The sequence below is a fragment of the Callorhinus ursinus genome, unplaced genomic scaffold, assembly GCF_003265705.2.
Source record: "Callorhinus ursinus isolate GAN/ISIS: 27379988/994484 unplaced genomic scaffold, GSC_fseal_2.0 scaffold11, whole genome shotgun sequence".
NCBI lineage: Eukaryota > Metazoa > Chordata > Mammalia > Carnivora > Otariidae > Callorhinus > Callorhinus ursinus.
Genome location: NW_027397073.1, coordinates 25,943,705 through 26,015,793, shown reverse-complemented (window position 1 = coordinate 26,015,793; position 72,089 = coordinate 25,943,705). Strand labels below are relative to the sequence as shown.

Below are 72,089 nucleotides of genomic sequence, written 5' to 3'. Positions count from 1 at the left end.
TCTCTCTCAAATAAATAAATAATATCTTAAAAAAAAAAAAAAGGAAACAAGACCTCTATCAGGCAAGCAAACATGTTCCAGAATTCCCCACGGGGTCTCCACTCATATGTCATTGGGTAGAACTGTATTCTCCAGCCATCCTTGGCTACAGAGAAGCTGGGAAATGTAGTTTATTTCGCTAGGCTTAATGAGCCCCCAACAAAATGGAGATTCTGTTAGAAAGGAAGAAGAAACTAGATGTTAGATAGGTACTGACAGTCTGCCATACCTGAATTATTTTACTTATTGCTCATAATCCCATGGGACAGATACTATTATTATTCCCATTTTACAGATGGAATAACTGAGGCCCAGAGAGACTGTGCCCCAGGAACAGAGTTGAGGCTTAAACCTGGGACTGCATGACATCAAAAGCCTTGCTCTTGACCGCTGTGCCATCCTACCTCTCTGTAGGATATTCTTTCCTGCTCTGAATCTAACACCAGCTTCCTAGAGCCTCAGTCTCTCCACTGAAGGTGTAGGTGGGAGACATCCAAAGCAGCAGGAAGAACTGAGGTAAAGGCAGCCTTGCCTGGCCCCTGGCACAGTGGTTTGCACATCGCGGGGCTTCATAGAACATTTGCCATGAGAGGGTAAGGCGGGGAGCAGGGTGGAACTTCACTAGGAGATGAATGTTATAGACACCTCACAGCCAGTGTCAGCCTTGAGTGGAAGGGAAGGTGGTTTCTGGGACCTTCGGCCTCCTGCACCTGTCTTGGTCCATTCTCCGCTCAGTGGGCCCCCACTCTCCTTTCAGCTGGTCACAGCCCTGTGTACCATTTCTGCTTTATGGAACCTTGATTCAAGAAAACATCCTCTACCCATTGGCTTGCTTCCTAGCATGACTTTATAGAGAATCATGGAGGAATGACTGAGGTCATAGAATTGACTCCCACTCCTTCATTTTATAGAGAAGGAAACTGAGACCAGAAAGAAGCACATCCCCCAGTTTTATACAGAAGTCAGTGACAGGTTGGCAAGTGGGGCTGGGACTTCTGACTCCTGGTCTGGTTTTGTATGTGTGTGTGTGTGTGTGTGTGTGTGTGTTTGTGTGTGTGTGTATGCAACTAGGTACCTGGTGTGTGCATGCACATGGGTGTGTGTGCACATGTATTTGCTGTTTGCATTTCTCTCCTCTAAGGAATACACTTCGGGAAATACATGGGGGGAAACTGGTGGCATAAGAAATACTCCTGAAATCTTAGCATATGGGTGGATGCCTTCTTTACCTAATCAGAGGTTGGGGTGAACTTGTTCCTTGACAATAAGAAAAGGCAGACCAACAGTTCAAGACAAGATGAAGAAGAGATCTGGAGCCAGGTGGAGCCAGAGCAGTCTGTTGAGGAAATCTATTGACAGGAGATGTAGGAATCCAGGCCCAGATCTGGCTGCTCTAGCATAAGAATTTAGTCCTTGAGGCACGGACAAGTACCCAGGGCTGCTTAACTTCACCTTGGCTGCAATGGCATCAGGATGGGCTCAGATCTACAGGTGCAGGGAACAATATGGCTGCTCCTTCAGGGCCTGGCCTTGCTGCTAATGGGATGCAGGCTGCCTTGGTTAAAGGTGGGCCCAGGTTCTGCTTTGAGGACTTTCCTTGGGATTTTATAAATCAGCCAGCAAGACAGCCACTTTCATGCTGAAATGTCATATTCAAGGCCTAACCCAAGATCAATTGCTGGCTGACTTTGATTCTCAGTCATGGAGCCTGGGTCAGTCTGTCTCAATCTGGGACATTGGCAAAGCTTGGGTTTTGATGCTTCTTCACTCCTGCTCCCTAGGGCAACTTTCTTCCAGGTTCACCAAGGACTGTTTTACCCTGGGGTGCTCCAACAAAAGAGGTCCCCTCAGAGAGAATATCCTGCAATTTGGCTATGCTGCCATAAGGGGGCAATAGTTCCCTTGACCAGATGGAATGAATGGTAATGTTAGAGGTGAAAACCAACAGTCACAGAATGTTTCTTTTGGCACTGTATTTTTTTTTTTAATTTGTCACCAGTATTTTAACATTAGGAGACCCCACATAAATCCTGATTTGGGGCTTCCTTTGAAATATCAGGACATTTGGCAACATTCTCCCTCCGGCCTACAGCCAGCTGGGACTGGGTAGGGGTTGCAGGCTGTGGGCGCAGCATGCAGCCCCCAGCACTGCTGTCTTCATCTGGCTGGCAGTCTCTTATTTACATCACCTGTCTGCTTCCCCAAACTCCTGGTTTAAGCTTCAGGCCTGCTCTAGAGTTAGAGATAAACACCACTTAAAAAAAAATTAAAATAGCATCTCTTAAAGAAATTAAAACAACTGAATTGATGCAACAATAAACAAACTCAATATTTCAATACGATGCCTTAGGGTCAACTTCTAGACTTTAGACAAAGCGTAAGATACCTTTCTTACTAAACTTCTCCTAAATTGGAGCCAATTTTAGTTTCCAGAACATTCCACACTTTCTCTTACCTCTAGGATGACCAACCATCCTGGATTGCCTAACTGAGGGGTTTCCTGCAATGTGGAACTTTCAGTGCCCAAACTAGAAAAATCCTGGGCAGGTCAGGACAAATCCTTCACCCTACTTACCTCTGGGCCTCTCTCTGCCTGGAACTCCTCTCCTTTGCTTGGATCATTACCGTCTCACCCTTCGGGTCATAGCTAAGGCAGGTCGGTCCTAACTACCCTTCTTCCTCAGGCCACATCACTAGCCATTTTCCTAGCCCTGCACACCCCACCTAGGCCAGCATACCTGCTCACTTGCTGGTCTCCCCACTAGACCCTGCATCCCTGGACACTGACTTGTGGCTCTTCTATTCAAGGATATATTCCCAGCACATGACACAGTGCATGGCACACAGTGAGTGTTGAGTGCTGAATCTGGACTAGTTCCTTAATGTCATGCATGGGGCAAGCACAGGGTCTGACTGCTTCGTATTCTTCACAGGCTTGGCACATAAGTGCCCAATAAGAAATTGGTTGGATTGAGTTGCATTGGACTGACCAAGGATTCAGATAGATGGATAGCTCTTCTGGTAAAAGAAAAAGATAAAGGAAAATAATGATGTCCCACAGCTGTCATTTTCAGATTATTTTGACTATGATTCACAGAGAGAAATGCCTTTTACATTGGGACCCAGTACACTTCACCCTCCCTAGGCTCCATATGCATGTGAAACCAAGGTGTTATATTATGGGTGGTCTTCCTCACTACACAGCAGATACAATGTGCTATAGTTCTGTTCTATTCTATTCTATTCTATTCTATTCTATTCTATTCTATTCTATTCTGTTCTGTTCTGTTCTGTTCTGTTCTATTCTATTCTATTCTATTCTATTCTATTCCATTCCATTCCATTCCATTCCATTCCATTCCATTCTGCTGTTTCATCCTCTTTCATTTAAAAACATTCTGGTAATAACCTATTAAACTGATCTCGTCATCACTAATGAGTCACACCTTGTAGTTTGAAGAACTGCCCAGAGCATGACTACTTGTCCACATTCTTAGCAGACGTTGGCCATCCAATTTCAGGTCTTTCCCAGGCACAAAGATGAAGCGGAACTAACCCGATCCTTAATATCCATTAAGTCTTGCCTCCACAACACCTCCTCCATAGTCCAGTTCATCCTCATCTGTACTGACAACTGATGGTAATTACTATCTGCACCATCCTCTGAGATACACTGATACATTATATTGTTTGTTTCTGTATTGTTCTTTTCTGCTTCCTGGAGGTTCCTCATCTTCCTAAGTAAATCTAAGCCCCTTGTGGACAGGTATCATGCCCTATCTTTTTTTTAATGTGCCTCTTTTAACAAGCATGCTAAAAGAAAAAAAACAAACTTGTGCTGAATTAGAAGTGTCTCATACCAAAATGGTCTTTCTAGTGAGGGGCTGGCAACTCTACGTTAAAATCTTATCTCCTCCCCATAATTCCTGGTTGCCTATGGTCAGTAAAGGCCCTGCTCATCCATTTATCCATCCTGCTGAGGGTGAGAGTTGTCCCAAGTTGCATCAGACTCTAATTTCAGTAAGAGAGTTGAAACTAAGACAAACAACGGGCCTCCACATTCAGGGATTTGTCTGAGTACTTGGCTGTGGAGGATATTGCTGTAGGTCTTTAAGATTAAGGGAGGGGGGGCTGATTTTCAGGACCTAATGCGGTATGAATAGCCTCTTCAGACCCTGTTCTAACCCAAGATTCGGTGGCTTCTTGTGAGGGCACAGAGAGGCATGGGAGTGGCCAGTGGAAGGGCAGGGGACTCACCCTAGGGACGGCTCTGACCATTGTTCACCCTTGCATGGCCACAGTGAATGACTGGGGTGGATTTAATCGTCCCCATTGCCGCATTTCCAATCACACACCAGACTTCCTCGTCTGAGTGCCTTGAATTGGTTACGGGTTGCTGAGCTATTGATCGCTTCAGCCCCCTGGGCAGCCGGGATCCCCAGATAGCATACCTCTGGCCTCAAGGACTGCCCACCCGCTCCATTTACCTCAGCGTGCTTCACAAATCATCTCATGTTCTGTCTGCCTTGACTTGAAAAAGCTGAGGAGGCTCTGTCTTGTACTACACTCATATGACCCCAAACGTAACGTAGCTCTACCTGGAGTCCAGAGACCAGGGCCCCAGTCCCGGCTCAGTATCTCAGACCGTCATACTTCTCATCCATATTATGTGAATGGCCTCCAAAAATCCATGCAAATTCCTGATGCTGGTGGTAAGGATATATATTTAGTGTTTCTGCTTCAAATGTAATATGAACTTCTATACTGAGTTGCTCCTCTCTCAGCCACTATTCAACAAGCACTTTTGGGAGGGCCTTCTTGGGGATAGGAGTGACTCCGGGATGCAATGGTTAGCAAAACTCTAGTCTTGGTGCTTGCCTTCCTGGAGCCCACCATCTAGCTCTTTCTAGCCTTATATCAGGAAATGGAGGAACTGCATTCACCCCCACTGCCCCTCCACTTGTGAACTTGCCCCTGAAATGGGGGAATAATGCCACCTTGCTGTGTGAAGGGCCAGAACCTCCTGACCTTGAGTTCAGTACTAAGAGTGCATGGGTCATGACACTGCCTTTCTCCATCATCCCCACCCCCACCGCACACACAGGCAGGTTAAGAGACAATAGTGTGAAATCGTCAGAGGAAACCTCACCGAGGAGGCTGACTGGGTGGGAGTGAATCACCACATCCCTGGGCGCTTGCTGTCTTGGTGGCATCTGGTTGTGTTCTTGACACTTCTGCCATCACCTCAACTCTCCACTTCCTGGTCGTCTGCTCTGTGTCACTGTCCAAGTACCTCCTTTCCCAATAGGGCCAAGGGCATCCCTCCAATAAGAAAGGAAGCATTTGTTTTCATCATCCGCTGTTCCAGCAAAGAAGCAGTTGTGAGCCTCTCTCTGGGGAGAACCGGGCTGCAAAATCTTTTGTTGAACGAAGCACCTTTCACGTGAAGAAACGGCAGCAAGACAAAATGACACGTTGCTAATGATGTATTTTATGGACTACCATCTGTCTCTGGAAAGGTCAGAGAAAAATGGCAGCTTGGTTGCAGGTGATTGGGTGGCGGTGGTGGTTGGGGGGACAAATGGTTCTCGTCGGAACATGACAAGGAGCCTCGGTGACATCATATAAATGCCCTAATTGGGAAGTGGTCAATTGAGCGGACCTGACTTCTGAATTTGATGTGTCAATAAACAAGCTCAAGGTGAGATGCTGGATCAATACCACAGGACAAGAACCATCCGGCAAATTTACTGCAAAGTAATTGGGTGCAAAATGACTCAACTCAACCTTCACACTGCTGAAAAGCAAACAAACGGTTGGCCCACCGGCAAGCGTTTGTACATGTCAGCGGCCGCTTGAGCGCTCGCTGCCTGCTAATGGGTCTGGGGAAAGGGAGCCCCCGAAACGGAGCGAAAACCACGTACTCTTTGTGCAGATGCTGATTCCAGCATAAGCATGCTCACAGTTGGGGAGTATGAACTAGATGCTTCTACCAGGACTATATTGTCTTTCATCTCATATGATAATAATTATAATTTTTATTATAGACCCATTTTTTACTCCAAGTTTCAAAATATATGAGACACAGAGGAAAGCTGTATCTGTATCTGTGGATCTGTGTTCATAGCTATATACCCATACCCGTGTCTCTACACATCTATATTTGAAATATCTCTATCATCTACTATTGGTGGTAGCTTGTTCTTTCCATCTCTGGGTATAAGGAAAAGGGAATAAAGATTCTCAGTTGTGTTAACTTCAGGGTGTCCTGGCCTCAAGGTGGTTGGAGGGAGTAAGGAGGGTGCATCCTGCCCTGACCCAGTGGTGGGAAAGGTGTTCTGTCCTGGAAGCTTCCTGCTGCACCATCCAGGCGTGAAGACCTCTGAGCAGGTTGGGTGGGAGTGTCCTGGAACTGGCTCATACCAGCTCACAAGAACTGATTGTTAAATATTCAAGAATTTTATGAGCCGGTTGTTTAACCACTGGTAGTCTGAAGTCGGCCATATTCACACCACCATCAGCAAATGCTCTCTGTCAGGTCCCAGGAGTCATTTTCTGGCACACCCCTGGGGGGAGGGTAGGTCCTGGATGTCTGGGATCCAGCCAAGGAAGGGTGAGTCCAGGGCTGGACTGTACCCTCTGAGGCTGGCCTCACTGCTGGGTAATTACATTTTGGTCTGGGAGGTCTTGGGTGAGACAGGGCGGCAGCTGAAGACAGAGGAGAGCTGACAACTAAGGGAGAGATAACCATCTACATTTTAATCACCTTTTCTCCCGGGTGGCCCAGTTGGGGAGGACTGATGGGGTTGGTAAAAGGAGCAGGTTGGGTGAGGGCCTTTTTTTGGATCATAGCTGGTACCTTTTTGCTCTACCTTCACATCGTGGAAGGGGTGAGGGATGGCTCTGGAACACCTTTCATCGGGACACTAATCCCATTCAGAAGGGCTCCACTCTCATGACCTGATCGTCTCCCAAAGGCCTGACTTCCTAATACCATTCATCTTGGGGTGAATTTTGGTCGGGGGGAGCACAAACATTCAGACCATGGGAGTTTCCCAAACCCCTGGAGTGCCCTGTCTATAGCTCTAGTCCCTCTTCTACCTGAGACTTCTTCATTCCCCATCTCCTCACAACCCAACAGCCAAAGGGTTTACCCCGGCACACGCAGGGGGGCCTCAGGGGCCCAGCTCCTGTGTTAGGCCAGCTTCGGTCGAGATGGGTCAGTGTCCTACCCTGTCGACAGCCCTGGGCAGGTGTATTTGAGGAGTCAGGGGACATCATCTACACCATTGAGCTCTACTGGGTGTGCTTCCCTGGGGGTAGAAAATACAAGGTGCTGATTTACCACTACCAAACCACTGGGAGGGATGGGGGCTGCTGTTGGAGGTGAGCAGAATCTCCAGGGTGTGAGAAGACAGGAGACCTGAGCTCCCTGGAGAGGGGCTGGTGGGTCAGTGCCCACAGCTGACAGGATAAGTTCCAGCCAGATCACTGATGTTGTGTGGCCTGAGACAAGACACTGAACACTCCCTGGGCCTCAGTTGCCCCATCTGTGAAATGGATAGAACGAGCCAATTTACAGAAGATGCTTAAAACAGTATCTGGCTCTCATGTGGTGAGCTTTTGAGACGGTTAGCTCTGGTACCTCTCCTATTCCACGCGAGCCTCACAGCAACTGTGTGAGTCTTTCATTGCCAATACCCTCATTTTTAGAATAAAGAGACCAAGGCTGAGAGGTGTGTTCACCTTCCTGTGGTCTCATGGCCCATCAGAGCTGGAACCATCTGGAACACGGCTTCTCCCTCTTTGTCCAGAATGTTCTCCACCATTCTGCTCGCTTGCAGGTGCCAGGGAGGTATGAGCGGAGGATGCAGGCTGGGGAGGAAGTAGGCCCAACCAGAGAAGGAGGGCAGGGGGGCTGGAGGAGGTGGCCTGAGGCAGAGGCACAGTGAGAGGGCAGCGGGAGAATTCGAGGCTGCCTTACAGGGAGGGGGATGCGGTCTGCTGGGGGTACAGATGGGGGGTGGGTAGCAAGATAGGCAAAACTAACTTCATTTTGCCAAATATAACCTGATCTGTGAATGCTCTATCAGTATGGGGGCAGAAATTTAATTCTGCCCACTTAAGGTAGTCTCTCCTGGTTTTAAAATGTAGTCACTTTGGGATAAAAACTAGTAGCTTCATGATTCTTCCCTTTCTCCTTTCCCTTCCCTTTTCCCTGAGTGGGAAAGTGGTGGCAGTGTGTATGTGCGTGCGCGTGCGTGTGCGCGTGCGTGCGTGCGCGTGTGCGTGCGGTTTGTCCTGACACTGGGAGAGGGGCAGGTCTGAACAGGTCCTCTGGCCTCGTCCTTGGCGGAACTGTGGTCTGTCTCATGGAATCTTGGGATCGCAGACAGCACCTGCTACAAGGACCGTGGACCCCTGTGTCCTGTGGTCATAAGGCCCAGGCAGGCTGAGCTGTGTCTCCCTCATCACTTTGGGTCCCCTGGCCTTCCCTCGGCCTTCCACACTGGTCTGGTGGAGCTTAGCACACGTGGGTGTATAAACCCCTCCCCCAACACGCACTGCTGTGGTGTGCCCTGAGGCCCAGCAGCCCAGATACCCCCCAGCCTTTGTTACCTGCACATAAGGTACCAGGTGAGGTGCACACAGGCTCAACGGCTCTTGCGCCACACTGCAGGATGCCAGGGAGCTCAGCCTCCCGTGGTCTCTACCATCCAGCCTGCTCCCCACATTCAGTGCCTGTTGGGGTGCTGCGCTCCTTCTCAGGGACTTCAAGCCGTTGTCAGGCTCCCCATTTCCTCCCTCTGCCTGCTGCTCAGCTTTCTCCCTGTGGCTGAGAACTGCCATGAGCTGTGTTCTTAACCCTAACCCCCTACTGAGTTCCTTGTGTGACCTTTGGGAATCAAGTCCTCCAGCCCCTTGGAGAGTTCAGACCCCAAGTCAGGCTTTTGGCCTAAAAAGCCTACTGTCTTGATTAAGTTTCTAATACCTTAAAATAAAATATTTTCAAGACTAGTATTCCTTCAGTGAGTTAAAAAACCATTCAGCAGCTCCATTGACTTCTTTGTTCTAAGTTGGTTCTGTCCTCCTGGTTTTCCAGACTGGAGATACCCAGGGGCAAGAGAGACAAATGGGGAAAAGTAAAAGCCACTTATTTTCTCAAAATGTTATCCCTCAACTCATGCCAATTGCTTAGTGCAGGGCCTGGCACTTATTTGGTAAGAACTCAGTAATTGTTAGCTGTTACTATTATGCTGTTATTATTGATTATTATTTTATATTGTTGCGCTTATAGTATGTCAGAGTAAGAGAGAAGCTAAGAGACAATTATAATCATGCCGTATGGACACACTCAGGGAGTCAGGGAGCTGGCTGAGAGTTTTGCAGGGTTGGGGAAGGCTTCTGGAAAGAAGTGTGCATGGAGACTGAAGCTTCTCTGGCCAACCTCCCCCCGCCCCCCGCCACATGCTTCATGTCAGCCTCGCTCAACTCTTCAATCCCAGAGTCACTGGGGTCTCTGCTGTTCCTTGTCCTCTCCGTGCTGGGAACACTCTCTTCCCTACTGCTGTCCCTGCCCCTGGCTTTAGTCTCCATCTTGACTGCAGACTCAGGAGAGACCCTGTGCCAGGAACCGCCAGCTCAGCAGGTCTGAGTCCTGATCCACAGAATGCTTAAGATAGTAAGTGCTGGTCATTTTGAACCACTAAGTTGTGGGTTAATTTATTACACAGTGGTAGATAACTGATACATTTCCACATTCTCCCTTGACTAGGAGGCCCATTACTATTCTAGCACAAGTTTTTGGACCCAAGAGATAATTCCAGAAACAAGAGGGAGGGGTTTGCGGTGACAAATAGCCAAAGGAAGGGGCCAGGAGATGCAGAGTCCTGGTGTGGTTCTGTCATCCTTGTGCTGGGTGCCTCGGGCCCAGATTCTTTCCCTCTCTGGACCCCAGTCTCTTTATTTTTGGGTGAGAGGTTGACCTAGACAATCTCTAAGGTGATTTCCAGCTTTACCATTTGGTGAAGGTTTGTGAAAATGCTTTCTGACAGACCCTGGGTTTGTAGATCAGCAGGAACTAAATTTCATGACTGGACATGCCTAGGACATGTCTCCTGCACGTCTCTTCCTCAGGCTGCCTGCAAGGCCCACGGGGACCAGCCTGGCCTGCACATTTGGCCCTGACTGCGGCAAGAGAACCAGTCAGAAGAGGCACTGGGCCCTTCCGGGTGATTTCTGGTCTCAGAGCCCTCAGACCCTGCTTACCAGGTAGGAATATTCCGTGTGCTCCCTGGCTCCGTCCTGGTCCCAGGCCTCAAGTATCCTGGGATCATTAATCACACTCGTTACTTTCTTCTCTGACTTACGAGGATTACCCACTTGTCAGGGTTATGCCGTGACACTTCCCTTCACCAGCCCCCCTTGGCCTGAGGCCTGCGGCCAGCCAGGCTCTCCCCCACGTCAGGTGGTACCATGGCCACGTTGTTCTCCCATCACCAACTTTGAGGTCAGGATCGTGGCAAGCAGGGGAGGGGCTGACAGAGGTGGGAGGCAGTGCACGGTTGAAGGGTCCTGCGTGAACAACCACCGGGCCCCTCACCCTCCTGCTAGAGGAGACTCTTACCGGCATAATGGGGGTACGTGTGGCCGAGTGAAGCAGAAACCCCATGACTGCGTCTTAAATGAAGAGAGTTTCGTTTTGTTTCCCCCAAATAAGAAATAGAGCAGTGGCTAGAATCATTCGGTGGCTCTCGGCCAGAGCACCAACCCTCCAAGGTAGGAAGAAAAAGATGTCCCCAGCAGGTGTCTGCTTATGTCTCGTGGTCCAGACTGGGTCTCATGACTGCTAGCTGCTCGGGAGGCCGAGAAGGGCAAGCACTTGGAGGTTAGGCAGTAGCGTGTTGGTTGCAAGTGATGGAAACCTAGTTTAGACTAGGACAGGTCAAAGGGAAATTAGTTGTCTCCCGTCCCCAAATGTCAGGGCGGCCAGGGGGTGACTGGGCCTCCAGGATTGCTGGGGCCGGAACTCCAGAAGTCCGGGCCTCCACTTGCCCTCTCTGCAGGTTGGCTTTTGTCTCTCGGACGGCCTTCGTCCTCTAATCAACTGAAACACGGCCACCACTGCTCCTGCAATCACATGTCGCAGCTTGGCCTCCAGAGAGAGGTCGTTTGTCCCTGGTTCCGAATGGAAGGTCTTGGCGAGGTCTCTGGCTTGCTGGGTCCGTTTGACTCGTGCAGAGGGCGGGGTGCCTGAGGTCAGAGGGCATGGCTGGAGCTGGGGTGCAGTAGCAGCTCTCATGACAAGTCGGGGGAGCCAAGGCTGTCCCCACACTAGGGCCACAAGAGAGCCCAGACGTCCTGGCATCCAAACCCCAGAGGAGTGAGGTCACTTGGCCTCTGTCCCACAGCAACATGGGGCAAGGCAGGAGGCTAAAAGCCTGGCTTCCTGACTGCTGGTTGACTGTGCATCAGGCTTTCTCAACCTTGATGCCATTGCGGGGAGGTGCTGGGTCACCTTCCACTGGCCGCCGCCGCACACTGTGGGAGGTTTGGTCCAGGTGCTGCTGTCGGCTGACCATGTGTGTTTTCTGCCTGAAATGAGCTGCTCATCTTTCTGGGCTTTGGTTTCTTCAACCGGTGATGACAGTAGCTGTTTGCCTACTTCAGAGAGGGGCTCACAACAATCTACATGGAAGGTTCGAAAATACTAGCTATGAGAATCCTTTGCAAAGCCCGAAGTATGATAGCAACGAACGATGTTGTTTGACAGCAACCCCTGACTCCACGTCCAGGCAAAGGGCAGGGGATGAGCGTGTGTGGGAGGGAATGAGAATGGGTGAGTCTGAGTGTAGGGGTGGGAGAGTGTGTGTGTCTGAGCGTGAGCGTGTATAACCACTTCTCCCGGAGGAATAGCGGGAAGCTCTGTGCTCATGGGGTGAAGATTTCTGGGTGGGGTGGGCTCAGTTCCAGCCCCTTCTCACTAATCCGCGGTGGAACAATTCATGGTCTCAGACTCAACTTTCCAAAAAGAGGCAGAGCCTCAAGGGCACTGGAATAAAGGAAGGCCATTGGCAGCTTCTTCCCCATCAGAACCCCTGACATCTTGGCCTCCACTGGCCTCTGACTTCCTCAACCTCCAAATGAGTTCATTTGTCAAAAAACTCAACCCACCAACCAGCTGTCAACCGACAGGGGCATTGTGCTTTAGAGCATGATGTACAACAATGGTCTCACTAGGGGCAGTTATGTCCCTCTCCCCAGGGACATTTGGCAACGTCTGGAGACATAGCTGACATCCCCATCTTCCCGCTCACTCAAACGGCAGGGCCAGGTCAGCCCTAGGACCTCCCTCACCTGGATTGTGGGTGGATACAGACCCCGCGATGGCCACGCCCAGGGCCCTTTCTGGGGAGGGGCGTCAGTTCACATGGAGACTGCCGCCTGTGTAGAGGACCAGGCCAGGTTCCCAGGAGGAGGCCCATCAGGACCTGATCTCCCAAACCCTCCACAGCATAGAGCCGGCTCTGCGTGGCATTCTGGAGGCATCGGCAAAGGACTGGGGGCTAGGGACCACTTCCTGGAGGACATGGTGTTTAAACAGGGCCTTGGAAGGCTGAGTGATGATAGCGAGCAGACCAGCAAGAGACACCAGCCTCTGGGTGCCCTACCATGACCTGGCGGCACGGTCCTCCCTGTGGGCCCTCCGGGGACCCTCCCTGTGACTGCTCTACCCTGACGGAGCTGTGAGAAAAGCCAGGATTCTAAGAACATCTGCTGAGAATCGAGGGAAAACACAGAGCATCGGAAGACACAAGCTGTTCTCATCCCTGTTCTAGAGGAGGGAGACGAGTGGCCTTTGTTGCATGTCACATACTTACTCCACTTTCTGTTGAAGGGAATTTTATAAGAGCTAGGAGAGTGCCCAGCCCAGAGGAGGGGTTCACAGGAAAGAAAAGCCATGGCTTCTACTATAATTAATATACAAAACACAATAGACAATTTTAAAACTCTGTAATCACGAGTTAAGTAGAATATAATAAATTGATTATAGGGGAATTCATGTGCTTTACTGGGATTAAGTCAGTGTTACAGTGTTGTTTATCCTCGAAGGCTTCCTGGAGGAGGCAAGGAGGAAGGTTTTCATTCCAGTGGGAAGAGCCCCATTGTAAGGCCAGGTAAATTCTATCTGCTGGACAGCCCTCCTGGTGTGGCTCACGAAGCTTGCCGCAAGCACTTCTCAAGAACGTGTGTTGCTAGCAGCACCCTTCTGGGCTCTGCAGGAGGTGGCTGGTGGGCTGATTTGCCATGGGAGCTTTCCCTGCGGCCTTTACCTGTGACTACATTTCTTCAGGAAAAGACAACCTCCCTGGCAATTTCATTTCTGCTCCAGTTTGGTTTTCACACAAGACTGAGTTTCCATCCACCTTCAAGTGTCCTTCCCCTTTCCCATTTCACGCTCCTGTCCCTAAATAATGTTTGCATTTCCTATTAATAGGACTGTCTTGATTGTGGCCGGTCCAGATGACCTAGTTTCCCCAGTTTTTTATTTGAGAAATGGCGCTGCCTGAGTCTCTTAGCACCGTCTACTATTCAGCCATTCATTCCACATGTGGTGATGGAGCTCCTGCTGTTCAGAGATTGAAAAAAAAAAAAAGTGTAGAATATAATCCTGGGCACCAGTGGCTGAGAGTCTAGTTGGGAAGTCAAGACAGGCAATGTAGCGCTTCCTGAGTGCTGGAGTGGTGCTGCCCATGTGCACATGCTGCCCACACACATGTGCTCAGACAAAGGTGAGAGCCCAGGGCTGGGCCCACCCTGGAACGCCTCAGGAGGAGGCGGGAGCTTGGTGAGTTGTAATATTTTTACAGGGAGCAGTTCCTACAGGAGTGAGCTTTCTTGCTTCCAGTTCATAATTTCTCAATTCTCCAAAGGATTCTCCAAGGCAAGGGCCCAAGAAAGAGTTCATTAGCTGGCTTGCCAGCCACTCATGCTTCCAGCCTTGTTGCCCGAGACAGGTGGATCTCCAATCTCTCCCTGTGCATCTGCCCTTTTGATTTGGGTCACACGTGCCCTCCTGGCTGTTCTCCCACACCAGACTCATTCTCACCTCCATGCCTTTGTTTATACAATCCCTCTACATGGAATATCTTTCCTCTTTTCTCTATCACTATAGTAGATTTTTTAAAACAATTCACTTCCTTTCCACCCACCCCTGCCTCCTACACACACACACACACACACACACACACACACACACACACACACACTGCCCTGCCCTGTTGAAGTTGGGCGTGGCTGTGTCGTAGTAGATGGTGTGTACTTCACCTCTTTGATGAAGGGTTTGGCCATGTCACTTGCTTTGGCCAATGGGATGTTAGCAGATATGACATCAACATGCCTTCTTGTGCTTCTGCTGAGAAGAACACACTCCACCTTGCCTGCTCCTTCTTGCAAGGACCATAAAAAGTCGCATGCACACTTGGACCTGACCTGCAGCTTGGAGCTAATCCCAGCAAAACTGAGACTGGATCAATGCCCTGGCGTAACATGGGTGAGAGTGAATGATTATTGCTTTGAGCCACTGACTTTTGGGATGGTGTGTTATGCAGCATTAACATGGTAGTAGGTGACTCTCGTAACCATCAGTGAAGGAGTTCCCGTTTTCCTAGCACTTTAGGATCCCAAATTGCTTCTTTCAGGAAGCATGCCTACAACTCTGCTCACCTATTCCATGGCACCCTAGCTCCCTTTGACTCCCTTTCTGTTACCCTCTGAGGGTATTCTCTTGCTATTTCCTGTATGTGCTTCCTGCCTTTGTAACTGTGCTGTGAGCTCGAAGAGGCTGGATTGAGGCTAATATGTCTGTGTCACTTTAGGAGCCATGTACTAGAAGGCTCCCAGGGCTACCCAATGCTTAAAGAAAAGTACGTGGTAGTTCTGACATCCTCGGGGTTCTTGGCCAGGGACTGGCCTAGATGCCAATGTCATTAAACCATTTGGTATCTAGCTATGTTTCTAGAATGTCCAGGGACATTTTGGTGCAAGCTGGATCCCACAGGTGTAGCATCTGGGGCCAGTCAGGAGTGCACCTGCACACTTGGCCTGCTGACCTCCCTGGCCACCTGAGTTTCAGCAAAACTCTTTCCACTGCTGGACTCACTCCCGGGAAATGCCATGTACCTGAGTTAGGGCTCTAAGCCCATCTTTATGGGTGTAGGGAGAATAACCATTTCCTGTACGTACAATAAAGCTGTGGGTATTCTCTGAGGAGGCTGGTGTCCAAAAAACATTCATCATTTCATCGACGCAACTTTGAAGTTAGAGGCGACTTCCTCTCTTAGCACATCCCTGTGTGGCCCCGCTGCTCCCTTTGCCCACTCCTGCCAGCACACCTGTCCTTGCTTGCCAGAGGTCTCCTCGGCCTGCCTGGCCCAACCCTAGGCCTCTTTCTCTGGGAAGCCTTCTTATCCTCAGGCAGAATTCATTTTTCCTTCTCCTAGGCCTTGATTTATTCTTCTTTTTGGACATGCAAAATTATATTTTACATATATGCATAAACATCCTTGACCTCCTCTAGACTGTGAGTTCCTCCAGGGGAGGGTCCCCTCGGTCCCTACAGTATTTCCCTGGTGGAAGGAGGTGCTCAGTGGCTGTTTATTGGGCTGAGTTGAATTGCCATATCCCTCACTCTCCAGGCCTCCTGTCCCCATGCTGCCCTGGTCCCCCAAATCCTATGTGGTCTGGTTCTCCTTGGCTTTTTCTCCAACTGGCCCTTTGCGCCTGAGTTCCTCTTTTTCATCCAAACTGCTTGTCATATGCCCTACCGTCTCCAAGCCTTACTAAATGACTGCCAAATTGCTGATAGCCTAGCTTCAAGTTCACGGTTATTACTCAATATGTCTCCTCAATGCTCTAGCACAAAGGTAAAAGTTTCCAGTCCCAAATAACACCGATGGAGGAGAGATCAGGGGGAAGGGGAGAGTTTGAAGGATATCACAAAGGGGCCTCGGCCACACTGCATGCTCAATTTCATACCAGTTAGCCTTTAAAGACAAAGGAAATCCTTTGTACCAAAATGGCCTCAGGTGCCCTCATCAGAGCTTTGGAAACACAGCCGCCCAACACATCCCCCAACATATTGGTGAGTGCCCATCCTAGCCAACACTCCTGTTCAGCATCCAACATCCCCCAAGGCCCTCCACCCATGGCCACTGAACAGGTGAGGAGGGAGAAGGAACCAGAAGAAAATCAACCACTCCTCCCTCCTTCCTACTTTCTTTCACAAATATTCACATGCTCCCTGTTAGGTGCAAAGCCTGATGGTATAGAATGCCGAATGTAGTGGAGAGACCCTTAGACAAGGCTATTGCCTCCATTGAGAATTTGGCTTAGCTGCACACAATGGAAAACCCAAGAGACTGTGGGGTAAATGAGGGGGCGTTTATGAGAGAAATCCAAAAGTGGCATTGTCAGGCTGGTATGATGGCTCTGTTTCCCAGTCATCAAGGAGCCAATACCTTTCTGATTTCTGGCCCACCATCTTTAGCTCATGACTTATATCCTCAAGGTGGCTTCATTGCAAGATGGCCACTAGAAATCCAGCTATCAGATGTTCATTCCAGGCAGCAAGATGAGAAACGGACAAGGGCAAAGGAGTGCACCTTCTACTTGACACCTGGGCCAGGCTGATATGAGTAAAGGGAAAAGGCCCTTAGGGGGATTCCTGGGGGCAAAGATAAGAGGAGGCACTTGATGGTGACATCTTGAGTAAGAAGATAAAACCAACAGAGGGACTCCATAAGAGGCTTTGAAGATTTGAGGACAGCAGAAACTCAATCCTTGTGTTGCACAAACACCTATATACACCCAACTTATGAAACTTTGTAAATGGTGGAAGAGGCTAAAAATATAGTTTCCCAGAGGGTTGAGATGAATCCTGGAGGAGAGAATTCTTGAGAGTCATGAAGGGATGCTGGTTGTCAAGGAGATAACCATTCCTTCCTTTGGTGCCCAGATCAGAGGCAGCCTCCAGGCTGAGGCTGGCTTTCTGCTGTCCTCAGGGCCTGACTGTTGTGACAGGGATGGGAGGGAAGGCTGCAGAGAAGCCAGCTATTTTTGGATAAAGGTAGATCTCTGGGGCTGACTTGGAATGGCGGAACACAAGGGCTAGAAGGGAGCCTAGACCATTAGGGAATTCTTTCTTTTCTAGATGATGAAACGAGACCAGAGGTCAAACATACTGTCTCAGCTCACCCAGCTGAGAGCGTGGTGAAACAAGGACTAGAGCTCAGGTCTTCAGGTTTCCCAGAATTGTGTGAAAACCCTTCTAAAAATGGTGGAGGGGTGAATTGGCCCCACAGGACATAAGGGAGTGGTTAGAAGGAAGGCATAAGGTCAGCCTATGTCAGATACCCAGTCTCTGGTCAGCATCATCCACGGGGCATGGCTGTTTGTGCACCTTCTGGTGCCTTCCAATGCAGTTGAGGTTTGCTCCAGGCACTAGAGAAGGAGGACACCCCCTTGCTGGACATTTTAATGTCTCTTTCTTCTGCCTTTCTTCTTTGCTCTCCCTCCTGAGCACCATCCCCCCTCCTTCTGCCTCCATCATATTGAATCACCAGGGTGTGAAATATAATAAAGCATTGTACCGTTCAATCTGTCGGCTGTTCCTTAAAGGTGTACTCCAGGTAAATATCCCCTTGGCCTGTGAAAAATGAGCTTACCTGCAACAAATGACTTTGATGAACCTCAGGAGCCGGCCCTCTATCATTCTTTTCCAATTGGCTTCCCCAGCCAAGCATGGTTTCCCTGCACAAATTTGTCTTGCTGAAGGAAGAGTTTCTCTAATTCACTTCCCTGCCAATGCCCCAGCTTGCTTGCCTAGGCATCCCTTTATCTGGCCACCACTCTCAGAGATGTCTTTCTTCTGGAAGCTGGGACGCTCTACACAGTCATCAAATGCTTCACCAAAGTTGATCAAAATCAGAATCCAAATTAATCAGACCTACCACGAGCACTGACTGGATGGGGCAGACTGAGAGCAGACTCCATCTGGATTTGTGAAATTGGTGTAGCCTGTGCCTCAGCATCCTCACCTGTGAAGTGGGGACAGGTAATACCTGATCTTCCTCCAACTCAGGGTTGTCTGAATATCGAACAGATTTTTCCACGTGAAAATGCTTTGAAAAGCATACATCACTACACACATACAAGGCTTACCTTGATTATTGTGGACCTAAACTCCTTAGGGAATGAAAGGAAAGTTTGTTCATCTATTCAGCAAAGATTTACCGAGTGCCTACTATATGCCAGGCATTGTGTGAGGCACTGGGGGTAGTTTAGGTAATAAAAGGGACACAATTCCTGCTTCCATGGCGTTTAACTGTGTTTCCTTTCAATCTAGTTGGGAACCAACTATGGGACAAAAGGGTGTATCTATATATGGGTAAACTAAATCATGTACCTTAAAATATGTTTCCATTACCTGAGTACCCACTATGCTATAGTTTATTTAATTTCAGAACAACTGTACAAGCTAAGTATCTTTACAGCAGAGCGACTGGAGGCTGGAAGAAGGAAAGAATTGGCCTGAAGTCAGGAGGCAGAGCCGGGACGGAGGCTGGGGCGGTTGGACTCCCCTGAACTCCTCCTCACACGCCTCTCAGCCTTGAGGCTGCACACATTGAACTTGCTCTGGGAGTTCCAGGGGCTGATAGTGCTCCTGTGGCCATGGTGGTCACAAGAAAAACCTCAAAGAAGTGGCCTCCCACTTGGCTTCACAGGAAAGGAGGAATCAGCATGGTGGGCGAAGGAAGACATTGCTGACAGTGGGGGAGTCGGGAGCGTGGGAGTCATGCAGGTCTCAGGGAGACTGGCCACGACGGCCAGTGTGGGATGGTGAGGTCGGACAGAGCCAGATTATGGACAGGCTCAGAGTGAAGGCTTAGGGCCTATTCCTGACCAGACAGGGAAGGTGGAAGGCATCTTGTTAAAATAAGAAGTGGACCTTCTCCCTGCCCGAAAGTTTCATTTCAGAGCTTTCTACACAGAAAGCATGGTTAGCCTGTCACTAACTATCTGAGTGATGCTGAGTAATTAACATCCTCCCTCTGGGCCTCAGTTTCCCCAGCTGTCAGAGGAAGGGGTTGGAAGAGAGGGGTGCTCAGGCTCCTCGTAGCTGTGAGATGCCTTGATTCTGTGATTCCATAATGAACTCAAAAGCACGTAAATATGCAGATCACAGCCATGTACCTGCGAGGGCTTTTCCCCTTCTCCGCTGTTGTAATTTTAGATAAGTGCCAAATGCCTCTTTATTCTCAAATATAAAAACATCGAGAAGATTAAGCCACAGCCTGTCTCATAATAATCTGGGCATCCAATTCCAGCTTTCTGATGAAGCCACCACTGTTGTAAGAAAATTGGAAAGTTTAATATTTGCGAAAACAAATAATCCTCTCCCACCACCTTGAATGAAGCTGAATGTTTTTGGTGACTTAGTTATCTCTCTTCTCAGGTCCTTGATCCATGGGGCTTTATTTTGGGACATCACCGATTTCTGGAAACACATTGTGTTACAGTCCTCATTTGGGTCTAGTCTCTCCTTTGAAGGTCACAGATCTGTGACATCTATAAAAGGTTGAGTCCCCAAGGTCAAACCTCAAAAAGGACTCCTATAGCTCAGATTAGTTACAAAATGAATTGGAGGCACCTTGCTGGGCCACATGTGCAAAATGATGATTGGTGGTGGTGATGCTGATGATCAAGCATATTTAGAGCTTGCTCTGTGCCAGGTAGGGTCCTAAGCACTTCACTTGCATTAATTCGTTAATTCTCCTGACAACTCTCCGAGGTGAGTGCAATTATCAACCTCATTTTGCAGAGGAGGAGACAAACTGAGGAACAGAGAGGTCAAGAAATTTGCCTGAGGCCACACAGCTAGTCAGAGATGTTGTTGGAATCTGGATCCGGCAGTGTGGTTCCAGAACACGGTTCCCCCCATGATGTCCCACTCTCTTGAGCGAGGATTCTGGCTGCTGGTCTCTGGAACCATTTCCCACCTCTTGTCCTCATTCACCTTCTGTGGCTTTTCCTTCATTCTTCAAGCAGAACTGCATCACACAATAAGCAGAGTGACTTTCTCATCTGGCTTCAGAATGATAGACCCCCCCCCCCAATTCCACTACTGTGGGGCACCTACTGTGCCAGGTGCTAGGGATGGGAGATGAAGCCAGGCTTCTCCCCGGAGATTTCATGTTCCATCAAGGGAGTCAAGAGGCAAGAGCTGGGCGCACACTAGGCCCAGGTAGGAGTGACATCCTGTGTGGAGGCAGTACGGGATGGGGGACTCCTCTCATCTACTCTTTCCTTCTCGCTACGAGGATTCCTCTGGCTTGTCGGACTAGGTGCATGCTCTCTTGTTCCCAACTGCCAACCCCACTGCCTTCTTCCGTCTTGTCCCCCAGGCCCCTCTTCTTGGTGGCCTTCTCTACTTCTCCTTTCCTTCTGTGGCCAGTGGCCATTGCTGACCTGCCCTGACGCTCCAGTGCTCAGTACCAGGGCGGCTATGGCTGGACCCTCGTCCTGGGGTCACCAGATGGATAAAACTAAACTAGGAAATGTGAGCTTATGTGGGTGTGTTAGTCTGGATTCTCCAGAGAAAGAAGCAACAAGATGTACAAATATTATAGAAGGAGATTTATTATCAGAAATTGTTTCATGTGATTATCGAGGCTGACAAATCCCAAGATGTGCAGTGGGCAAGCTGGGGTCCCCAAAGAGCTCTTGATGTAGTTCCAAGTCTGAGCCCGAAGGCCTGAGGACCAAGGGAGCCAAAGGTGTTTTCAGTTCTAGTCTGAAAGCTGGCAGGCTTGGGACCCAAGAAGTGCCGATGGTTCAACCTGAGTTCAAAGGCCTGAAGAAAACCAGTGTTCTAGCTCAGGCAGTAAGCCAGGAAGAGTTGCCTCTTTCTCAGCCTTTTTGTTCTGTTCAGGTCTTCAAATGATCGGATGAGGTCCACCCATGTTGGGGAGGGCAATCTGCTTTACTCAGTCCACTGATTCAAATGCTGATCTTACCCGGAAACACCCTTGCAGATGCACCCAGAATAACGTTTGACCAAATGTCTGAGCACCTGATGGCTCGGTCAAGTTGATATAAAGTTAACCATTACAGTGGGCATCTGATGTGTGGAGGTGGAGCCTCCAAGTGTCCTAGGCCACTTCTGTTGGAGTGGCAGATCCCGTGACCGTGGAAGAGGCAGGAGAGCGGAGTGGTGAAGGCATGGGCTCTGGAATTGGGACTGCCTGACTTTGTACCCAGCCTCTGCACTTGTTTTAAGTGTGATCAGGGACTAGTAACCTCTCTGTGTCTTAGTACCCTCATCCCCAAAATGGGGTTGATAATTTAACTACCTTTAAGACTATTACCTATTACCTGTGATTACCTGTAAGACTATTGTGAATATTAAATGAGCTCATACATACAAAGCATCTTGAACAGTGCCCCATAAATATGAACTACTATTACCCTGGGCTTCTAGACTGGGGTCCCACAGGGTATCTGGCTGATCTGATGGGGCACCGTCAGTCCCTGGGTGGTTCACCCTTCCGGGGGTGTTGCATGAGCAGTAGGCATTACTCACTACCACCCGTGTGGCTTTCCTGGTGCAGCGGCAAGGAAATTAGGCAAGGGATTCAGGAGGCCCATTTCAACCCAAACTCCGTTATCTCCCCTGTCCAGCTGGAAAACTTCAGGACTCTCTCATGTTCTCAAAGAACTTTTGTCCCCGGGAACAGAAATAGGGAACGGAGCCTGCTACATGCTGGGGAGGGGACGCTGGCCTCTCAGGAAGGAGGGGAGGTGGGACTTCTGGAATGAAATGTTGGCAAGCTGTGACTGCCACAGATCCAAAGCTGCATCTTCCAGTCTGGCAGGGATGTGGCTGATTTCCTCTCCCGTGGGCTCAGCGCTTCTGAATCATCTGTCTGGGAAAAGGAATATTATTTATTGACCTGTAAAAGCTCATCAGGAGTCACTTCCTAAGTAAGGCAGAGGGCTGGGGCCAAATCTTTTCAAAGGAGTCTCCCAAAGGAGCTTATAAATCCTTGATGCTGCTGCCCCCATCTCACAGATAAAGAAACTGAGACCAAGACGGGGGCGGGAGGAAGAAAGGGAAACTAATAATTGACCACAGGACTCCCCACAGCCCTCCAGGATTGACAATATTATCTGATTTTACCAGGGAAGAGCTTATGAGAGGACGAGTGTACCACAGTTGGGCTAACAGGGTCACTGGGGAAAAAGGGACTGAGTGGGAGGAGGAGGGACCCGCTTCAGAATCTTGGGGGATGAGCTTCCGTCTAAGGAGCAAACAGACAAGGAGTTGCTAGTAGAGGAAGGGGAACAGAAGGGCGTGTGTCGGGGGGGGGACACGGAATCAAAGGTTGGGCACTGATAGGAAGCCAAGGAGACCAAAGTTTGGAGAAGTGAGGGGTTTGAATCATGATGGGGGTTGAGGAGCATGAAGGCTGAGGGAAGTCCTGGGGGTTTGGGGGTGCGAGTGGCAGTGACAGTGACAGCACTTTTCTTAGCGGGGGGGGGGCATCCAGATGGCAAGGTACTGAGATCTGATAGAAGCAGAGAAATTCTGGGCAGTGAGAGATTTTCCCTGGACACGAAGGAGTGATTCAGGGTATTAGAATGAGGGAGAAGGGTGCTGGGAAAGGCATTTCCCCAAACAGGAGCCCCCACTGAGCATGCTTGAGGACGATAGCAAGAACGAGAGCAGCAGCTACCATTTAATACGGGACATCTCTATTCTAAGTGGTTTATAGGGGAGCATCTCGTTTCATTCCAAAACAGTACGAAGCAGGTACTATTATTATTCCAACTTTCAGGCATGCAAATTGAGGCACCAAGAAGAAAAGTGGCCTGCCTAGTAAGTGGTAGGGGAGGGATTCCAATCTGTGCGGTCTGACCCTGCAGAAGGAGGATAAGCCACTAGGGAGGGGAGATCACAGACCCTGGAGAGCTGGGGATGATTGATCTAGTAATGGTCTGGAAGAGATGGGAAGGCATGGGATCAATAGTCCAGGTGGAGAGGTGCACCTTGGCAAAGTCAGAAAATACGTCTTCTTTTGAGACAGGCCAGGGGCTGAAAGGATGGATGATAATGATGCCGAGTCTCTGAGGCAGAGGGAAGAAGTCAAGGCAGTTCACACTAGATGACCTTGATCTTCCCCGGGAAGTAGGTAGCAACCTACACAGCAAAGCTGGTCTTCTTTCTCACCCACTTCCTTTTTCCCTTCCCTGCCCACCCCCCTCTTGCTTTCACAGAGGCACCCCGGGTTGTATTCTCACACCTAAATTGGGCATTTATGTGTAAATGAGGGATCAGGCTGTTGTGAATAACCAGGGAAAGGGAAATAAGTTAAAACAGATTGCCCAAGAAAGGATTCTGGGAGTTCATGAAGAAAGTGGAAGTGTGAAGGAATTGAAGAGGTAAGTACTGTTCTGATTTTATTTAGAGGACCACTAAGGGGGAATGCAAATTTTGGTGGGGGCATTCCAGTTTAGCTGCAGTGCTCCCAAGAAGGAGGGAAACATAGAAATTTGGAGTCTGTGAGTTTGGAGTCTGGAGTTAAGGATGACTCTTGCGGTGGATGGATTGGAAAGCAGAGATTTTTAACTTAGCTTTTAAAAAAATTAAATTAATGCATGCTAATAACAAACTTAGAAAGTACAAAAATATATGGAAAGGCCAGAAGAATCTCTCCATCTCAGAAAATCATTATTATGATTTTGGGTTTTTTTCCTTCAGTTGTTTTCTGTATGCATTGAACAAATTTTGAAAACCCACCATATTGTGGTTTTACTGTAGAATTGTATTGTAGGCATTTTCCCATGTCATTACAACCTCTATTAAACCTACTTTTAAGTTTTTAAACATAGGGGATGGGCAATTAAAATTATTGGTAGTTAATTTAGTTATATGGTTCGTATGTGTAAATATGCCTTTTACTTGCTGGAGAGCAATCCTTCATATGAATGCTCTGCAGTGATTTGGCTGTTCCCTGGTGCTGGGCTGGTAGGTTGTTTCCGGTCATTTGCTCCAGCGTTAGTACTCCGAGGGACATCTCTGTGCACAAACCTTTGTTTGCAGTTTGACTATTTCTTTAGGATAGAGTCTTAGAGGCAAAATAACAGAGATGAAGGGTATGAATATTTTAAAGATTGTTTTTAGAAAGTTTGCTTATCTGTTTTCACCTCATCCACAGGGGCAGGCAGAGAATATAAATCTTGGGAGTGTCCAAACTCTGGAAGGTTGGGATCAGGAAGGACAGTACAAGCATACTGATTTGGGCTCTGAACTTGGAGGCCGTCTGTTTGTTGCTCTGCTCTGCGTGTGAGTGGCCCTCAAGCAGTTGTTCTTGGCTTAAGGCTAGAGACCCATGGTGAGTCTTGCCCCAGAGAGAAACAAGGCCAGGGGTACCGGGGCTGTGTCTGAAAGTGCCAGATGCAGGGGGGATGGAGAAAGCAATACTTGGCCGTAAAAATATAATGTATCATCTGATCTGCAGTCCGCTTTCTTCCATAGTCATAATCTTTTTGAACGTCTAGTCAATGTGACAAGTCTCTTCCTGGACACACACAGACGCACGCACACACACGCACACACACACGTGCACACGGACACTGGTGCTTTCTTCAATTTCAAGGGCTTCATTGATCCACGAGGTCTCAGGCTTGATGAACACTAGGTTAACCTCTGCTTTCAAGACCATTAGCAGTTCTGGCCTTCTTTCCAGATAGTTTATCATTTTGGGGACCCCTCTCTGTACTAAAATTTTCAAGCCACATTGAGGATAACCATAATGGTCTGCGTTTGCCCTTTTCAGGGCAAACCCCCTGTATCAATAGCTCCTTAATGTATATTAAGGAGGAAAAATTCTTTCTAATTCTCGGCATTAGGGGTTAGGCAAGGTGTCTAGACCACTTGACAAATTGGGGGAGAGTGCATAGAAGAGAAAATACACACATATTCACACATATATTTTCCAGATACACACATACTCTTACACACTTACACACATTCTCATGCATATTACTCTCTCCTACCTACACACATACTCTCTCTCATACACACCCACAGACACACATATGTATTTCCACCTACAGATGCACTCTGGCACACATACACACCCTCACACATCACTCTGTACACACGTACTCTTAGACACACTCACATCCACGTGTATTTCTCAGATACACACAGAATTTCACACACACACATCACTCTGTCATAAGTACACACACACACATACACGCTTTCACACATACACACCCACACCCTCACATATTTCTTCCCAGACACAAACACACTTTCCTCCTTACACCCCACCTAGTCCTCCATGGCCTCTGACTCAGCCCTGGGACTTCTCTTCCCTCCTTCACTTGGTCTTAGCCTAGATTCCCCACCCCCCAACCTCCTTTCCTCCCACCCAATGGTAAATATACCCTCCTGAGTTTGAGTGAATATAAAAGAAGCACAGGAGGAAAGTGGTAGATAAATTTAACAAGCATTAAAGTTAATATATAATTTAAATATGTATAAAATTATTCCACGCATCGATTAGAAAATGGGCTGTTGACCGTTTCAAGGCAACAATCAATTTCAGAGTTCACAGGTCAGGTCAAGTTTCTTTCTAATGATCTGCAAAAGAAGCCGCATTAGGGAGATAATGAACTCCATGGGCTTACAGATGTGATCTATGGCTGGGTGGCCGTGGGGCCGCCCAGTGGCAGCCGGGGCCGGCTGCAGACCCAGTTCTCCTGTGGGCCAGGGTAAAAGCTTGGCTGGGCTACAGCCCGTGATGTAATCAAGGCATCTCTGGGATGACTTGCCTTGTTTTTAGAGGCCGCGCAGTTGCCAAAGCTCTTGGTTATCAATGGGAACAGTGGTGGAACCCCATGTATGTGGTTTGTGTGGAGAGCTTCCCCTTTTCTGGGAAGTGGAGATGGGCCTGGCCAGCACTGTTCATCAGCCAGCCTGGCTGGGGCCAGGGAGCTTGGGGGAGGGTGCAGATGGTGGGGATGTGACCTCACTGCTGGTCTGTTCTGGGGCTCAAGCCATAGCTTGTCAACAAATGGGGACCCCCCACATCCCTGGCTGATTCCACAGTGGGGGCTGAAGGACATTTTCCAGGGTCCCTTTTTAAAACTGAGAGGTACTAAAGGTTTGGGGAGAGGGGTATGGAGGCAATGGGATGGGACAAATGGCCCGGAGACAACGTGAATTCCAATCCCCCTTTGACACCAGGAGGGCACGGGGACCAGCCTGGCTCCTGACTTAACTCAATCAGGAACTCAGCTCTGCCTTCTCATAGTTGCTGCCTCATGACCAAATGGCCAGTGGACTCTGAAGGCAAGAGACACTGGATCCCAGAGCTCCCATGCTTCATCTTGAGAGGAATTTGCTCTTAAAAGGCCTTGAGATCTTTTGATGTAATGTGATGCTCTTAAAGATGTCTGCCCAACTCACTACACCCAAGTTGGTCCAGCCTCCCTATTATTTGAAGGACAATGAAGGTGTGCCTACCCTCCAAAATAGCTCTCAGGAGGGCTTGTTCTTGATGCCCTGACATTCCACCATCATTTTATTAAGCATCACATTCTTTTTCTTTTAAGATGTAAATCTGCCCTGCAGGTCACTGGCTTACTGGTCCAAAGTAGGTGATAAGTGGTCCTGAGAGGGAGGGACAGACAAAGAAGTGGAGAAGCCACAGGCTGTCTGTCTTTTTATGCCGAGGTGTGGACAGGGCTGCTGTGTGACCTTCAGCGTCCGCTGAGGGTTTGCACTGGCCATGGGCTTCTGGGGAGGCTTTCCTGGGAACTAGTGAAGGAAGGGGAAGAGAGGTGTGAGAGAGGAGGAGAGGAAAGGAGGGGTGATGTAGGAGAAAAGTCACCCCCAAATTGCCTTGGCCACTTTCCAATCTCCATGCATTTGCACATGCTGTTCCTTGGTCCTTCCTGCTGCTCCATTTCTGCTCTGTCGGTCTATCACACTTCTTCCTTCCAATCTCCTCTCTGCTGGAGAAGTGTTCCTGAGCATCCCTCTCTTCAGCGGTTAATGGTTTCTTCTCTTCACCCCCACGGAGCCATGTGCCTGGATGTACATGATCAGTGGACACAGTGGGAAGTTTGTTCCACTCCCTGCTTGACCGAGAGCTCTCTGAAAGCAAGAGCCTGTCTTTTTCACCTTGGCATCCCTGGCATGCTCAGTAAATGGCATCCCCCAAGGTTGATGCTCCCCAAATGGTTATTGAACTGAACACAGGCAGCATGCTGAACAGCAGACAGCCTGCTGCTGAGGTTCCTTCCATTTCATGGATGTCTAGCCAGGCCTGGAGTGAGCAGATCATACCTAAGGAGGCCAGAATTGAGGGTCGTTCCTGAGCGGGAGGGAGGGAAGATGCTGGGGGTATTTCTGGGGGGCCAGGCCTGGGCTAAATGACAGGATTTGCTCCCCATCCCTCTACAAGCATTAAAAAAAAAAATGGAACAAGGCTATAAACACCAAGGCAAGTTTTGTTGGGGAAAAGAGCACAGAAGGGCGGCCAGTGGTGTGTGAGACAGAAGGGGCCATCTCTCCTGTTCTGTCCTGATGTTGGCAGCAAGGGTGGCAGGGTTAAGTTGTCTTAGTGTCTAGGAGACCCCTGATTTCTTCCCTGTTCCACTTGGCAAACCTCTTTCCTGCACCCTCCACCCTTTTGTTTCTTGAGTCTCTGCCCTGCTTTGGGCCCCAGAGAACTTGGAATTTCAGGCTCCTACACTGAGGGGCAGCTGTGACCCTGGAATGCATGCCTAGTTCAATCCTCACAGGACAGAACCAAGAAGCATCTGGGGGTTGTGGAGCAGGGGCACAGAAAAGCTTGCAGTGATCCTGGAAACCAGCACACCATGATGGCCATCTGGAAACAGTTGCTAATAAATGTGTGATATCAGGACACCATGGGGGAATTTATGGTAGAAGTTCTGCTGAGAATGGCACCTTTGCCCCAGTCTCCCTCCCAAGCTCACCATCCCCCCGTTGACTGTGCCCCAGGTGCTTGGCTGTCGGAGGAGAGGGGCCACGTGCTAAATGATGCCCATGCATGTGCCTGAGCAATGTTGGAGAAGGGGGTTCAGATCACTTTTGGTCATCGTCGCGGGAGGTATAAAGAACAACCACACAAACAGGTTTGTAACAACCTTCTTCTTCCCCCATTAATCTCGTGAAGTGGAGGAAAGGAGAGAGCTGGGTTTGCGCAGCAATGTGTATACATTACTGAATTAACCAGGCATGTAATTAGTGCTCAGGTGCTCAGCAGAGGAAGAACCGCTCACGATTAGTCAAATTTAGCTTAATGCCCTGAAGTTAGGGAAGCTGTCGCGCTGCCCAGCGCAGGGAGCTGCCTCATCACCCACAATCCCAGGGATCTGCTCTCTACCTAACCCCACCCCCACGCTCATGGAATCTGATGTCTGGGGCATTTGCGGATGTTTATGGAAATTTATGTATCTCTTCTGAGTGCTGTAAATCATGTTCTGACAAGAGAAGTCTGTGATCCTGGTGCTTGGATATCAAGGAGCCTGTGGGAGCCGGTTTGGGGAGCAGTTGACCATCCCTTCTATTTCAGAATCTTACGTGAACTAGAGAGAGAATAATGCTGTTATTAATTAAATGTCAACGGGCCCTTGGTTATGAAGCCATCTTTGTAGTCTGTGTGGGGACTTTGTCCACCAGCTAAGACCATGTTACAACAAAGTGTTTTGTTGCAAAAAGAGATGCATGAGGTCTGAGATCACAAAGGTAGCTTGGAGATCGTTAGGACTCACCCCTTCATTTTGTAGGTGGGGAAACTGAGGCCTAGGGTGGGAAACTGTTTGTTTAAGATCATGAAGGGAATGGTAAGTAGGACTTCTGGCTTTTAACACCACATGGCCTTCACTAGACTTCTTGAGTAGGATCTGTTCCCACGCTGTTCTCAGTTCTGGTCTAGAAGACCCAATGTCCTGGAAGATTTCATTCTGTCAGCAAGCCTGGTGAGAGGCTAATACACCTGTGTGTGTGTGGGAGGGGGGGCAGGATCGTCCTATGGAGGTGGGGTGTGGTGGGAGAGGAGATATTGCTTTCTCCTCTAAATGCAGGTATCTTGCTGTGCCTTTAGGAGCTTACAGGGAAGAATGTGAGTGAGTAAAAGTAATGCATGATAATTCATGCTTCAGGTAGAGAGACCTTCTTATGCTCAAGTATGGGTGGCTGAACAGTTTAAGATCGAGTGGGGTGACTATTCCATACTGTTCAGATGATGTCTCCCAGAAAGAAAATAGAAGGCAGGTGGTGGAAGCAAAGACAGATAAACTAGTCATTTTTTGGACTACTTCATTGCTCTTGGACCAACGGTACCAGGTAATTGCAGAAAACCAGTTTGGGTTTTGTAAGCTGGCTACCCCATCATTTAAGTATGATGTTCTGGCCTCAGTCTTTCTTTCCAGCCTAATTTCCTACACCTTCCTGGTAAATATCTTCCCCAACAGGCAAACCAATTAGTCGTCCCAGAGCATTGCTTGACTTTTTGGAATGTTCCTTTCTAGCCCAGCTTTGTCTGGTTCAGTTCTCATCTCTGCCATGAAGCCTTCTCTGACTAGTGCTTTCATGGAAAGAACTCTAGGAACCTGGATTATAACACTTCACTTTCCCAAGACATCAAATGGGGTCCACATGGTTGCCTCTATGGGCAAGCACTGCTAGCCAGAGAATGGCCTTGTGGGAAGGAAGGGGTGGGAGCAGAGAGGGATGAGAAGGATGGGGCTTAGGCTTGGTCCATGGCTCTAGGCCAGCACACAACTTTGCCAGCTTCAGACATTCGAACTTGAATTAGAAATGTAGAAGTGTTGCCTCAAAATGATGGTGGTTGGTGACAACAAGCTTATTCCTAGAGCATAGATATTCTTAATCAGCTTTGTATTAATTTGCATGTGCTTATATGTTCACCTCTAAGGGGTTTAATACTCTTTTATGTGTGTTGGCTTATTTCCCTATTGGAATTATTCAGAATTGGAGTCCTCTAAGCTTTATGGGTCTGGCCCAGCATGCTGCTGCTCAGATTTTTCTGTGCATTGACATGGATTCTGCATGTCTTTACTCTTGCCACCTCATCTCCTCTCATCTTTCTTACCCTGAGCTTATAGGGCTGGAGGCAAGAGGTGATCAGGCAATATCAGTGATGTAAGATTAACTGACCCTATGTAAAATGATGCCGTGCACACTCCCATGCAGCCCACTGTGTCTGCATCCCTTTAGAAGTGTCCAGATTTAGAGTAGTTGCATGGCGTTATCTCCTGAGTTCCTGGTGTTTGAACCATACCAGAAAATTTCAGTGAGCTCTAAGATACTCAGCGTCCGTCCACTCTCTTCCCCCATTATAACTGGCTGTGTCTACTCCGTTTTGCTTTTATGCAAAACCATGATAACAGAGTTTCACGCCACCTTAGGATAGGACACATCACTGAGCCTCTTGTCTCTGAGTGGCGTGTGCCAAAAGTTTATTGTTTGGGTACTCATTGATAGCCCTGGTCTCCCATTCTTGAATCTGCTCCTTTTGTTAAAACTCGCTCTTTAATTAAAAACATCCTCTAGACACCACGAATGCTGCTCATTCCATATCCAGCAGCAGCAACGCTGGAGGAAAACGGGTTGGTTGAGGGAAAGCTGAGGCCATAACTTAATTCCTGTGCATTAGCCCTGTCCTGCATTTGCCCTTTCCAATCTTGGCTTCTCCACTAGTGAAACAAGCCGGATTAGCGCATGATAAGAGAAGCTGGGGTCGTAATTACACCCTCTGCAATGGGGCAGCAGAACCACCAAATAAATCCCTGGACAATTATTAAAATGGCTCAATGCATTACACAAATTAGAGCAGACTGGGACTTTTGGGGAGAAGGGAGGGGAGTGAAGACCCGGTATTTAAGTGTTCTTGTAAGCCATCTAAGATATTAATGTTGCAAAGCTCCTTATGAATATTTAAGAACATAAAATGGAGCTCGCTGCAGTCCCACATCACCACAGAAGCCTGTAATACAGTTGAGCCCACTTAAGAAGCCAGAGCCTGAGTCCACAGCAGATTGAAGGCAGATGAAGCAGGACTGGTGCGTTTGCAGGGGAAATGCCCGTCACAGACCAGTTTAATGATGTGGCATTATGTCCTCATAGAAGAGGATTTAGTTAAAGACTCCAACTTTTGTGGGTGGGACTCCCTAGGGATTTTTAACCCATTTCTCACTCCCCAGTGATTTCAGAAGATTGATGTCATCCCTGACTGGGTTTTAATGCAGAACCAGTGAAGTCTTTATATACCCACTTCATTCAAACCTAGGTGCAGAGAACCCTCTTGGAAGTAGAGTCATGGGCCCTCCTAGCTCACCAAAATCTGCGTTTGTTTCTCTTTGAAGCTGTTTCCTAGTGGGAGACAATGGACTCTAGTTTCTTCTCAGGAATCAATGGAGCCCCCTGAAAGAAAGGGAAGGGCTCCTCTCCCCAAAGGAGAGTCACTCTCAGAAACCAAGTTTGATGGCATCTTTCCCAGGATTGGACCCGGTGTGAACCTGTGTGGGGAATGGAGGGGCAGGAGAAATGGAATCAGAGGGACTCAGGGGAGAAGTGTTGGGGAAGGACTCAGAGGTCTTGGTTCTGGCTTCAGGTCAGCCCGTGGTCTTACTTTCTGTCCCACTTTCCCCACCCAACAAATGGAAATAATATTCTTAGGCAAGTCTGCCCATAGATGGAATAATAGATGTGGATACACTTGGGAAGAAGGATACGTGATATTTTATAGGTATGTGACTGGTATCATTACTTCATCTATCTTTTCTTCTATTCGCCAGTGGTTCTGCTTTATCCCACTTCTTCTGCCTCCAGATAAAGAAGGAAATGATTCTCTTCCTGCCCACTGATCATCCTTCCAGACACCTGGCCACCTCTTTTTAGGATTGGGGTAACTCTGAGGCTTGAGGCCCTGCCACCTCTACAGTGTCCTGCACCAGGGGTGGCCCATGAGAAAGCAGACAGGTGTCTGCATGGAGGGATCTGAGGGCACCGAAGAGGCTCCTTTATTGAACAGTAATGTTGGGGGTGGGTCTGAGAAAAAGAGACCCCATTCTTTCTAGAGCTTCTGGCCCCAGACAGAAAGAAGGGAACACAGCATAAAGGGGAGACACACAGATAGCCTATACTGGTACAGACCATGGTAGGTCTGGCCATGGAATGTTCTGGACTTTCAGGTCATTTCCGCAGCCCAGGTGGAGATCAACACTTGTCCAGGCAGGTGCCAACATTTCACACCCAAATGGTATCAACAACACACAGGAGGCCATGAATTAACAGTTTTGAAGTGGAATATGGTGCCCAGAGGCTTGCAATTTTTTTTTTTTTTTGCTCCTACAGGTGTCCTGAGAACCCCCTAGAGTTTCTTGGATAAAACTTTGAGAACCAATATTGGTGACTATACAGGACAAGTGTCATTCATTTTGATGACCAGCATCTCAAATGGCTTTCTATTCTGGAGGAACATAATTTTAGATCAGGCTGATTTTATGGATATGGATGTACTTATCAAAGATGTTTGATTCAACATGTTAGCTCAAGCATCTGGGACTTGTAATTGTTTTCTTAGATGACTTACTGAAACCCGTACTCAATAATGGCACATAAGGAATGAAAATAAGATGCCAGAAAAATGTGATATAATGTAAAGACCAAAAAAAATTAAGTAGATAAGGTTGACATGGATTTATCATATGCAGCTTGCACACTGTACTCACTGTATTTCCTACCAGGGACTAAAAAATACTTCCTTTGCCAGATCACTGAGAATGACCATGATTACCAACATCTTTGAAGAGAGCCGTAATGGTTCTTATCTTTATTCTGAGAGTGCTGTAACTGAAATGAGATCCTTGATTTCCTTGGGGATACTAGAATCCCCAGGGGAAGAGACCAAGGAGTGACACTTTAAAAACCTCCAGAGACAAGGTGGTGCATGTATTATTTAATGTTTTTAATTGCAACAGAATCCATGTGGACTGACTTAAGCAGAAAGGGATTTTATAGAAGGATATTATGTACCCCCGGGTTGCACTGGGCAGGGATGTGGCTAAATAGCAGAGCCTGGGGTTCTGAGGCGGCTTTATCGACACCACTGCCCTTTGGCACTGGTATAATCTCGGGCTGTCTTTGCCTTGTACTTACCAGATGTCAGCTCCACTGCATTTGACCTTCTCTTCATTGAGCTCACTTCCAAATCCAATTTTCACACACACCTGTCTGCTTTGTCAGAATCTAAGTCACATACTTGCCACGTAAGTGCAAGGAAATTTAGTACTGTAAGAACTTTTAGTAGAGCACAGTATTGCACCACAACACACTTTGTTTCCGTTGGCAAGGAAGATGTGGAGGGTGGCTCTTGGGTGCACAGCTAACAGTGTCTAACAATGCACAAGGTTGTGTAACAGGCAGCAGGCTGGTATGCTAATCGGACCAGCCTGCACCCATGGCTACCTTTGGGATGGTTAAAAGACCATGAAGTCTTTTGCACTGAAATGGATGGATAATTTCTAAGAACCTTCTTGGTCCATGTAATCAGAACAAACAAATAACAAACACTGGACCTAAGGGACAAAAGCCTCTTTTGAGTCACCAAGTATAGAGAACCACCGCTTTTCACCCAATTCCTGAACTTGAGCCATAGACCCAGGGCCCAGACACCTCTGGGGAAGGACCCTACCATTATACCACAAGTATATACTGTAAATTCCACTCCTGGCTATCTTCAGAGAGACCCAGAGCCTTTTACCAAGGTAATGGTGGTTTGATGGAAAAGGAGACATCTATAATTTTTAGATTTTTCATGGGCTCTGAGCTAATTGCTGGGGCTGCTGGGAGATCTTATGGGAGTTAGGTGATAAATGAAATTTTGACATCATAGTTGGCCTAGTGAATCCCCAAGTCCATTCTGTATTATTTTCTCAGTTCCTGACTGTAAGGTTGGAATAGATATATTTGATACCAGGCAGAATTATTATACTGATTCCATTAAGGGTTTCTTAGGAAGTGCCAAACGCAAGACTTAAACCCATAATAATACCCTATCCTTGGGTGAAATCATTATAACCATTAAAGACTCAAAAGGTGGAGGTGTGGTAATTCCTATCACAACCCCATTTAAATCCCCTATTTTTCCAGTGTAGAAAATGGCTATATCTTGGAGAATGGCAGTAGATTATTAGAAACATGATGAAGCGGCCTCTAATTACAGCCATTCCAGATATGGCTGCCTCGCTGGAGAGAATACCAAGCCCGTGATACTCACTCTATGGCTACTTAGATGGCAGGCGCTTTTTAAAAATTCAGTTCCGATAAGAAGACACACTTTGCTTTCACCTGGCAAGGATTGCAGTACACTTTATTGCTTCAGCTTTCCATCTCCATGTCACAGTTTAGTCCACAGAGATATTTAATCATCTCTTCATCCTACAACTCATCAGCTTGATTCGGTATATTGACAACATCATGTACTGTAGATACCTGAGTAAGATACATGAATGCCAGGGGGTTGAATTCCATGCAAATAGAGGAACCTAATGATCAGTAAACAATTTTTTATTTCTCTTTAATATGTTTTGCAATATAAATGTTTTTTAAATAAAATTTTATATAATTTAAATCAGTTCTTTGTTGCTATTTTGTATTTTCACTTATCATAATTTTTTATATGCATTCATATATGTGGACATTGCCAGTTTTCACTTTGATCTAAAATGTAATGCCATAATATGCCTAGCTTTACTGTCCCATTAGAGCTTAGTTGTTACTGTCTTTCTCTGGATTCCAATACTATTGCTATAAATATTTTCATATAAATTTGCTTTTTTTTTTGGTTTGGGTTATTTCCTCAGGGTATACTCCCTAAAATGGAATACTATGTCAAAGGGTATGTTCAGTTTTATAGCTTATGTTACATCTTGCCCTATTGCTCTCTAGACAGACTGAACCAATTTGCAATGCTACCAACAGTCGATAGGCATGCTCCTTCCCCACAGTCCACCCAACTGGATTTTATATGTTTTATTTATTTCGATTAATTTAATATCATGCAGTGATACCTTAAAGTTGTGTTACTATGCCTTTTTAAGATTGTTAGAAGCCTGTGCATCACACAACGTGCCATCATTTTTGTCATTCTACAGTTTGTTCATATTATTCTGGTTTCCCTGGCAAGTTTGGAAGCCTGTCAGTAGTAGAGACTGTCCATCATCCATGTGTCTCTCCATTCATTCATCATTTATTGAGTCTTTATTATGTTCCAGTCTCGGCACTGTGCCAGGTTCGAGGGATACTGGGGAATAAGATGTAGTCCTTACCTTCAAGGGGCTCTCCTGTAGTTGAAGAGAAGAACAAGATCACTGGTTATAATTAAATGTGACTTAACATGTGCACATCGTGCTAGTGGGGTTCAGAGGAGGAAACAAAGGGTTTACCTAAGTTGTCCTTTGAGGAACCATGGAATCCTTTTATGAGGAACCATGCTGTATTCAGATATCCAACCCCCAGGGAGGGTGAATCCAGCTTCAGAAGGAAAGTAAAAGTTAGCCAGGAGACAAAGGAGTGAGAGATGTATTATACTCTTCAAGAAGAGAGAGCAGTGTATGTAAAAAGGGACATGGGGAAGTAAGACTATTATGTGACCTTCAAGAAGGGAATAAGCAGGGGCATGATGGGAGAAAGCCTTTAAAGTTAGGTGAATCTGAGAAGATATTTTGGCTTCAAATAATAGAAAACTCTGATTTAACTGATTGAGACAGTGAGATAAAGTTGTATTTAATCAAGAGAGGAGTTCTGAGGTAGGGCTGTTCCTGGGCTGGCTAATTCTACGGCTTGACAGTGCCATTAAGAACCCAGGTTCTGGGGACACCTGGGTGGCTCAGTCATTAAGCGTCTGCCTTCGGCTCAGGTCATGATCCCAGGGTCCTGGGATTGAGCCCCGCATCGTGCTCCCTGCTCAGCGGGAAGCCTGCTTCTCCCTCTCCCACTCCCCCTGCTTGTGTTCCCTCTCTCGCTGTCTCTCTCTCTGACAAATAAATAAGTAAGATCTTAAAAAAGAAAAAACCCAGGTTCTTTTCATTTTTCTGCCTTGCCATTCTCGTGGGCTTCCTTCATTGTTACCAGATAGCAGTGTTCCTGTTCAAGGCATCTTTTACAGATGGAACAATATGGGGTAGAAGAAAAGGAACTGTCTCTTCCCATGTCTCTTCTTAAAAACAAAGAAAACTTTCCTAGAAACTCCATGGAGGACTTCCTCCTCCTTTCCACACACCTTCTCCCCTTCACTTGTTTTTCTGTAGAATCCTTTGTTCCAAGAACTCCCTATCAATACTGACTTATCACTGACTTCAGTGTGTACATACATAGCCAGGAGACTCAGATGGCCAGTGCCAGCATTAGTCATGAGAACACCTTGAAGACATGAGGAATGTGGCTGGCAGCATGTACCAGGATCCTAGTGAAACTGCCCATATCCTATATTTTCCTATAAAACCCTTCATCCTTTTATGCTGGGCAGGTCTGTAGTTTTGAAGGCATGAGCCTGCTGCAGCCTCCTTTGCCTGGCAATGTAATAAAACTCAAGTTCCTCTTTAAAAAACCCCAAAAAACAAAAAGCACAAGCTCCAGCAAGGAGAATAGCATTATGATGACTGGCTTAGATTTTTTTTAAGGACTCACTTACGAATTGAGAATAGCATTTTCCTTAAGAATTGAAATGGATCAGAATAAGAGTTTAGTTAGCAAAGAAGAATGGCGAAAGGAATTTTGGATAGACAACCAATTGTATTTGCTATATTAGGGAACCGGTATTTGTATCCCCCATCGGTCTGGTTGATCTACTGATTGTCACTTCTGAATTATTTCCTAGGGAGACCTTCTCATTAATCAGTTTTGAGCCATCAAGAGTCCCAGTAGTGATTGGAGAGTCATAGCAGTGCCCTCTTCTCCTGCCCCCTTGCCCCTAGTAAAACAGTAGATGAAAAGAGATGAGAAATCATCAAATAAATATTCATTGCATGCCTACTGTGTGCCAGACAGAGTGCTAGGTGTCATGGATCAGAGCAGAATAAGATGCAGTACTTCATCCCTGCCCCTAAGGAGTTCATGTTGGGGTTTGGGGTAAGATAGATGAAAGGCCTGTCATTTAATCAGTTAGAGCTGTCACTTACTGAGTACTTGCTATGTTCTACCTAAGAAATTTGCCCAGTTTTCTCATTTAATCTTTATGCCCACCCTTATTTATGTCTCCCACTTGAAAAGTGAGCCTCAGAATTAGGTGCCTTTTCAAGTCCCCATGGCTAGCAAGGGTGAGAGCCAGAACTCACACTGAGGTCTGTTGACTCAGAGCCCATGCTCTTAACTGCTGTGCTGTCATTTTCCTGTCCTTAACCCCAACACCGAAGGACCCTGAATTCCCAGAAGAATGCTATGCTCCTGTTGTCAGGGGTACACTGAAGAAGTGCAGTGTGAGCTGAAACGTGGAGGGCGAGAGGAGAAACCAGGTGAACAAGGTTGTGAAGGTCATGGGGAAGAATGTTTGCAAAGGCATGGAGGCATGGGATTGGTGAGAGGTGGGGTACATTCGGAGTTGGGACTGAAGAGGTAGGATGGGCCAGATGGAGACAGGCTTGTATCCTATGGTAAAAGACTTGGATTAGTCTTGCTGATGTCTTCTGAAGTTTTTGAAGCCATGCTGGATTCTAGAAAGACCAACTTGGTAGCATTGTGGAAGTTGAGTTTCAAGGGGGACAAGCTCCAAGGAGACCAGTTAGGAAGCTATTGTGTGAACCAGATGAGAGATAATTATAGAGAACAGTGGAGTAACTGAAAGGATGTTTTAGAGGTAGCATCAAGAGAATTTGGTGATTGATGAGATTTTGGGGTGAAAGAAAAAGATTTGAGGATGACTACTATATACCTGGTTTGGGCAACTAGATTGATCGTGATACTGTATATTCAGGAATCTCTGTATTATAGGTGACAAAAACTCAACTCATATTAACTGAAGCAGGGAGAAATGTAAAGATGCTTGTTGCTGCGGAGAAATTGATAAAGCTCCTAGAATTGAGGGCAAGAGATGTGGGAACCAAGGGCTCAATACCTCTAGAACACGGTGTCTCATCTTTGCCTCTCTCTGCTCAGCATTTCCACTCACCAACAAAGATGACCACTAATAGCTCCAAATATTCATCCCCCATTTTTGCAACCCCAGTGGAAAGACATCTCCTCTCACCCACAGGCCTGCTTGAGTCACAGGTTCACCCTAGACGCATCTCTGTGTCCAGGGAGATGGGGTACTGTGGTGGCCAGGCCAGTACCAATTGCTCAGTCCTACGGCCAGAAGAAGGGAGATGGTACAGAATATACTGGGCAGCCCAAGATGATTCCCATCATGGTTCACTTGAGATGCTATTGACCAAAAGAAAAGGCAGTAGGGGAACAGCATTAAATGGCTTTCAATCCAGTTCTGATTCGGATGTGTGGGATTCACAGCATCACACTACCAGCCGACTCCCAATGCCATAATAATTTATAGAAATCAACATGCTGGTGAGACAAGGAGCCTGACAGACAGCAGATGGCTCCCACACAGAAAGGCTAATCAATCCCGACAAACAACACCCATCATAAAAGAGTGGAACATACCCAGCCGGTGCACACATCTGAATGGCTCAGAGACAAAGGCTCCTGCTTGGCCTAGCCAGGGGAGGGAAATAGCCTCTATAAGGCAACGTTGTGGGAAAGCCTGGCCCTCTCTGGCTGACCTTACCTCACACTGGCTCTTCACTTTCCCACCTCTGTGCCCTTACTCACTCCTTTCCCCCTGCCTGGGATGCCCTGACTCCTCCTTCTGTCCCTAGAGAACCAACCCAGGCCTCAAGGTCATTGCAAATCCTCTCTTTACCTAAAGACTTGTATTGTTGTTAATGCTTCATGGATGTGTTTGTGACTAATTTTTCTTGCTAGATTAACTAGATTGCAAGCTTCCTGAGGGCAGGTGACATGCTTTACACATCTCTGCACACCCAGGGCATCTGGCACAGGACTGTGAACTACATTTTTAGTGATGATTGATTAATTCACTTCCAGTGTGGAGGGAGGGGAAGTCACATTTCTTAAGAGATAGAAAAAATATTTGCAACATACAGTGAAAGATTAATCATACTAGTATATTAAAATAGGCCTTACAAAGAAGCAAGCAAAGAAAAGTAACAGGAAATTTACAGAACAGCCCTTACTTATGAAAAAAGTCAAATTTACTGGCTATCAAAGAGATAAACAATGTGATTCTAAGTTTTGCTTATTAAATTGGGGAAGACTTAAAAATGGATTCTCCAATGTTAGTAGGAGCATAGTGAAACAGATACACAGTGGGACTGCACGTGGCTACAGCTTTTCTGGAGACGACGTTGGCAATTTTTTTTTAAAAGGTTTTATTTATCTATTTATTAGAGAGCAAGAGAGAGAGAGAGAAACAGCATGAGAGGGGAGAGGGTCAGAGGCAGAAGCAGGCTCCTCGCTGAGCTGGGAGCCCGGTGTGGGACTCGATCCCAGGACTCCGGGATCATGACCTGAGCCGAAGGCAGTCGCTTAACCAACTGAGCCACCCAGACGCCCTTGAAGTTGGCAATTTTTATTAAATCTTAAAAATGTCCATACTTTACAAATGTGTGATTCTGCTTCCAGAGCTTTATTCTAAGAATGTAACCAGTATGATGGTGAATGACCTGGCTGATTCTCACTTATTTGCTGTCGAGAGTCTGTCCCAAAAAGAGGAGTGGAATTTATACAATTCTTCCCACTTGCCTGACTTGACAAAACCTAAAAGAAACCCTGAAAAAAAAAGCCTGGACTGACTTCCTTTTTAAAAGGTCTTAACAATTGGATGGATGCCTTCTGGAATATGGTGACCAGCTTCCTTTCCATTGGCATTGGATATTCTACTTTCCCTGGAAGACCTACACCCAGGATCTTTTGCTTTGATCTAAGCTTCTCCTGTGAACATTCCCATGCAATTGTGTAGCTTCCATAATTTTCTGCTTACTTCTCTAGTCCTGGGGGTATTTGGGAGATCTGATATACTGTTTTAGAGGATGACCTAGTTGGTGGGGTATAGACAGGAAGGAGGAACCTCATTTTATTATTGATCAGGTTGCTTTAAGCTCTATCAACACATTCATCCATCTATCTTTCCAAATACCTATCCATCCATCCATCCATCCATCCATCCATCCACCCATCCATCCAAATAACCCTCTCTCTCTCCCTGCCTCCGTATTTATTGAGCACATGCTATCTGCCAGGAACTGTGCTGGGTGTTGTGTGCTAGGTTTGCACAAGTAACAGGCACAGTCCCTACCACCAAGTTACTCACAGCTCAGGAGCACGATGGACTAGGAAAGAGACAGTTGATTGTTTCTCCAACACACACAAAGTGCTCTGGAGCATGGAGGTGGGGTGTCTAACCCAGACGGTGAATTCCAGAGGGAGAGCCTGAGTATAGGTTTCCAAAGTTTCTATGAGTTAATCCTGTTATAGAGAAGGGAGAAAGGGACATTTCAGAGGAGGGAGAGAGAGATCAGCATGTTCAAGGTCTAGGACTGAGAGGAAATGGAGAGCACTGGAGGAACTATGGGGAATTTGGCATGACTCTGGAGTTTGGTGGTTCAAGGAAGGGATAGATCTGGAAAGGCAAGAATGTGTGACAACATGAAGATCTTGTTGGAAATGCCTCAGAGTTTAAGACTTGTCTGGGGGGCAAGGGGAGCATTGGAAGGTTAAGTTAAGGGAAGTTTTAAGTATTTTTGAAAAATCAGGCTGGTAGCCGGGAAATGGATGGATTGAAGGGGTGAGAGGTCAGTCAGGACATGATTGAGAGTCAAGAGATGTTACAAAAGCCCAGTTGACAGGACTTAGGAGCAAGAGTGCATGGGGTGAGGGGAGGTACCGAGGACGTTGCAGGGATGAGGGGTGAGGAGACATCAGCAAAATCTCACGGGATTCTGGTGTGAGTGCGCTAGTCTAGATTTAAATGTCACAAAGGCAGAGAAAATGATTTCTGCCCTTGCCCCATCTCTCATGGAAGTCTACTGAGCAGCCAGCCCTCTCCCCCTTCTTTTCTTCTTCTAGTCTGAGTCTTAGAGCTCTTGGACCATGGCTGCCACAGACAGCCCAGACAGTCCTGTGGCCAGGGGTCGGCATTCTCACAACTTCCTGGACCACACATGGACTTCCTGACAGCTAGTTCCATTGTCTGGTCTCAGCGATGGGCGACTGGAGAGTCCTGTCCCGGATGAGAAGATTCCTGAATGCAGTTTAGGCTTCATTTCACAAAATTCTGTTGAGGAAGAGTCTCCTCTGTACACAGCATAGAGCACTATGCAAAACCAATGTCTTAGATATTGATTGCACTTTTTGTCCTACTTTCAAGGCCCAACTTAGATGATACCAGTCCTACAAAGTCTTTCTTACCTCTCACCTCCACCCTGGGTTCTCATGGTTAGACCTCTGTTACATTCCATTTGAATTATCAGTATTTGTTCCTGCATCTATCCCTTTGGATAGGCTGGGAATTCCCTGGGGCCATGGGCCACATATATTCCCCAGCCTATGCCTGCCCATTCCCCATCTTTGCTCTTCCTCATCCCCCAGCATTTTTGGACAGTGCTTGATATAGTTAGTACTCGTCGTTGGGACTTCCAACTTCTCTGGTGGGATAGTGCTATTGTTCTTTCTCAGCCATGAACAGTTGTTAATATTGTTGGGGGTCAGACACAAAAATTCCCCCAGGTTTTTAAAAGCTTATAGCTGGGACCTGAAGCTCTTGACACTCTGGCTAGCTACCCAATTTCTTCAGCTTGGTCTGGTCTGCTTGAGGGAAGGCATTTTGGTCTGGAAATGTGATGCTTTGAGGATGCCATAGGAATCAAAACACCCGGCATGCCGCTTGGGAATGGGACTTGTGCCTTTAAGACCTGTCTTGGGAAATCAGCCTGAGCAACATAATTGCAATGAAATTACCCCAGATCACACCCACACATTCATTATGAGATTCCTTATTGACACCTTGACAATTTGTTTCAGAAGACGTTATTGCATATTCCTCCCTCTGGAATAGATGCAGATGCATATAGACATATGAGCCCACACATAATGTATATGCGTATCAGTGCGTTTTTATTATATAATTATACGAGGCTATCAATCAGTTTTCATTTGGAACTCTTTGCATTTATAGTTCAGGAAGTTATTTAAAATCAAGAGGTGCAGAAGAGAGCCTAGAAGAACTGCAGAGGGAGAGTTGGATTGGGTAAGCAGCAAGCATGTCTTTGTTATTTGGGGAGCTGCAACCCCCGCCCGTCCCCCCACCTCTCCCTCCTTCACTAGACAACGTCTTGGGACCAGTAGGGCTTCAGTTCCAGGCAGCACCCACGGTAGGAGGTATCAGCTGAATAACTCCAAGGGGGAACCTCCTCAGGGTGACAAGGTTCCATCTTTGGGCCCCGTAGACCCTTCTGCTGGGTCTGGGGAAGACTTAGGGTCAAAATTAAATGGCAAAGGGACACTTAGCTGATGGTCAGACTCATATACCACCCAAAGTCTGTGAAGATCAAGCAAAATACCTTAGAGCAGCGTTTCCCAACCTTTTAAGGTCATGACACACACAAAAACAAGAATATTAACTATAGGGAATTTGGGGTTCTATTTTGGGGCTGAGGGAAAAAAAGTCATTCCATTTTCTGTATATTCTACAATATCAAAAATAAAATATATAAGGACAGACAATATATGTTGAATTAGGATAAACCATTTTCCCAGTTTTAATGAGAAACTTGACTTTGCTTCCTTCCACGAATGTAACTGTTTTATATCAGGGCTTATGGTTGAAATGACTACGCACCATGCCTGATCAAGGCTGTTTTGCTGATGATCTCTACAAATTCTTGATAGTCACTCTTGATAAGAAACTTTGTATGCACAAGTGAGTGATAAAAAATTTAAAGCCATTTTTTATAACCATTAAAGATTCATAACAGTTGAAATTATATGTAAAGTATTTAACAGGCTTCCTTTTCTTTCATTGACAAATGTAGTGTTGAAAGTTTTTGTGATGATGCGGATGGGTTTCAAGTTCAATTGGACTCATTCATGTCAAGGAGTTAGAAGAATGATGGCATTCTGGCTCATAGAATGTGGATGTGGTGTTGCAGCATCACTCTGCGGTTGGCTTGGATGACGCTGCAACCAGACAAAAGTATATGACATCTCTGAGTTCAATCTAGGGGCATTGCCACTATGCTTGCCATTTAAACCCACCCAGCCTCTTGCCCCTTTTCTCCTCTGGTTGCGGCCTTTTGGGCTGCACCCGATGCCCCTTGGTGCCTGACTTGCTCTAGCAGCTCATCAGATTCTGTATCTCTATGATGGCGGCCAGTGGGCTTGTGGCCGGCTGCTGGAGTAGGTGTCCAGGTGGCAAGTCTCTCCTAGGTCATTCTCACTGCAGCTCTGAAGAGCAGGAGGGGGGCAGATGCCACTTGCCCTGCTCACCATCCGTGGGAACCATAGCATATGCTGTCAAACCCTTCCTGCCTTGAGTGGTCTTCTGAGGAGGTTGCTTATGGCCACCAGAGACCATGCCCAAACACGGTGTCTGCCCCGAGCCCTGCTCTGCTTGTTGCCTTCTTAAATGTCCTGTGCATCTCATCCCCAGGCCTTTGCTCACACTTTGTTCCTTTCCGGAGTGTTTTCTCATCTTCTGTTCTCATCATTAAACCTTACCTATCGGCAAAGCCCAGATCAAGCCCTTCTCCTCCACCAAGCCCTGTCTGACTAATGTGTCCCACAGAGACCCGCCTTCCTTGAACTTCTAGAATCTGTGCTCAGGCCTGATCTGTGTCCTGAACTTATAGTAATTTGCGCTGCTTTTTAAAATCAAAATGTGCTCTTGTCTCGGCTGAAGAGTGAGCATGCATGTGCAGTTAGTGTCTCAGGATCCCTGATCACAGGACTCTGGAATACATCATCCCGTGTTCAGCCCTGCACGGTGCCTTGTACATAGTAGGTGCTCATTCATACTATCTGAGTGATTGATTCGAAGCCACTTGCACGCAGTAAAAATGATTCATAATGATGGTGGGTAACAAATTCCATCAAAAGTAACGATTTTCAGCTCCAACATTTTGTGCAACATTCTGGGAATACCAACAACTTGTATTACGACTGACAGGATGTTCCAATGTTCTTCTCTTCCTCACATTGAATAGTCAAACAAGTGCTCGATTACATTTAATAGTAAAGGCTCATTAGCATTTTTTTAAATACACTTTACCAGCTGGTCCAGCATTTTCATTTGGTCCAAGGGGCATTTCAGCTGCAAGGGAGGGCTGCAGAAAGGCAGGCCAGTTTTGCATGGAGGGAGCCCTCTCGGCCCTCACTCTCCCAGCAGACTCTGCCAGGCGGGCAGTGGGCCACAGTGCGGGGCCAGGGAGGTGAGGGTTAACAGCCAAGTTAGGGACTTGCTAGGTAGCTGCTCTTGGAGTTCAGAACCCTACTTTGCCCGGGTGCCTGTTTTGTTTTTTTTCTTAATTTAAGTTTGTGATTGACTTATTATGTGCACTGGCACTTTTAAGAGATTCGAATAAAACACAGTGAGAGTTCAGAACAAATGTAAATGGCCTCAAAGAAAAGGGAGGGGAAAACCGGCGATAATCTTTTTTAATGGCTGTGAAATGTGGGAAGGATAGATCATGAGCTCTCTGCATGGGGCCCTCATCTGATCTCAATCCAGTATTGTAATTTAGACATGACTTTTTATTTAATTTCTGACTGAGAAAGGGAAATTAGAAAACAGCATTATCTCAGCTGCTTCGTTATAATGAACAATATTTCACAGTGCCAACCCTGGAGTTACCTTCAGAACTTCTTTTATGAGGCGGATGTTGACTCCGGTTCTAGGATAGCTTGAATTTTCCCACACACTGGTTGCTGGAGGAGCAAAAATGGAAGTACGGGTTTTAATTAGAAGCTGGTTTAAGGCTCAGGCAGCCCATAGGTTTGCAGGTAGGGGAAGGGAAGGCAAGGTACTAAAATGAGGCGCTGGGAGACACTATAACCTGAATTAGGCTGCTCTGGACTTCCTTACATGTAAGTAGCAGTCCCCTTTCAATCTCCCAACTGTGTTTATTTATTTAATTTTTAAACCGGGGGAGGGGATTTATCCAATCTGTAATTAACCCTTGCATCTGGCCCAAGCAGTTCTGCCTTCTGCCCCTTCCACTCCCTGCTCCTGGCCACTAAATACATAATAGTCTGATAAATATTTAAGCAGTAATGAGGGAGATAATGCAAGTGATCCATTAGAGCCGGCCCCCCAGGGTGGCATGGGTGTGTTGGGGGGGCGTGGGGGAAACAGCGGTGCTACAGTGGGCTGAGTAAGTGCTAAGATCCTGGGCTAAGGTGGCAGGCGTGCTGACCGCAGAAGGCCCTGAGTGCCAAACCCGGCTGTGGGGCCGCAGGACATCTGAGGCCCCAGGAGCCTTTTCTCCCACTTTGTCCTCCTGAGCACTGGCCCCTGCCCCATGGGTCAGCCTCAGTGCTGAGTGGAATGGGGCCCCACCCATATTCTGGAAGGGGGGTGGCACAGGGTCTCCTCTGTCCACGCTGCCACTGCCGGGGCCTCCAGGACAAGCCCCAGTTTGCACACAACACTTTCAGATTGTTCTATCTGTCAGGCATCGTCACTAATCATGCCCTCTTTCACTTCCGAGTGTCCCAATTTGGACGATAAATTATGCAGTCACCCCACCTCTGACCTTCTACTAACACCCTTCAGAATGATGGAAGGAAGCCAGAAATCGTGGTAGCAATGCTCCTTATATAACAAGCACCCAACACAGCCATCTGTGTGAGCCAAAAACCCAATGCGCAGCTGTAGAAGCCCTTCACCCAGGCACCTGCATGCGCCCCCCCCGGACCCCAACTCCCCATATCGCCTCCTGGCTTCTCCTAACTCCTTTTGCCCCTCACCTGTATCTCCCTCTCGGCTCACTGCAATCTCTCCCTTGATCCTAATGTTGGCAGACAGACCTCATTCCTTCAGGGTCTAGTGTGGGTCTGATCTGTTGTGGCATCCACCATAGCTCCCAGCTCAGCGTTGACCATGGCTGTGGAATGAATGAATCCATCTTGGTTGTTTGTGATCACCTTAGGTAAACTTTGACTTCAGCAAGTATTTTTTTTTTTGGTCCCCCTTTATTCCGGGTAGCATTCATATGCCCAAATACACAATCCACATAAAACTCTCCTTTATACTCACAAATATACCTCAAAATAGTCACATATGAAAACCCAATATGTCGAGTGTACTCCTTCCATGCCTTCTCTTGCCCTCAGAAAAGAGATCAAGTTCCCCATTTTTAATGAATCCATCTCTACTAGGCATCTCTTGTTTCCCTCTTTTGGAATAAGGAGTAGAGTGTCAAAAGTTCAAGACGGCCCCTATTATCTACTCAGTTAATCCTTCCTCTTCCCTTTCTCCCTTTCATTCATCCTGCCACTCATTTCTTCACTTACGAACTCATCAATAATCCTTTCTCGAATACTATGTGCTGGGCTAGACTGATTGCTGGGTGACCTGGGACAAGCCCTTCTGAGACTGTTTCCTCATGACCAGAGAGAGTAGAATGTCACATGGCTGGCTTCAGACATTCCACCCAGGGCACTCCTCATAGACAGGGCTGACATAAATCCACGAGTCTGCCTCCTCCCAGCTCCCAGGGGGCAAATCTGGAGGTGAGGAGGGAAGGGGCCCCCAGGGACATCACACCCTGCAGCCTACTTGCACATTGACTTTCCCTCCAGCCCTGGCCGCTGGGTCAGCCTGTGCCTGATGCCTCTGAGCTCTGCTCCCCTGGCGAGCTGCCTTGGCCAGAGCCCAGCTGCCCCGGCAATCCAGGGTTATGAGCCTATGTGGCCTTGACGCCAGCTCCCTCCCTATGGCAGTGCCCTTGGTGAGGGGGTTATTTCAGTGCTGGGTGCCTACAGGCCTCACTTCTCAGAAGTGAACCCACCTGGACACTCAGATCTTCATGCCTTGCCAGTCATTCAGAAGTTTATCCATCTGCTTGTCCTGTCTTCACTGCTAGCCGAAATATCATTATTCACACCCACATACATACCCACAGATACATATATATGCATGCCCAACATGCATGCATAAATACAGGCATACGGCTTGCAAAAATAGTTCACCAAATCAACACATTTGCACACCTATAAATTTATGTGCACCCACAATTTGTATACATACATGCACATACATATATAATATACACATGAGCGTGCACACCCTAACATCATAGAAAACATGAGATAGACGCCAGTCTTCCAATATCTGCAGGGCTCTCATGTGTGAAGCACTTTGTGACATGCCAAGTGAGTAGGAGGTATAAAAGTGTACACTTGTGTGCAGATATGCACACTCTGAACTTGACAGATACATGCCACCTTTCTACTCAGTCTTTAATATCTTTCCCCTTATGTAGCTACGGGCTTTGCAGGTGACTGCTTGTAGCAGTGTCTCTCTTTTTTTTAAAGACTATTTTTTAAAAAGCAGTTTTAGGTTCGCAGCAAAACTGACTGGGATGTACAGAGATTTCCCATATACTCCCTTCCCCTACCCATGCATAGTCTCCACCATTATCAACACCCCTCACCAGAGTGGGACATTTGTTGTAATGAATGAATACACAGTGACACATCATTATCACCCGAAGTCCATAGTTCACATTAGGGCTCACTCTTGGTGGTGTACATTCTATGGGTTTGGACAAATGTATAATGACATTAGAGTATCATAGAGACGAGTTTCACTGCCCTAAACATTTTCTGTGCTCCGTTTTATTGCCCACTCCCTGCCAACCCTTGGCAACCACTGATCTTTTGACTGTCATCATCATTTTGCCTTTTCCAATCATGTAGTTGGAATCATACAATATGTAGCCTTTTCAAATTGGCTTCCTTCACTTAGTAGTATGCATTTAAGGATCCTCATGTCTTTTTATGGCTTGAAAGCTCATTTCTTTTTAGTATCAAATAATATTTCATTTGTCTGAGGTACCACAGTTTGTTTATCCATTCAAATACTGAAGGACGTTTGGTTGCTTCCAAGTTTTGATAATTAGGAATAAGTTGCTATAAATGTGCACGTGAAGGTTTTTGTGTGGATGTTAAATTTTCATTTATTTTAGGTCAATACCAAGGAGTATTATTGCAGGATTATATGGTAAGAGTATGTTTTGTTTTGCAAGAAACCACCAAACTGTCTTCCAAAGCACTCTACCATTTTGGGTTCCCACCAGCAATGAATGAGAGTTCCTGTTGCTCCACATCCTTGTCAGCATTTGGTGTTGTCAGTGTTCTGGAGTTTGACCATTCTAATCATATGACATATGATGTGGAGCGTCTTTTCATATGCTTTTTTGACATCTGTATATCTTCTCTGATGAGGTGTTTGTTAAGGTCTTTGGCTCATTAAAAAAAAATCTGTTTTTTTATTGTTGGATTTTAAGAGCTCTTTGTACATTTTGGATAACTGTCCTTTATCAGATGTGCCTTTTGCAAGTATTTTCTCCCACTCTGGCTGGTCTTCTCATTCTCATTCTTGACACTGTCTTTTACAGAGCAGAAGTTTTTAATTTTAATGCTATCCAGCTCATCAGTTGTTTCTCTCATGGATTGTGTCTGTAGTGTTGTATCTAAAAAGTCATTGTTGGGGCGCCTGGGTGGCTCAGTTGGTTAAGCGTCTGACTTCGGCTCAGGGCATGATCTCAGGGTCCTGGGATCAGCACCATGTTGGGCTCCCCACTCAATGGGGAGTCTGCTTCTCCCTCTCCCTCTGCCCCTCCCCCCACTCATGCTCCCTCTCTCTCTCAAATATATAAATAAAATCTTTAAAAAAAAAGTCACTGCCACACCCAAGGTCCTTTAGGATTTTTGCTATGTTATCTATTAGAAGCTTTATACCTTTATAGTTTTGTGTTTTACATTTAGGTCCATGATCCGTTTTGAGTTAATTTTTGTGAAAGGTGTAGGGTCTGTGTTTAGATTCATTTTCCTTGCATAGAAATGTCCAGGTGTTCCACTACCATTTGTTGAAAAGGGTCTTTGCTCCATTGTACTGTTTTTTCTCCTTTGTCAATGGGAGAAATTATTATTGTTGTTTTGTTATTATTATTATTATTATTATTATTATTATTATTAATGATAGCCTGGCTAGAGGCATGTTGATTTTATTGATCTTTTCAAAAGCCAATTTTTGGTTGATTTTCTCTATTGATTTCCTATTTTAAATTTCATTGGTTTCTGCTCTAATTCTTATTATTTGTTTTCTTCTGCTTACTTTGGATCTAATTTGCTCTTCTTTGTCTGGTTTCCTAAGGTGGAAACTTAGATTATTGATCTTAGAGACTTCTTCTTTTCTAATATGTATATTCAATGCTATACATTTCCCTCTAAGCACTACTTTGGCTACATCCCACAAATTTTGATAAGCTATATTTTCATTTTTTTTATTTAGTTCAAAATATATTCTAATTTCTCTTGATATTTCTTCTTTGGTCCATGTGTTATTTAGAAGTGTGTTGTTTTAGGATTTTTCACTTACCTTTCTTTTGTTGATTTCTAATATAATTCCGTTGTAAGTCTGATATCAGACATTATTTGATTTCTATTCTTTTAAATTTGTTAAGGTGTGCTTTATGGCCCATAATGTGGTCTAGTTTGGTGAAAGTTCATGTGAGCTTGGAAGAATACGTATTCTGTTTTTGTTGGATAAAGTAGTCTATAAATGTCAATTATATCTAGCTGATTGATGGTGTTGTTGAATTCAACTACATCCTTACTGATTTTCTTCCTTTTGGATCTATTTCTGATAGAGGGGTGTTGAAGTCTTCAACTATGGCAGTGGATTCATCTGTTTTCTTTCAGTTTTTGCCTTCTGTAGCTTGACACCCTGTCGTTTGGCACATTAATGTCAAAGTTTGTTACAACTTCTTGGAGAATTGGCCATTTTATGCCTTATGTATCCCTGATAACTACCTTTGCTTTGAAGTTGCTCTGTCTGAAAGTAAGACAGCTACTCCTTTCTTTTTGATTAGTGCCAGCATGGTGTATTTTTTCCATCCATTTACTTTTAGTCTATATGTGTCTTTATATTTAAAATGGATTTCTTGTGGGAAACATATAGTTGGGTTATATTTTTTGATCCACTCTGACAATGTCTGTCGTCTAATTGGTGCATTTAGACCACTGATTATTCAAAGTGATTTTGATGGAGTTGGATTAATACCTATTATATTTGTTACTGTTTTCTATTTGTTGCTCTTTATTCTTATTTTTGTCTTCCATTCTTTCTATGCCTTTTGTGGTCTTAGTTGAGCATTTTATGCAATTCTATTTTCTTTCCTTTCTTAGCATATCAGTTATACTTCATTTTTTACTTCTTTTTTAGTGGTTGCCCTAGAGTTTTCAATATACATTTACAGCAAACACAAGGCCACTTTCAAATAACACTATAGCACTTCATGGGTCATGTGAGTACCTTATAATGGCAGAATAATCCTAATTCCTCCTTCCCATCCCTTGTATCATTGCTGTCATTCATTTCACTTATAGTTAAGCACACATAAATACTCACACATAAGATATATACATAAACATATGTAATTGAATACATTATCGCTACTATTATTTTGGAAGGCAGCTATGCTCACCACTATACCACCAACGCAGGCGCTACTATTATTTTGAACAAACTGTTACCTGTTAACTAAGAATAAGAAAATAAATTTTTATTCTACTTTTACTTATTTTTTTCTCCAATGCTCTCCCTCCCTTATGTGATTCCAAGTTCCTGAACTATAATATTTTCCTTCTCTCTAAAGAGTTTTTAACATTTCTTGCAAGATAGACCTTCTGGAAACAAATTCCCTAAATTTTTGTTTGTCTGAGCAAGGCTTTATTTCTTTTTTACTTTTGAAGGATAATTTTGTAGGGTACAGAATTCTGGGTTGGTGGTTTGTTTCTCTCAACACTTTAAATATTCCACCCCACTCTCTTCTTGTTTGTAGGGTTTCTGGGGAGAAGTTGGGTATAATTCTTACCTTTGTTCCTTTGTAGGTAAGGTGTTCTTTCCCTCTGCCTTCCTTCAGGACTTTTGGTTTATCTTTCATTTTCTGTAGTTTGAAAATAATATGTCTAGGTGTAGTTTTTGTTTTTGTTTTTGACATTTCTCCTGCTTGGTGTTCCTTGAGATTCCTGGATTTATGGTTTGGTGTCTGACATTAAATTGGGAAAAGTCTCAGTCATTATTATTTCAAGTACTTCTTCTTTTCCTTTCTCTCTTTCTCCCCTTCCTGGTATTCTCATTTTGTGTATGTTACATGTTTTGTAGGTGTCCTGCAGTCCTCAGGTATTCTCTCTGGCTGCATCAGTCTTTGTTCTCTTTGCTTATCAGTTTTGGAGGTGTCTGTTGCTGTATCCTCAACCTCAAGAGATTCCCTCTTCAGTCATATCCAGTCTACTAGTAAGTACATCAAAGGCATTCTTCATTTCTGCTATAATGTTTTTTATCTCTAGCATTTCTTTTTGGTTCTTTCTTTGGATTTCCACCTCTCTGCTTATATCCCCCGTCTGTTCTTACATGCTGTCTACTTTATCCATTAGAGTCCTTAGCATATTAATCATAGTTGTTTTAAATTCTTGGTCTGATAATTTCAACATCCTTGTCATGTCTGGCTCTGACAGTTTCTCTGTCTCTTCAAATTTTGTTTTTCTGCCTTTTGGTATACGTTGCAATTTTTCTTGATAGCCAGACATGATGTACCAGGTAAAAGGAACTGTTGTAAAGAGGCCTTTAGTAATAGTGTGGTGAGGTTGGGGGTGGGGGTAGGGGAGAACAAGCATTCTATAGTCCTATGATTAAGTCCCAGTCTTTTAGTGACCCTATGCCTGTGGACTGTTAACTTCACAAAAATTTCTCAGGTTCTTTCCCCCCACCTTCCCACCCCTTTTAGGTGGAAAGGGATGGCTAGAGCTGCCTGGAGTCAGGTATTTCCATTTTCCCCCATGGTAGGCTAGAGTTGGCTGGAGCTGGGTATTTCCCTTCCCCCAAGCCAGTCAGGCTTTGATAATACCCCAGCAGGTTAGGTTCTGGTTAACTAGTTCCCCCTGATAGCTGGCCTTGTTAAGAAGAACAGAGTGCTCTGGCTTATTTCATAATTGTTCCTTTTCCCCGCCCCCTGCTGGAAGCACCAGGGGATATTTACTGTAAGAACCTGGCCAAGCTCCTGGAGATCAGTCTCACAGAACTGTGGGGACCCCTGTATGAGTGGATCTACCTGGAGTTTTTAGCTCTCAGACTTGTCCACATTGAACTTCCAGCAATTCATCAATTCCAGTTCAGGTTTTCCTACTCCAGCGCTGGTTCTCAGGGTGGTTTCCACTTGTGACTCCATGTCTTTTCCTCTCTGTCTCTCCATGCTCAGGGACAGTGGTTTGTCCTGTGTCCTCCTTGTTCTTAGAGATCCAAGAAGAATTTCTGATTTTCCAATCTGTTTAGGTTTTTACTTGTTAGGATGGAGTGGTGACTTCTAAGCTCCTTATATGCAGAACCAGAAACTAGAATGCCAGCACTTTAATTTTGTTCTGTATATTCAGGGATGAGGCCCATTGAATTCTGCATGGGCTTTTCTGCCAAAATAAAACCACAGTTTGAGTCCAGAGACCTGTTGTCAAAGACAGCAACATTGCAGAACTATGTGCTAGTGGTACCTGCCGTGGTCCTTGGCATGACCCAAGGATGGGGCTTTGCTGACCGGGAGGATGCATGTGAAGAGGCAGTTCTTGTCCCTGGGAAGAAAGTACATCCACAAGAACGGCACCAGGATAGTGTGTCGTTGGGTCTGGAGTCAGACTGATTCACATTCCAAGCAGGCATGTTTGACATGTTCTTAGAACCTCTCTAAGCCCAGTTTCTTCCTCTGTGAAATGAGGTCAAGGATGGACCATTCTCACAGGGTTGTTGTGAGGCTTGAAAGAGGATAAATTAAATGTTAGCAGAGGGCCCTTTTCATACTAAGTGCCCAGGATCTGGTGGCTCTTATTACTAGATGAAGTATACATACAAAAGTACTCTGTCTGCTCAGAAGGTGGAAGGGAGCAAGCTAACGCCCTACAAGGCTGGGAAGAGCCAGCAGATTCTAGAGTTGCTTGAACTTAATCTTTGTCCCTTTCCCTTTGCCTCCCTTGCCTGTGTTAGGCATGGGCCATTGGTTTCTGAAGGGACCACCCCTTTGGCCTAGTTATAACGTCCTTGCTGTGGAACTACCTAATAAGTTTTAGGGGTCCTTCCTTGGGCTAGGAGGCTTCAGTGGAGAGGGATGTCATGGCTGGAGACCATTTGACTTCTAGAACTTTCTCTAGGTCTTTTCCACACAGGTGTGGCGGCCGTATACATCAGGGCAGGTGTCCAGTCCTTTTCACCATTATTTGTTTTCCTGGGGACTATAATTTGTCTCAGTTTCTGCCTCCCTGTGAGACGGGGGTATAAGTCACCAAGGGTAGATTCACACAGCTCTGGATGAGTGACAGGGTGTTGGTAAAATCCAGGGGAAACATCTAAGACCTTGACTAGAAACACCATACCTGTTACAAAACATGCTGACCAGCCAACCAACCAACCAAAGAGCAAAATGGAAATGTAGTAACATAGCTAGATCTGACATAGCCAGGTATCTCCAGGTGGGTCACCGAGGGTGGGATCCAGGGCCATCCTGGGGAGGGGATGTTTGGGTTTCTCAGCCAGTCATACCATGAGAACCTCTCTGCATTCCCTGGCATTGCCACTTAGGGCAAAATGAACATTGGTGACAGCCTTGGAGGACACACAAGGCGCAAGGGACAACACTGAAAGAATTGGAGGGGGAGGGAGAGGAGCAATCCCCTTACCCACCCATGACTTATCTTTGTGAGGGGAAGTGACAGGGCAGAGAACTGGAGCATGTGCTCATGGGCTGCCAGCGGGTGTTGCCGTGTCCCCAAAATACGTTATGTTGAAACTCTAATGTTCAGCATAATGGTATTTGGAGGTGGGCCTTTGGGAGGTAGTTAGGGTTAGATGAATTCGTGAGGGTAGAGCTCCCATGATGAGATTAGTACACTTATAATGAGATAAAGGGACCAGAGCATTTTCTCTTCGACATGTGAGGGCACAGAAAGAAGGCAGCAAAACACAGTGGGTTCTCCCCAGAGCCCGACCATGCCGGCACCCCGACCTTGAACTTCCAGCCTTCAGAACTATGAAAAATAAATTTCTGTTGTTTAAGCCCCCCAGTCTATGATATTCTGTTACAGCAGCCTGAATTGACATGTCAACCATGCTTAGCACTAGCTGCCACTTCCTCTTCTGACTTCCAGCTCTTCTGCCAGGAGCCTTGCTTTTTCAGCAACTAAGGGTCCCACAGTGTTTGCCGAAAGTGCCGTCACCATCTGGAGAGGCACTCCCAAAGCTCCCCAGAGCACCTGTGAACAGAATCTGGCGCAGAGTCCTGGTCCCAGCAGTCTTTCCTCTGCAGGGTGGCCAGGGCTGGAACTGCCCAGGGTCATCCGGAATAGAAGGAGCCTTCACTTCCTGGCCAGGATTTGCATCCAGAGTACACTGTGATATATATTCTAATAGGTTGAGCCCTTGACTCTGCAGATTCCGATCCTTCCCTATTGGTATGTGGGGGGTCCATGTGAGGCTACACCTCCCCCCCCAAGTTAGAGTTCTTTCTTCCACACAGTTTCACTTGTGAGATCCCCTAAAGTCTGCAATTGCTTGTTAAACAAGGTGACTGTTGAGTTGGGTTCAGTCTGGAAACCTAGTTTGGACCTGGGAATTAGGATAATTAGGTGTAGCCCTATAACCTCCAGCTCCTCTCCTCCCAGGCCTGCCCTGCTCTGTCCTCTTGGTGCCTGAGCCTTAGCATGTTGGAGCAAAGCTAGTCTCACCCTTACTCCCCGCCCCAACCAAAGTCTCCATCTGGATTTCCCAGCTATTTTAAGCTGGCTAGTTTCTTGGTATCTCTGACAAGAAGGAAGACAGCCGGGGAAGGTATATCTCAGGGCCCTTCCCACCTCCCTTTGTACCTCTCAGGTGCTCTGTTCCTCTTCTTGACCTTCTGCTGCTCAGACCAGCTGGAGTCAGCACCCACCTGGCCACTTCCAGACTGATCATCACCAGATGCTGCCCTGTGCTCTGAGCCATCCCTGTAGCAACGCTGATTCATATGAGTAAAGTTTCACTTTCACAGAGACCTTCTGGCTGGACATTTCCCTGAAAGAATCCGACATCTAAGTCCTGTTAGGCTGTCAGATTTTATGAGGCCATAATATGCTATTTCTCCCTGAGGTTAATTGCATGTTAATAGGGCACAATTTACCAAAATGGTAGACTTCCCAAGGAACAGAATTGTGGGTGTCAAGAAGAAGTACATCAGGAGTCCCTAGAATCTCCGCTGACTTCTTCCCTTGACAAGCTCTAGTTAGGGTTCCCTTCATGGTGCTTCATGGTGTCAGAGAAAGATCCACCTGCAGCTGAAGGGAATCCATTGCTTGTAACCGAAATTGAAGGGTGCGAAAGCAGACGTGAGCCCAGGGCCACTTGGTGAGGTCAGGAATTGGAGAAAGTTTTCTTATATGTCTGCGTGTCGCACCTGGATCAATAAACAGGTTTTTTTAATTGTTATTCATTTTACAACTCAATAAAGCTTAATTATGAGGAAGCAGAAAGCAGGCAGAAGCCATGCTCACATAATATTGTATTCCTCGCAGCAATTCCTGTGGGGCCCTCACACTTGTACTGCAATGTAGAACAAACCAAATTACGGGGCCTATTCAAAATTCATTTAAAAACATCACTGAGGAGCATCATAATAAAAACACAATGAAAAAGACAAGCTTGGGTTGTTAATTTGTAGTGCCGTGCATGTTCATGGGGGTCTGCGTGTATGTGTACGTGTGGGGGTGCGTGCACATGTGGCCTAATTAGCTTGGCTGGGAGCAGCTGGGGACTCAGGGCTAGATGGTCAGAGGCCACAGATTGGACAAGCACAAGGGGGACATGCAGAGTGTTGGGGACTGCTGGAAGCTACTTGCTGCCCTGTCTCCTGTTTGGACAAAAGTCAGCGAGGTGATGTTGGGACTTGGAGCCCAGAGCAGTGGATGGGGTGTCCGGGATGTTGACAAGGGGCTGGCGGGGGGCATCCCAGGGGCTAGCCTGGTGGGGAGGGTGTTCGGGGAATGCTGACTCTGTCTCTCACTCACCTGATCTAGCAGGGGAGCCTGCTCACCCCACATGCAGACAAAGAGCCCCATGCTCTGATTAGCTCTAGGCCCACTAAGGAGCATCTAGGGAGGTGCTGGTGGCTCAGAAGCATTTAATTGTGTATCAACCACCAACTTACCAGGGGAGCCCTGTGCCTGTCACTCAAATCTTCTGCTTGGCCTGTGAAGGGCTCGGGCCCTTTGTTGGGAGCCTACCCAGCCTGGGTTCTAGATTGAGAGCCTCTGACCCCCGGGCCATAGCACCTGGTGTTTACCTGGACTCACCCCAACAGCCTCTGTGGCGCTCTTTGTTTCGGCTTCTAGGGTCACCACCTCAGCTTTCTTCTCCCCAACCTCCAGCTCCCTTCCTCCGGGGCCCACCCTGCCCTACCCTGCCTTGACCTCTTGGTGCTCAAGCCTTAGCATGTTGGAGCAAAGCTAGTCTCACCCCTACACCCCGCCCCAACCCCATTTTGCCACTTTTCCCATTGTGACCTTGAGCCCATTGCTTTGGGCCTCAGTTTACTCATCTGGAAAACAGGTGTCATTAAGTATGCCTTCCCTCCCTCCAAGAGTGTTTTCCGAATTAATTAATTCTCTTAATTAATTAATTAAGTGAAGCACTTTGAGATACTTAGACAAAAGGTGCATGAGAGGTGCAAATTATTATTTATTCTTAATGAACCCTTCTTTGGCAATAATTTACTCCCGATTCTGAAGGGAAGCGCAGTGGAACCCCGGGGGAGGGGAAAATGACAGGTTGGTTTTTTTCTTAGTTTGGGGGAGGTAGAAGGGGAGGGAGATTATTATCTGTAGTGATTCTCTCCGTAGGCTAATAGTGAGGGAATTAGGCAGGCATCCTTCCCACGGCTCTGTGGGCTCTGTCGAGCTGCCTCAGCCAGGGTTCTCGGCCAGGATTGTTAACCCGTGGAAGGGCAAAGGCGGACAGCTCCGAAGACAGAAGGTTTTTAGATCGAATCATGATCTGATTTTAAGACTGGGAAGTGAGAAGTATGAGAGAGAGAGAGAGGGAGAGAGAGGAGAGAAGGAACAGGAAAGAAGGGGGGAAGATCGAGGGAGGGAGAGGGGGAGGTTTGAGTGTATCATTACCTGTTGTAAGTGCTCAAGGACAGAGGAGACAGGTGGAGAGGCTGTGTGTTGGGGTGGCCGGCTGCTTCAGGGGTTTCTTGGCCAGAGTCTTGCCCCCCTGTGCCCTCTAGGATTCCTTCCAGCACTGACTGTATCCGGACTTCTGGCAGGCCATCCTCTCTTCCTTCTTTTTTTTTTTTTTTTAGGCTCAGACATTGGCAAAAGTGTGAAGTTTGCAAATTTCATGGGCGGGACTCTCGCCTCCCCGTTGTGCACCAACCCTCCCCCCTGCCCCCCACCTGAGACCACCTTGTCCTCAACCAGACACGTGGCCCCCCGGGTTCTTTCCTGACTGCCTTCAATCCCCCCCCTCTGAAGTGCGAGTTGGGGCTGTGGGGGGCAGTGGGGAGGACTCATCCATGGAGGGCCGATGACCCAGGGCCGGAAGTGGGGAAGGTGAAGGAGGGAGGAATAGAAGGAGCTTTAATTATTTCCTCTCCATGCTTTTGTATAGTTTGACATTTTTTCCAGCAAAGATGCATGATTTTTATTATCACCGGCTCCTATCTCCAGCAGACGAACAAACAGCCTAAAGAGGACATTTAAGGCATTGGCCAGAGGAGGGTGGTCATTCTTCTCCTTGACAGTCCTGACGCTCCCAACATCATCACCTGCCCGCTGTGGGAGGTGCTCTGGGGCTCACCTGCGAGGAGTGGAGGTTGGTCAATGGGGCCAAAGAGAGGAGATGTGAGTGGGGGAGGCAAACAGGTGAGAGCAAGCTTGTGCCTCCTGAAGCCCAGTAGACAGTGGATTTTTGCATGACATTGAAATCTTTCCTGTCAGACAAAGGGGGCTGGGGCATGCTGTGAACTCTCCAAAGTCATGGAGGGTGTGCTCTGTTAGAAGTGAGCTCATGTGCTCTGCGCTGGTGTCTGGTCCAACTGGAGGATGAGAGCTGAGAGGCGGGGTGCACTGGGGCTATTGGGGGTGGTCTCTGGAGGCATAGAGCTCACAGTTGAATCACTGCTTTGCCCCTTGCTTGCTGGTAACCTTGGGCAGGTTCTCAGTTTTGTCGTCTGTAAAATGAGTTAACAATAGCATCTGCCACGCGGGGATGTTGTGAGCGTAAGTGAGTTAAATGGTATGGCGCTTGACCGCTGGCTGGCAACCACCATCATGACTGCTGTTGCCACGGCTTGGTGTCCGGGCATGCAGCAGGGCCCCTGCTGGCCTTAGCTGGGTAGGCAACGGAAGCTTAGGCACGCTGGTGAATGCTTGGGGTGAGAGGAAAGGCCCTCCCCAGTCTACCAGCATGGGGCACCGAGGAGGAACCTGCTGGGGATGGAGCCCTTCCAAGGGTCCAGGTCTGTGGAAGGAGTGATTCCCCACAATGCCTCGCTTTCAGGCTGTGCCCTGCCAGGCCCTGGAGACCCCAGACTGATTGCTAGAGGGGTCCACAGTTGCAGGGAAATACAAAATGAGCGCAAACTACAAGAGCTGGGAACCAACCTCTCTGTAAGACATGGTCCCGCTGCTTCAGGGCTGGTGAAAGTGAGCTCAGGGCAAGGAAGGGGTCTCAGGAAATGCACGGAGGCCTGGGCCTGGCGCAGATGGACCAGCCTCCAGTGGTGGCTCGAGAAGCTTGTGGGACTCCTTGGCAAACATTTGAGCTGACAGCAGTTCCCAGAGGAGAGGGCAGGATCAATGCCAGAAAAATGGTGAGTTTGTTATTATAAAAGGGAAAACAAAAACCGTAAAATGCTCCTTAGGTTGCTTCCTGCCATCTAAGAAGAGTGAGCCCTGTTTCAGGAAAGGCCTGGGTCCGCTCCAGTGTTTCTCAAACTCTTGGTGTTGAAGGATCAGGCTATCTTTTTCTTTAATTTTCAATGTGACTTGGATGGATACTTTTGTAAAATACAGTAAAAATGAGTTACTAGAAAAATGAAATAACAGGCAGATGTACAACATACAAGTCCCATTTTTTTTGTTACTAAAGTCAACAGATATAAAATTACTCTGTCAGATTGGTGCTAAGATTCTAAATGCTTACTCTCAATTTCTGGACTTCACTCTTTGCGGACTGGTATCAGAAGTTTGGGCTTGGCTTGGGTCCAGGACTACACTCAGTCTTACCTGGACACTGACCTCATGGAGAAGCTTGGCACTTGGGGGCAGCAGGTTCAGGGAGGTGTGCTTCTGGATCCAGCAAGTGTGAAAACGGTGAATCAGCTACCTCAGCCTGCTGCTGTAACAAAGTACCACATTCCAAGTGACTTGTAACAGTAGAAATTTATTCTCTCACAGTTCCGAAGGCTAGAAATTCAATGTTGAGATGTCTGCAGGGCTGTGCTCCTTCTGAAGGCTCTAGAGAAGGATGCTTCCTCGCCTCTTCCAGCTGCTGGTTGCTCCTGGCAATCCCTGGCATCCCTTGGCTTGTAGATGCATCATTCCCATCACTGCCCCAGTCTCCATGTGGCCTCTCCCCGTGTCTCCAAATCTTTCTCTCCTGTAAGGACAGCAGTCATTGGATTTAGGGCCCACCCACCTCCAGCAGGACCCCACCTTAACTTGATTACATCCATAAAGACACCATCTCCAAATCAGGTTAGATTCTGAGCTCCTGGAGAGGCATGAATTTAAAGAGGTGGAGATATTATTCACTATTCAACCCCGCACAGAGAGCATACAGAGACCCAGACACTGGAGGCAGATGGGACCAGGAGGGCGTGGCAAAAACTCAGGGGTCACCGTTGGACTTTGGACCTGGGAAAGTCTGGGTCAGTTATTTCTGGATCTCTACAGGGCAAGGGAGTCCTGGGAGACACCTGGATACTTACTCTAATGATAACCATATTTGTACTCCTGGGCTGTGGTGGCCGAAGGAAGTTCTGCTTCGAGGGGCAGGAAGGGAATTCCAACAGTACGTGGGACTTTCTCTCCCACAAGTTCTGAGGATGTAGAGGAGGGTGAACAGCCAGAGCCTGAAGCAAAACCAACCAATCTCCATACCCTGAGTGCCTGGGAGATCCTTGGACAGAGCTCTGGAGGGAAAGGCAAGGCCTTCCACACACCAGGGTGAGTGCCTCTTGCACACTTCCGGGAGCGTGAGAGGCTGCGTGGTCCAGTGGTTAGAGCATGGCCACTGGCATCAGGCTGCTGGGCTTGAAGTCTGGCTCTACCATGAGAAGCTTTGTAACCTTGGGCGAGTTACTGTTTTTCCAGTGCCTCATTTTTCTCATCTGTAAAATGGGGCTAATAGTAGCTCCCATTTCTATGGTTGTTGTGAATGATAAATGTGATAGTGTATGTAAAGAGGTTGGCACGGTGCCTGGCATGTGGTAGCCACTCAAATGCTACCTATTATCAATATAATGATTTTTTTTAAAGGAAGTCCTTTTTTTTTTTAAGATTTTATTTATTTATTTGACGGAGAGAGAGACAGCGAGAGAGGGAACACAAGCAGGGGGAGTGGGAGAGGGAGAAGGAGGCTTCCCACGGAGCAGGGAGCCCGATGTGGGGCTTGACCCCAGGACCTGAGCCAAAGGCAGAAGCTTAATGGCTGAGCCACCCAGGCGCCCCCAAAATAATGATTTTTAAAGATTTCATTTATTGACTGATCTGAGAGAGAGAGGGTGAGTAGGGGGAGGGGCAGAGGGAGAGGGAGAGAGAAGCTCAGGCAAACTCTGCGCAGAGTGCGGAGGCCGACTCAGGGCTCTTTCTCACAACCCAGAGATCATGACCTGAGCTGAAATCAAGAGTCAGACACTTAACTGACTGAGCCACCCAGGCGCCCCTATAATGATTTTAAATGGACTAGGGAAGTGACTGCTATCCTGAACTTTGCCTAGTAGGAAAAACAGATTTTGTATTTATAAACACCTTCTATGTGCCAAGTATTGTTTTGGATGAGCTGTGTGTTTATATAATAGCAATAAACATTTTTGAGAGGTTAACCTGTAATTAATTTATTAAATCAATCTATCAGGGTTTTCTTGACCACCTACTATGTGCAAGAGGCAATGAGGACTCCAAATACATTTTGGGAAAGGCCACTGCACTTTGGACAAAAAAGTAAGTCAAGGTTGGTTCTTAATGGGGTGTCAGCCTTTAAGGAAGGATTTATGCAATTTTGTCTTAAGACAGGATATTTGATTAATTGACCTCTTAGGACCTTGTGGTTCTTGGTTCTGCAGGATGATGTGATAGAAGATGGTGGATTATTTTCACCAATGTGAAGCTTCATTATTAGTGCTTGTCTTTGTTTATTTTACTAAGACAGTATTACTAATTTGAACTCTTAAACAGTTTCTCTGTTCTGTTCAGGAAAAGTCTTTTCAGTTCATTTTGGAAAATATCTTGTTTTATTTCATTCCCATGATGATTCATAACAAAATAAAAAAAAATGAGTTATAACCAAACTGGATTACTAATATGTAACCCGTAGCATTGCTTAATTTGGCTTGCTATTAAAGTTTTAATAGAAAATATCATTTGATTGCAATTTAGAAATAAAATTTGATTTCCATATTATAACTAATATGAATAATAAGCCCCAAAATGTCTAATATACTTTGGCATTTCTATTAACACAATGAATATGTTTCGGATGTTTCCAGCATACTAATTCCAAGTTTCATTGTCTCCTTGTACCTTTCTTGAGCACTCACTGACCTCACCCAGGCAGGCTTTACTAGCAATTAGTTTTCATCTGAATTAGCCCTTTGGAGTGCCACGATAATTAAAGTGTTATGCTTCTTTAAATGAAGTTGGCTGCTGGTGCCAACCTGAATTGCTCTCATAAGCGTGCCCCCTTTCTCACTGTCTAGTCTGGGGCTATGGGTAGCTCTGCCATCTCGGCTCCAGGCTGGGACCTGGAGCTCATTTACTCATAATACTTGCCATTTCCAGATCTCCAGTCTTGTTCTGTCTGACCAAGAGGAAAGAGGCTGTGTGCTTTCCTTCCCTCATAAACAAACAACTGCTATTCATTCATTCATTCATTCATTCATTCATTCATTCATTCAATATGAATCAATAGCCTACTCTATACTAACACTGTGTTAGATGCTGGAGTTACCATGGCGATTAAAAACTTTTACAGTCCTTACTATTGTTACAGAATTGAATAATCATGATCAAGAATGCATAAATATGTGCTATGGAAAAGAGAAATATGAATCCAGGCAAGCAATAAGAAAGGAAGTTGTTGTAGTTGGATTTCAAGGAAGGTTTCCTGAAAGAAACTGAAATCTGAAAAATAAGGAAGAGTTATAAAGGAAAACATGAGTTGGAGAGTATACCAGGCATGTGCAAGGGCCCTGAGTGTGCAAGAAGTTCAGAGTGAATGAGTTTTTTTAAAAAGATTTTATTTATTCATTTAGAGAGAGAGAGAATCTCAAGCAGACTCCCTGCTGAGCATGGAGCTGGACCCGGAGCTCCATCTCATGACCCTGAGATCATGACCTGAGCTGAAATCAAGAGTCAGACACCCAACCAACTGAGCCACCCAGGCGCCCCCAGAGTGAATGGGGTTTGGGGAGAATGGGGAGGAGGGATGTGTCCCTTGGGGAGGCTGGGGGGAGCGGGACTATGCAGAGCCTTGAGGACAATGGGAGGATGCTGCTGTCTATCCTAAGAACAAAGGGAAGGTCCAGGAGGGTGTGAAGCTGCATGGCCAGATGTGCATTTTGTGGCTTGAGATGACCCAGAAATGATCCTACTCTGAAATCTTGTCTGCCAATAGTCCGTTTTCTGACCGTGATCTCTGTCCAGCACTCTCTTAGTCCCTTGGAATCTTCTACATCTTCACCCCCCTAGTCTGAGAACGTGTTCAGGTCATTCTCATCTAAGGACCAACCAAATGAACCCATGCCCTCCCTCAAGCACTCCCTCTCCGGGGCTGTCCTGCCTCACTCTTGCCCTGACAGCCAGGCATTTTCAAGTGTTTGCTACCCTGCTCTTCATTCCCGCCTCCTGCATTCCTTTCTTATTGTCATCTGGCGCATAGCCCATCTGATCCTGCCCACAGGATGTACTGCAAGCGTATCAAGCCCTGCTTGTCCACATAGAACTCTTACATCCCCTGAAACCTGTCTGACAATTGCCAATCTCAGTGATGTACGCCACTACCCAGCCAGGAACCCACACCAGGACCATATTTACCCGTCTCTACCTTCCTGCCCAGCTCCCCTTGCCAAGCATTTGGAAGGACCTGCAGCTTCTGTGTCTCTGCCATCATTACCTTAGTTCAGCCTCTTGCAAATGCTTACCTGGATCATGAAAACTGTTGTCAAACTGTTTTCCTTGTCTCCTGACTATCCTTGGAAATGGCGCATATTTCCCCAGCTGCCAGAGTAATCTTTTAAAAATTACACCTGATTTCTCTATGCTTCCTCTTAAAAGCCTTCAGTTGCTGACTGAACAGAGCTTTCAACCTGAGGCTCAAATTTCTGAGCTTCATGCATACAAGTCTTTTATAATCTGCCCCTTGCCTAACTAGTTAATCTCCTCTCTTTTCTTTCCCATTCCCCTTTCTGCAGCCAAATTGGAACTTTTCGGGTTTCTTGAACACATCATGCTCTTTCAGGCTTCTGTATCTTTGCACTAACTGTTATTAATTGATTAATTATATCGATTAATTGGTGCTGCCTGGTATGCCATCTGTCCATCCGTCCATCCACCCACCCATCCATCCATCCATCGCATTGGCTAGCTGATACCTATCAGCCTTCCAAACTTGGTTTATATGCAACCTCTTCTGAGAAGCCTTCCCTTGACCTCTTCCTCTGGTTCCCAGTGCTCTCTATTTATATTTTTTCAAAGTATTTATTGCTCTGACTTAGAAGAGTTGATTTATCTACACCCTCAAGTGCCTTGAGATCAGGGTCTGTCTTATATGACTTCGTCTTCTCAATGCTTAGCACGATATCTAGCTTGTGGTAGATGCCCCATAATGTTTCAAAGGTGAATTAAGCCCCTGTTCCCATCCACCCCACCTCAAAAAGAAGCCCCACTGACCACAAGGGGGAGTGGGCTGCAGAGGGTGTGTGGATGGCTCTCTGTGCAGAGCTCGTGTCTCTGCGGCTTCTGCAGACAGCACTTATAAGGGCAGCTTTGTCTTAGTTTCTAATTTTGACTGAGCCCCCTCAGGTCTCCTTAGGTGGGTATTTCCACCATCTCCGCCTGCCTTTGGCCTATTTCATCCCCTCATGGTCCCAGCCAGGCCACCCCCTCCACCCCCATGTACTCCCTACATTCCCCCCACGCCTGGGAGCTTGTCTTCCCAGAGCCCCACTCTCCCACTTTAGTTTTTAATCTTTCTTCATAAATTAATCTCTCCTGCTACCTAATCATGCCTGGTGCCCTTCCCTGAACCCTCGCCACGTTGCCTCCCTCCGCCGGGTAATGAGATGCCCACGCCGGCTGCAGCCTCCTGAGCCTCATCTCAGCGCCGGAGACCATTTCCTCCTGGCTTTGTGTCCTGGGCTCTGCACACGCACGCCCAAGTCATCTTGCCTTTTTTTATTTATCTCTCTGCCACTTCCCACTGCAAACTCAGGTGATTTGTGCTCGGCTCTGGGCCTGCGCCTCTCTTGGCGGGCCCTCACTTTTGAGGTCCCTTCCACTTATTGAATCCATCTCTGTCTTCATGATTATTTTTTCCTTCTGTGTTAATGCTTATGCCTTTCCGAGGCGAATCTCATCTGGGGGCACCTTACCCAAACAGCGCGCTTCTCCGGGTCACAGATAATTTTACTCGCCCCTTCCCAGGCGGGGCCATCTGTCAGCTTCATAAGACACTTTCCTCTAAGTGCTAAGAAAAACTGGGTCTCTCCTGATCACACTCACTTTTCCTAGAAAATGTCATCATACTTTTTTTTTTTTTTTTTTTTGGCCTCAACTATCAGAGGACCTAAAGCTAAGTTTTGTGTATGGTGGCAGTAACTGTCTTTTCACTGGGGCTCTAGGAGATTATCTTTTCCCCTTAGTAGGTGGCACTCGTGAATTATTACTGTAAAGGGATATATAGGTGGATTTTATGCTGTAAGTTTACTTCAGACATTTTGGGAAAGAAGTAGGGTCTAAACAGTATATTTAGTACCCAAACAGTTAATATATCTTCTTTTCTTTCCTGTCTTTTTATTGCTGGCTTCTGCCTCCCCAGCCTTGTGAGCGTTACTGGAAACTGGTGTAAATGAGGTTTTGAGGCTCGATGAACAGAACCCCTCTTAGCCCTGTGTGGTCACGCTCAGCAGGCAGTCATTGAGATGTGGGTGTCAAGGGCTGGGCTAGGTGACGCACACAGGTGGGCAGAGGGAATGAGGCGACAGGGTGCTGGGGGTGAGGAGGGGATAAGTTTCTGCCTTCAGAAGACAGCTAACGGGCGCCAGGCTCGATTCTGTTCCTTCTGGTTGTATAACTCACGCCAGTCAACCTTTCTGAGTGTCGGACTTCTCACCCTAAAGGGGAATAAGAAAACCTTCAGGATTATGAGAAACAAACGAGAAAGTACATCCTAGTGCCTGGCATCAGGAGGTGTGTGTATGTGGGGGGGGGGCACTTGATTCAACTTTCTATCCTTGATATTTTGAAGGGTCGGTCCCCTGTCCATAGATGTGTCCCCCACCACTCCAATGTTATGTGGTCCGAAGTCTCTCCAGTAGAGTTTCATCAACTGACTCATTTTACAAAGACAAATATCCCCCATGGTGTTTATACCTTAGTCTGGCTGATACTCTCCAGGAGAACAAGGTGTCATCGGGGCAGTGACATTGATGTAGGGGAGCTGGAGGGTGCATTTGGAGCGAGTGTTTGGGGGGCACTGCTGGGGAGCAGGGTGAAGGTGAGGGAGGCCCTCCTTACTAGAAGGTTGGGGGCGTAACCCCCAACCTTGCAGTGTTACAACTGCAGTAACAACTGCAGTGTGCACCTGACTCCCTTCGGGCTTGTCACAGGCAGAAGCTGCTGCAGGCTGGCTGGGCGGGGGCCCAGGACTCCGCATTTCTGGATAGCCCCTGGCCTCGGCCATGCTGCTGCTCCCAGGACCACACTCTGGGTGGGGAGGATTTGTCAGGATGTTACTCAGGCCTCAGTTGAAATACAGGCCCTTTGCCATGTGTGGGGGCCCCTGCAGTCGGCACCAGGAACCAACCCCCTCACCAGGCCCATTTGAATTGTTATTATTTATGTTTTAACTCAGAACCTCACCCAAGTCGCTCTTCCCCAGCACGTTTCTAAGATCGAGAGCAATTATATTCACTGCTTTCCTTTTATCTCCTCATCTGGTATTTCTATAGATTAGAAAAAAAGCAATTAAGTTTGTCTGGTGTGATTTGTACTACATCAGGGCCTGCTATTTACTGCTTGTGAGTCTATCCTTCTCCAACATTTACAAAGAGCTTCACTTAATGCTGCACCCTTGGCTGGCCTAGGAGCTGACTTTCATTTTAAGTTTCCCGAAAGGGTGAGGTGTAGGCCTCAAATGTACTCAAGCGAAGGCATCATTACTTGTCAACATGCACCTCCAAAATGCTCACAAAATGGCCAGGATCCAGGGACCCCAGGCCTAACTTCTCCATCGACCAGACATGTGATGCCAAGATGCACGTCTGAAGTCCTCAGAGCCTCCTTCCTCCGTCTGGGAGAATAGAAGCGGCAGGACATGCCAGTACGCCTCACCGTGAAAGGCCCCCCGGAAAACATGGGGCATGTCAGGCACTCAAAGGAAGCTCTAGAAGACAAGTATTGCTGTGCCATGACACTGCCGGCTATCTACCTGATAGCCATCTGTCACTTCTTCCTTTCTGAAAACGCCCAGTTTTGTTCAGGGTGGTGCTCACCTAAAACCAAATGCTTTCCCATACTCCCTTGCAGCTCTAGGTGACCATGTGACACATTCTGGCCAGTTCGATGTCAGCTTCTTTGAGGTCAGGCTGGGATAAGTTCTTATGTCTTCCTGATACAGGGGCACTCCCTTGTTCTTTAGATCTGAAACAGAGACGCAATGCATAGGAGAGCAGCCATTTTGTGACACGAAACAAGCATGAGGATGACATTTTTTTTAAAAAGAAGGTAGAGTGGACGGAAGGGAAAAGAGTGGCTCCTGATGGCATCACTGGGCTTCCATGCAGTCCTGACTACCTTTGCCTGGACTGCTTGTCTCGGGAGAGTGTAACGATGAGACAAACAAAGCCTTGGTCACTACCTCTCTGGTGCCTCCCCACTCAAGGTGTTGCCTGTGAACCACGGAACTTGCTAGAAGAGAGGACTTTCAAGGCTCACCCAGACCCGCCATATAGGTAAAGCTGCATTTTAACAGCCATCCCTGGCTGAGTTAGACTCACATTAAAGTTTGAGAAGCTCTCTCCAGTCAAGGTTTCTGATGCTCACAGCTAAACAACATATTTCTAACTCCTATATTTTCATGAGAATGAGATATATGCTGAGTTTTGGATTCGTGTTTTATGTGTGTGTGTTATCAAAAATTTTTTTACTTATTTTTAAAGTATTTTTCTTGTTTCTCAATGTTGACCTCTAAAACAGTGTTTTCAAGATGATTTGATACACCTATACATAGTGAAATAATTCTACAGTCCGGTTTCTCACATAGTTACATTTTTTGGGGTGTGATTGCATCTTTTTTTAAATAAAAAAACACACCTGGGCTCTGTTAAGAAGCTTCTTTCAACCTTGGAGGAAATTTTAAAAATCTTCCTCTCTTGTGGAAATGATCAGTCTACTATGGGACCAGTGCAGAGAAGATCTTAAATAAATACTGGTGATGAATAATACTTATTTGATTATATGTTGCATCTCCTTTATCAGGTTAAAAGCTTAAGGTGTCCAAGCACTGTGTCTTATCTCTCCTTATACCATCCAGTGCTCAGTAAAGTCTCCATCTAGCAGTGAGTACCTGACACATAAATTTATATGAATTACTTTGCCATATATTCTACTTACTGGGGCAACCAAAGAGAGGGTTCTGTTAAACCCTCCCAGAACACCCTCAAAATCCTGTTACATTTTCTGAGTATTCAGGAAGAGAGGGTGTATTCTGGATAACTGATATATTCACTTCAATTTAGCTATTCTATAGAATGACTTTCCTCTCCTCTTTGGCTTCTAGGACACAGCCAAAGGTAGTTCAATGGCCAAAGTTAGCTTTGGTTTGGCTTTCCTTCCTTCCCCTAACCTCTCTATGGCTCCTGATTTGATATTTCTGCTTCAATGCTTTAATTTCTGACTTTTATTTCCATCTCCTCAACAGCAAGGTACAAATTATACATAAAACCAAAACATGGGGAGTCTGCTTGTCTCAGGGAGTGGACACATTCTGCCTAATAGTTATACCTGGGCTTGCATGTCTTCCTTTGTAAAGGAGGGTTTGGGGGATTTGTCACTTGCAGCTTGCACTGTGAAGATATTCACGACACCATGGCTGGATAAGAAAGGTGAAAACAAAGAGAGAGAGAGTAAAAGTCTTAAAAATGTTTGAAAATTGAAATTTTTGCGGTGATGGGTATTCAGCAGGGCACTTCTTGTGATGAGCACTGGGTGTTGTGTGGAAGTGATGAATCACTGAATTCTACTCCAGAAACCAATATTACCCTATATGTTAACTAACTAGAATTTAAATAAAAACTTGAAGCAAACAAAAGATAACAGTGTTTTCAAACCTAAAAAAAAAAGAAAAAAAGAAAAAGAAAAATGTCCACAACCCGCTCCATTCCCTTTTGCCCATCTGCTCATCAGAAGTTATGCAACTTAGCTGGTAACACTGCTGCGGTTCCATGGGCTACATCAATGTCTGAGAAGCACTGTCCCCTCCTGCATCACCTGGAATGACCTCCCTTCTCTCTAGAAGTTTAGCTTGCTCTGCAAAATCCGGCTCATCTGTGTCCTCCTGACCACAGCACCTCATAGGGAACCCTGGCCTCCCTTGGGCCCACAGCACTTGACTTTGCAGTATCTTTGTGGTCCTTGTCTTGCTTCCTCTGAGGAGTCCTCTCTTCCCAGGGCAGGAAATGGGAACATTCTTTTATTTCCCTCACAGGACCTAGCTGGGGACCAGTACATATATGTATCTGATTAGATGCTACTTAACACAAAACCAAGGTCCCAGACATGGTCACATTATGTATCATGCTTGTAGGCTCTATATTCTTAACCTACAAGAACGCAAACAGGTCATTCTGTAACCCAAGATATTCACAAATACAAGCTGTAGGGTTAGTGTTAGAAGAAACCATAGAGCCATCTGAGTCCAATCCCCACCCCTTATGGGAGAAGCCCAGAGACAAGAGGAGCCCATGGAAGGTCCCACAGCTGCTTGGTGGCACAGCAGACACTAGCGCTCAAGTCCAGCATGAACATGACCTTCAGTTCCATCTGTTCACCCCGGCCAACACTTCTTCCCTTCTTCAAAGTTCTAGCGTGAATACCACAGGCTGAGGTTTGGATGAAAGCAAATCAGTGCAGATTTCTTCACAGTGCTGGATGATCAACTAGAAAAATGAGTTTTACAAAGTCAGATACTATTTTAATTGCATTAAGATGTCTAACCAATTAAAAAACTTTAAAGGAAACATCTTTTATAAAGTGGAGAAACATTTTATGACATCAATATCCACCTCTTTTGCTCATTGGAATTTAGCCATGGTTTGTTTCATAAAAGGAGGATTTTCCTGTTATATGTCTTGGTCATACTCAAAAGTGAACAGTTATGAATTTATTTATAAATTCTGCGATAGGCATGAATTATTTATACAGTCATAACATGAGATGTGCAAATTGCAACTGTCTGTGTTTCTTTATAACAGAACTCACCTGAGTTCTCAACACTTCATATCTTCCAAAGGTGGAAAACAAACCAATTCAAGATTACTGGCACTTCTCATTTAAACATGGTCAGTTCAGGATTTAACTTCTGTTTTGCTCTCTTTTTCCTGGGGTAATCTATGTTTCTGGGAGCCGTGAGGAGGTGCATCTTGCTGACTCTGTCATGGATTCTGGGATATTGTCTTCTGCCCTTACTGCACCTGTGGCATGAGACCTTGGTCTCCCCTGTGGCTTTCATTTGCCAGGTCAACGCTGTTGGCTTTCTCTTTGTCCCAGCGGCAAAGCCTATTTGCCTTTTTCCAGCTGCCCTCTGGGCCACATCTATATCTCTCTTGGGGAGCATGGGAATGCCGGTGGCTTTCTCCATAGCACACCAGGGTGAACAGGCACCCAAGGCTGATCTGATCACACAGACACTCACTTTCAGCCGTTGCTGGTCTTCTGCTCAGGCACTATGCTGGAAAGGGATGCCTAGCCTCCTGGGCTCCACTCTGGGGGGCAAACAACCTTCTCTTCAGCTCTATCTGAGATCTAGAATCAGGGTTTTCATCATTCTGCTCCCTGCCTTTTACTCCCCAGCTCTACAAGGCAGTGCTGCTGGGCTCTCTGTCAGACACCTACTCATTGAAACTCCAGTCCCATCTCCTTCGATTCTTCTGTCAGCTGCTGACTGGTCTTCCCTACCTCCGAACCTTGGCTGGGGGTGGTTGGTTAAGACAATGGTTGTTATTCAGCTTGGATTCCTCTCTATTCTGTTTATCTGCGCCCTGAGACCTCCAAACCCCTTTTAAGCGCCACAAAATGTTATCTTACAAAACTCTTTGCTCTCACACCTCCATTTCTGCTAAGGACATTCCAAAGCATGTCCTGGGAGTCCAAGCTAGACAGTGGCACCATGTTCCTGGCTGTATCCCTGGAGGGCAGGGCATCTGGCACCTAAGGGTCAAGAAAGGCAAGATGAAAAAAGTCCTGGGAGAAGAAACCTCAGTTATTATCCCAAATGATTATTCACCAGGTTCAATAATGGTGGTAGGGAGCAATATCAAGGGCAGAGCTTCCCACCGGATAGCCAGGCACAAATGTTTTATAAGTGGGCAAGGAGATAGTGGTGCTTTTAGCCCTGGAGGCTCCTGGGATCCTCAGAGCTCCTACAGCTATCAGCATTGGCTGCCAGGACCCTGGGGGGGGGTGTCCTCTGAGCACAATCTGAAGGGAACAGACTCCAAAGAACCACTGTGTAGTCCTCACCCGCGGCCAGCACACCTATGTGCAGTGACCACTGACCCTCCAGGTATGCTGAGTGCAGCCAAGAGCTGTTCTGCTTCTTGCATGCCTACTTTTGCAAACAGTTGTCCACCATGTGCAAGGGGCATGGGGAGCTGCTGGAGGACTTGTGTTCTGGGCACCCAAAGAGCATGGCACATAACCCGAGGTATGTGGGGAGCATCGTATAGAGTTCTGGGAGGGGGCAGGACAAGTGAGTCCCAGAGCCTCTGCTTTACGTTTATGAGATTTTCTTTCCCTTTTGGGAAGGCCTGAGCCAACTGTTGGGTGACGCTCAAATATTGCATATGCAACCCTCAAATCAGATTTCATCATTATATTGAAACATTTGCTA

General features: G+C 46.6%; 1 long non-coding RNA gene across 2 annotated transcripts; it reads left to right on the top strand.

Annotated features, from left to right (window-relative positions):
- The first annotated feature begins 28,937 nt into the window (after positions 1 to 28,937).
- LOC141373672 (uncharacterized) lies at positions 28,938 to 61,705 on the top strand. Of its 2 annotated transcripts, none has more exons than XR_012379913.1 (3): positions 28,938 to 28,989; positions 42,420 to 42,491; positions 61,620 to 61,705. It is a non-coding gene; the product is annotated as an uncharacterized lncRNA (long non-coding RNA). The 2 variants fall into 2 exon arrangements; XR_012379912.1 differs by having other exon boundaries at positions 28,965 to 29,124.
- The last annotated feature ends 10,384 nt before the right edge of the window (positions 61,706 to 72,089 follow it).